The 72,089-nt window shown below is 41.1% G+C and overlaps 1 protein-coding gene across 1 annotated transcript; it reads right to left on the bottom strand.

Annotated features, from left to right (window-relative positions):
* Positions 1–13,137: 13,137 nt before the first annotated feature.
* Positions 13,138–29,677, bottom strand: SH3BP2 (SH3 domain binding protein 2; the record flags this gene model as incomplete). Its single annotated transcript, XM_079534151.1, has 13 exons — positions 13,138–13,275; positions 13,751–13,810; positions 14,053–14,134; positions 15,381–15,436; positions 15,758–15,866; positions 16,899–17,493; positions 18,022–18,087; positions 19,899–19,987; positions 20,378–20,448; positions 21,016–21,133; positions 23,294–23,396; positions 24,379–24,518; positions 29,568–29,677. 13 exons carry the CDS (start codon positions 29,675–29,677, stop codon positions 13,138–13,140), a joined length of 1,737 nt encoding a protein of 578 aa, XP_079390277.1.
* Between the last annotated feature and the right edge of the window lie 42,412 nt (positions 29,678–72,089).

Consider the following 72,089-nt stretch of genomic DNA (forward strand, 5'->3'; position numbering starts at 1 on the left):
TCAATCTTACATGGAATGGATGCTTTGCATGCGAACATACTCTACAGACTTTCAGCAGTACTTCATAGTGACAATTAAAGAAACTGTATCATCCATTAGCAGAGAACTAAAGTCACTGAGTACTCTGCACCTTTCACCTTCACAGTGACAATGCTGGGACAATAATTATATGCACAGTTCTAAGTAACCTTAAAAACACACAAACCAAAAAATCCAAACCAACCTACCAGAAAAGAACAGAAAAGCAGACAACCTTCATGTGCTCAGGGTTGCCCAAACACTTGCTTGTTCCATCTGGCAAAACTTCATTAACTAGAACAAAGCTGAAACTGTGTACCCGACCTTGTAAGATCTGAACCACAACCGAGATAAAAAGCACAGATAGCACCATAGAAATCTGACGCATAGATAGAAAAAGAAAGCAAATCTAAAATAAACCAAGTTTCCACTGCAAGTCAAATTATAGTTTCTTACCCCAAAGTTGTTTTAAAACACTTACTGCCTCCAATCAAAAAGATCTTAGCTAACTGATTTTTCTCCTTATCTGTTGTGTTTGAATGGATAAGTACCAAGATTCAACCTCCCTCTGATGAGAAAGTATCAAAGATGCCATAAAGAGCTACTGATTAACTACTCCTTTACCACTCATGTTTTCCGTGGCTTCTTCTCAGCGATTCATGTAGGTACATGGAAAAAAAGCTCAAAACTCTAAAATGTTTTATTCCCCCTTTTTTTTTTTTTTTTTTCATTTCATGAGTCAAGATCAGAAAACAATACACAGCACATGCTATAAAAGATAGCAATTTAAAAAAGAAAGAAAACACAATGCATTTATCAATTACAAATTGAAAGCAATATTTGACCCATCTGAAGAGCATGGAAACTCCAAATCTGAGTTTTGAAGAGCTGTTCTTGATACTCCAGTTTTAAAAGTGACCTGAAATGTGCTCTTCTTCACATATTTTGATTTTTAATTAATCTGCAGGGAAGCCACTCAGCCGCCAGTGAAAGACTTTGAAGTCTCACTTGCGAACACAACTGGTCGGAGGTTGAGAGGCAGATCCGCCACTGAACAGTAAATGCACCCAGAGCAGGAAGAGATCATTTCTCAAAACACAACCCAGGAAGCGAGGCTGGGCAGGTGTTCAAGCACTTCTTGTCCTCTTGAGCCACACCTACAAGGACAACATCTTCAGTTTCTTAACGGTCAAAGAGCCAACCCACCAATGCCTGCAAGCATACAGATGGCTGAGCCTGCCCAACTGGCAGCAGTTCCTCAAATCCAGCTCTGCTCCAAAATTCAGTTTGCCCTGAAATGATGAACAGATAAATTCTACGATTCCCCAAGTCGCAGTAATACCTGAACAGTACTCAGGACCTGGGCGGTCAGTCAGAACGCTAATCCAAAGCCCTTGTGACAAATGACATTACCTCAGCTCGTACCTGATTTGAGAAAACAGTAATTCTAGAAATGGTGCTTCCCACAATCTTTGCTCTTCCCTCTGCCCCCACAACTGTAACCACTAACTGCACTGAGATTGCTGGGCTGACAAGACTGCAGTAAACAACATCCTCTGACTGATGCAAACATTGCTTTCTTTCTTCAATCTGACCAAAGGTTACCAGGATGAATTTCAATAAAAAGCAGAAATTTATTGAGATGATAATGAATGTCGTCAAAGTCTCGTTGAACATTCCATTCCATTACCTCTCCAAATAAAAGGGTAATTTTAAGGCCAAAATTATCATAAATGGAAATATCTGTACAATTTACACTTTTTAAGCATCACCATCCCTAATGAACAGAAGCTTTCCTCAACAAGTGCACTGCCATACGTGATTCACACTCCCAAACTTCCTTAAGCAACAGGTTTGTTCAGCTGCTATTCTCAACCCTATCGCAAAAAGAGCGCTCTTGCAGAGAAACGTTACATAAAAGGCAAGACTAGGCATAGATGAAATGCGTGAAAACTCCAAAACTCATGTAATTGAAGGACAGCTATTTAAAAGAAGTTAGAAGTTAGTGCTCTCAAATCTGTTAACATAGTTCTATGAGGTAATGGAAGACTTTCAGCCAGGTTCAGCAGATGTCAAATACCCTGCTCAGCAGAACCAGCAGCTTGTCTCCTCAGTCGACTTTAAAATATGAAGCACCAATAACTCTAAGTGTCTAAAAGGCATTAACATCAGAAATTTAGCATTATTTTTAGTTTGCCACGCAGTGAGGACACATGAAACACGAGAACACCAAGGCGACACTTGTTTGATACGCTTCCTCATAAAGGCATAGATAAGTTTTCTTTTTATTCTTCCCCTCTAAGCAGGAGTCAGTCACTGGACAGACACTAGGATTTACAAATGTCTCAATCTTCACCACTGTTAGTTCTTAAATAATTACAAAAACTACAACTCCAGAAAGTAGGAGATACATGGCTTACTGCCTAACCTCTCCAGATACAGAAGGTATTTGTCACACAGAAGTTGGATGCTAACTAGCAACCAACATGTTGAATGTGGTTCTCCTCATTTGAAGCCTCCCATTATAATATTTTACTTTATTTCTTTACAGAATTAGCCAATTGGAAATCCAGCTTTTTTCTTCCATGGTACTTCACAGAATGCTGGTAAAGGAGATCTGTTAAAAGCACTCCATGCTGTGAAGCCAGCCTTCAAAACCAGACTCAAGTGGGGCAGAAGCAGCTTCATGCCATGTAAGCGTCTCAGTACTCCAATGGGTTTGGCCACATATTCTCACCAAATGACTTGATTCTGTACCTACAAAACACCATTCAACACCAGTGGTGAACCTCAAAGAATGAGAACAGAGATGAGTCATTTTCTGCTGGAGACACTGAAAAAACTGTCACAGAAAAATACTGATTCACTAAACGACCTTCTTCACTACTGCATTAGCGAACCATACCCTAATAAACTCACTGGCAAACGTGCTGGCGAAAGTGCTTCTTTCAGATGAAGCATGATGTTCAGATTTCCCACGTCACTTTTTATTCACCAACATTAAGTAGAAAACGCTCAGGCAGCACTACTGTTTTTGGCTAAAGAAGTATATCCCACATGGAGCCTCATATAGAAGACAGGAAGCCAGCAAAATTACAGAATACCTAAACATGCAAGCATTCTGATGCACAGATGTAAAAGCTTTCAGTTCCTGCAAACTCTGAGCAAACCACCAGATTTAAATTCTGAAGCAAACTCCATAAGACATTATGTTCACTTAAGCCTATTTTTATATGATCACATCAAATTGGCTTGCTGAATATAAAGCCACCTGCTGCAGAATGAGGAGCCAGTCCGTTGTTGTATAATAACAAATGGGGACAGAATACAACTCTAAAATTGAGAAACACAGCTCTTACATCAATCAATTTGACAAAAGAAATAGAAGCCTAAGTTTATATTTCTTTATTTTTAAAATTAAATTTTTATCAGTAAGAATAATACTTGGGACAGCTAAGAACTACTGATTTCCATCAGCACGCTTGGTCATGTTACAAAGCCCAGAGATGTAAACAGTCTGTAAGCTCAAAAAGGGGAGATTTAGGTTGGATGAAAGGAAAAAGTCTTTTACATGAGGGCGCTGAGGCAGAGGCACAGGTTTTCTAGTGATGTGGTTGATGCCTCATCCCTGGAGACTTTCAAGGCCAGGCTGGATCAGGCCCTGGGGAACCCGATCTAGCTGCGGTGTCCCTGTTCACTGCAGGGCAGTTGGACGAAATGGCCCTCAGAGGTCCCTTCCAGCTCTAAGGAGTCTCTGATCCATGCTCAGAGATACCTGTAGCTTTCTGCAAGGCATACACAAATATCTGGCAGTTGTTGCAGCATGAGGATTCGAGAACCCACCAGCAGAAGGTAGGAGTGCTCCACAGAGCTCCATATAGATACGTGTCACCATAGAAAAACGGTCCCCTGAAACGCTTTTGGTACATAACACTCATGATCAGCAGCAACTTCCCAGAGACCAGAAAGAAAAACAATACTGGCAGCACCTCGTGAAGATACCACCCAGTGCTCGTCTCAACACAACCGAGGGGATTTTTCCAGCCTGACCGGATCTCTCCCCCTTCCCTAATGGCTGGTTTCACCTAAAGACAACGCAGATTAACAACCAACCCTTAGAACGCCCCAAAGACTGCAGAGTATTTACTGCGGAAAGACGTGCGACATGAAAAAGCAGACACACGGACAGGCACCGTTTTCCAGCAGAGTAAACAAAACAAGCGCCCGCCGCAGAACGGCCAGGTGAGGCAGAAGGACGGCGGGGGCGGCGCTGAGGGCATCGGAGCTGGAAGCAGCAGCAGCAGCAGCAACTCGGCGCCCGGCTGACAGAGCTGCCCGCAGCCGCCGCATCCCGCCCGGATCGCACCTCCCGCCGCCGCCCCGCAGCGGGCTGCAGCAGCCGCGTTCCCACCCCCCGCTCCGGCCGTCTGTTTTCGAGGCGTCTCCACAACCCCCTCCCCTCCTCCTGAGGCCACGCGAGCCGCTACCGACGCCGCCCGCTTTTCCTTCTCCTACCCCTCGCAGCCCCGCGCGCCTCCACCGCCGCCGGCCGCGCCCCCGCCCGCCGCAGACCGTTAACGGCTGCGCCCCTCCGCAGGGCGCGCACGCCCCTCGCCTTCCTCCTCCTCGCCCCCTCCGGCCCGCCCCAGCAGCGCTCACCCGAGGGCAGATGAGAAAAAACGGCGGGCACCGGCGCGACGAAAGGAGAAAGACGGGGCCGCAACGGGCAACCTCTCCGCCAAGCCCGTCGCCTCCGCCGCTGGCCCCAGCGCCGAGCTCCGCCCCCCCCCCTTGGCCCCCGCCCGACAGGGTGCGGCTTCCCCGGGCTGCAGGCCAACAATCGCGCCGCCCATTGGAGGGCGCGAGCGCGGCGAGCAAGCGGCTCCGCCATTGGCTGGAGGCGCGTGAGGGGAGGCAGCGGCGGAGACCTGAGTCCGCGGGCTTTCTGTGGGGCGAGCGCGGCTGTGCGCGCCTCGCGGGGGTGCGGGTGGAGTTCGTGTGGAGATGGCTCGCTGTGGAACGGAGCAGCGCACGGCGAGAGAGAAAGGCAGCAATCGAGTAACTGCCGAGGAGCGGTGCGATAGAAAGATACTCCCAGCCTTGCTTTGCGCTTTCTGGCGATTAATCTTCGCTGCTTAGAATTGAAACGCAGGCTGTAGAGACACACGAGAACTTGAATTTGGTCTCAACCGCTGGAAACTGATTTGGTTGCAAAGTAGACGGGATAACTGTTGCAAATCCGATAGCAAGACAGTGCTGGCTGTAGGCATGCCTAATCACATTTGCTGTTGTAATCACTAACAATTAGCAAACTGTCTGCATTTTGAATGTTTGTTTTTGGGCAGAACTGTTGCTGTAAACCCCACGCATTAAATAAAGTCACTTCTATCTGATACTAAACTCCGTTAGACCCAGCGGTGTGTTTACACACGAGATCGCCCTCTCCATCTGGTTCAGTCTAACGAAGAAGGCTGCAGGTGCTCCGCCAGGTTCAGCGCCTCTGCATCGCCTGCCCCGTGGCACGTGGGTGACGACGGCAGAATTCCCCTTCAGCTTGGCACCTGCTTCACCTCTTTAACACATGAAGCTCTTTTTCTTGTCCAGTGAAGTACATGGGATAACTCATCCACACAAACACATATTTGGTAAAAAAAAAAAATACTGTTTTCACTTAAAATAATGTTGGTTTTTTTTCTATCCCTGGCTATGAGAACATTAGAGCCAACAGGAAAGGTGATGCTAAGGTCAGAAGTGGTGACCAGGGAAGGGCAACATAATTTGTTTTGCTAGCAGTGCTGACTTAATGTGTTTGTAACTACAGGGAGCTGTGCCAGGAGCAGTTTGGGCTGATCAGATGCTGAGTTTTATCAGTTGCCACTGTTCAATCTGATGGTGAAACATTTGAAAACATTAAAACGCTGCAGGAGGTGCAGTTCTTTAGCCCTGTCTTTTTCTCCCGTGACCTGCCCAAGGTCACCATTCCTGCTCTCCTCTTCCAACCTCCTTGCACAGTACTGAGGCCAAAGAATATATCGTTTCACTGAACTATTCTGATGGAATAATTGGGGCGTGAGGGGGCAAGATCAGCTTTCTGCTGAATCAGCAGGCTCAAACAGCTCATTCTGTAGCCAGAAGCTGCTGAAGCTGATGTATGACACTATTAATCTTGCCAATTCAGTTTTTGGCCTGAGCAGGTTCTTGAGCTGCATGAAAGTCAGCAATGGCACAGAAGCAAAGGTGGGATCTCGTGGGTAAAAGTGTAACAGAGGGCACGCACATGCTCAGCATACTAAAGCAGTATACAGTACTATTCAACTGTGGCACTGAGAATCTGAAAAAGCACTGCTATGATATTTTAGGCTTGTCTGTCTTCAATAGCTCTTACCAGTTCATTTTACAGGATTACAGCTACAACCAAAGGCGCAATAATATGAACCACACAGTGTTTATCTAGCCATGGTATCTGACCCCTTCATGGTCTTTGCCCTACCTATGAGAGATATGACAGAATGACCAAGACAAGTTTGCTACCTGTAGTTTTGTTTGCTATATACACATCTGCACGTATACTGGATAATGCTCACTGGTCCATTAAAAAAAAAAAAAAACCACTAAAATAAATTACCAGATATTTTCAGGTAGTACAGTGTTCAGACGAAGCATCAGAATTTGGCACTGCTTAGTTGGTATAGATGTACCAGCTGCTGATTCTTCTGCAATAAGTTTGTCCAGACTCAGTCATCAGCAGTATTACACTACAGAATGTCAAGGCATCTAAAATAAAAAAATCTATCTGAATATGCTCATTTACACTAGTTGCTTTAGTTTAACATTACCAGGCCACAATTATTTTTACGCAAGTCTTTACCTTGGCATTAGCAGTCCTGAACGCTCAAACCACTCGGCTACCTGTAAGAGGCATGATACGTGGTTGATGTCACAAATCTGGATTAAAACATGTATCTTCTCCTTTATACAGGGTGTGCCCCTTCCACGTATGCAGTTTCAGGATGCTTTTCTTACCCATAAAGTGTAAGTGACAGTATCAAAATATCTCTCTCCCTCTTGGTTTGCCTGAGCTTCTCTTTTCTGACAGTCTGTGTACTGGGCATTTCTGGGCAGGACTTGCTTCCCTAGGTGGCAAACACCAATTGTCTTTGAGAAATACCCAAGGGCCTCCAAATCTTGCTGATGATGAATGGGATGCTTCTGGTACAAGTGAGCTTGTGCCCATCTAGCACTACTACTGAAAAGCTTGTGAGGAATGTTTCTTTGAAATTATTATACTTAAATGCCTTTTCAAAAAGTGATGTAATGGACTGTCTTAACTTCATCTGTGTAGAACAGTATTAATAAAATATCATGACTTAAGTGCAGGATTATAAAAGTTGGTCACTGTTGGTAAGTTTATCTCAAAAGTACCATTGGAAAGTTTATTTTTGTCCTGGCAGTTATATTCTTCACAGAAGGGAGGCCTGTTTTTTTTAACTTCTCTAATTTCACTTGTTTGTGTAAGGAAGGAGAAGTTTCCTGTTCTTTAAGGCATATATAGATGAGAAGATCTGACAGAACAACTACCTGGAAAAGCACATTCTGGTCTGCTGTGATCTCCCTCCATAACCAAAATCACATCTGAAAAAAAGAGAACTGAAGCTACAGGTGGGGAAAGGGCAGAACAGTGAGATATTACATACACTGAGATTAATAAACTGAGAGGCTAATTTTGGCTTTAAGTTTGAAAAATATTGACTTTATGCTTAGGACGGAATCACAAAAATGTACACTATTCAGATTAAATATCAACCTAGCTTCATAGTTCAAGTCAGTTAATAAGAGTTTTGCTTATGTTATTGCATAAGCTTCTTGATACAACTCATGTAATAGCAAAAGAATAGGTGGAAGATACAGTGATAGCTTTAGCCAAAAAGAAAGCAAGAAACCAGCTTTCTCTTCGTAATGTTACAACACTGCTTGTGGAGGTCTGGATTTGTTTTGCCAAAATCCTTCTCCAAGTAAAGCAGATTCTTTTAACTGCAACATTTATGACTTCATAAGTCTAGAAGGCACACGATGTTTATGTTCAATACAAGTTGCTTCTGTGCTAGTTCCAAAGTTACTAAAGCTGCTGAAAGTTATAGCAAACTATAGAAAGTTATCCTTTAGTAATAGGAGAAAAACTGCCACTACCAGAAGTTTTACCTTTTGAAGAGCTGGGACTTCAAAAACAGACCACGGTGAATAAAACAAAGAAAGAAAGAAAAAGAAGATATTAGGGCAAGTTCAAAGCAGTGAAGAGGGCTAAAACATGGAAAAAAATATTTTGTTTAAAGCTTTGTATTTATTATTACTACATACAGGAGAAAATTAAATTATCTTGGGAGAAGCTTTCTAACGTTAGAACAACAAATTTTGAAGTCTTTTAAATCATATTTTTAAAAAGGCAAATTTTCAGCAGCACCCCACGGTTAAGGTGTAGCTGCCATTTACTTGGAAAAATAAGTAGGTATGAATGGTAGCACAGCGTAAATCAAAGAACAGTGTAATCACTGAATCCCTAACAGACAGCCTGCGAGGCTACACCTGGAACATCTTTCTCCTTAGCTGTCCTGTAAGAAAACCCTGATCGCACACAGAATAGACTCTCTTTATTTCTGTGATGTACTTCTCACATCAATAGCTTTCAATACAACTGCAAGACTCCAGCTGTGCAAAAAAAGTCATTACTGAAGTGCATGTCTGCTTCCCGGTACACAAACCGGATGGATCAAGGTTAGGCCCAAAAGAAACGAATATGATACTGTTAAAAAGCAAAGCACTGACCCAAAGAAGGGTCAGATGGGTCTGCATTTATTTTCCCCATCTATTTCCAGAGATTTAGTCTCGCAAGCAGTTACTACCATCATTTCTGTACAAAACAAGTTTGCTAGAGTTATGTAGAAGTAAAATTACATTAAAAACAATTCTTACACGGCCATTATGGTCACATACATCATGAACCCGAGAGGCTGGGTTAAATGCTTCCCAGTAACTAGCAGTAGTAAGAAACGAGGTACAAATAACCGACAGGAACTACTATCCTGTATTTTAAGGCACAGAAATGGAAGTCCTGGGTGAGTAGATTTTAGGGTTGACTGTGTTACAAGACACACTAAGCTTTCTGTACTTTGGTGCTTTAGTTTGCCCAATTTAAAGGTAACTCAAATTCTCTCTGCTCTGCAAGGGTTTCAGTAGTGTTTACTTTTTTAGGTTTTATTTTGTTTGGTTTTTTTTATTTTTAATATGAGAGCTTGGAGTTCTCTTAAGAGGCTGTAATCATGGTCATCTGGAGTGCTTCTCTTTCTAGAAAAAAACAGTTCAAGATGTTGACTTCTTAATAAGATGGAAACTATTACAACATCAGACACTTAGGCCAGGTGAAGTATTTAATGTTTAGAACAACTCTTTAGTGCTTCATTATGTCAGGTATTTAGGTAGTCCTCAGATGTCTGTGTAAATTCTATGATTATGCATATTCTACCTCGAAGTAGTTGTTTTGAATTTTATATTCTTGCTTATATTACTCCTTCATCATCCAGGATAAAATACATTCAGATGACTAATTTTGCTAAACAATGTTGCTACTTATGTAAGAAACATGAGCCAAAAGATGCTTTCACCCTCAAAGACGCAGCTCACCAGCTTTTCACCTAGAGTCAGGCTGTAAACTCGCTCTTATCCAAAGTCACTTAAGAATGATGTCCACCCAACTGACCTCTGTACACGTTTCATGTAGATACTGCTGTTGGGTAGAGCCCTGCATGGAAATAGCTGACCAGCAGATGTCACCAAACTCAAACTAATCACCATCAATGCTTCAGAAATCACCATTCCTTCCAATTTTCTAAAGCAAGACAGAACAGAGGGCACAAATATTCTCATTACTTATTTACATTCTTTTAAAAAGTGTTAAGTGCTGAGGGAATAGCTGACAAAAAGCAGCAGCATGTAGCACTCTGTCTCATAGAAAACCTCAATATCAGATTCCCTTTTAGTGTTCCTATTGCTCCATTATTGCACTCTATTGATTGATGGTCCCTTTTTAAATCCTGTATTTCCAGAACCATTCGTTTTTTGTTTTTTTCTTCCCTAGAAGAATTATTCCTCCACAAATACAAACCTTTCACAGAAATTTGGTCAGAAAGTGCAGAATTTTGTCCAAAATTAGTAGCAATTATTTTGACTTACATGTTACCAAACTCACAAACTGCATATTTTGGCATGCCAAATACTGCTTTTACACTTCTCTCCCAAACCACTTTAAGATAAGGAGCTTGCAGTGGGGCGTATAAGATGTGTAAGAGACATAGGAGACAGACTGTGAGCTCTAAACTGTGCCTTTCTTCCCTACAAACACCAGAAATGTAACTTTATCTAATTCTCCACCAAACAGACTAGAGCAGTACATAGGAGCAAGATGATTCAGAAGAGAGAGTGACTACAGATTTCTTTAGAATCCATCTGAAAGTACTGCTTAGTGTGTCCCTGTCTGCCCCTCCTACTTGCCTGCAGGAGGCATCAGAGAAACCTGCTGGGTGACGCCAACATTGCTGAACAGAAGGGCTGTTAGGTGCTGGGAAATGCAAAGAGCCTCTCCTCCCTGCAAGTTGCTGAAGTCCTTTGGAGACTTGGCTCTCTTGCACAGCACATTCCTCTTCCTCTGAGGAACCTTTTATTATGGCTGCACTTGTGTTTTGTGCTCGTAGATAAAATGAATGCTTCAGTCCTCAATTCTCACTCAAGAACCTTAGAAGTAAATAGAAAATGGATAATTTTCACCTCCAGCCATGTTATCTGATGGCCAGAATGCCAAATGTCTGACATGGTTGCTTACAAAAAAAATTGATTCAAGAGGGCTAAAACCTAATTCTTCCAATTGTGAAGTTAGAAGAGCACTACTTACCACAATTACAAGAGAAAGTATTAAAGCACGTACTCAGCAAGTTCAGTGAGACTGCACAAAACAGGCGAATTGGCATTGGAAGTTTATCCACTTCAGAAATATATACATTTATGCAAAAAAGAAAACTAACATTTACATATTTGCATGTCTTATACAGGTAAAGACAGTGTTATGGTTTATATGTACTGGATTACACAGGTATTTTTACAGTTCAAAAATCTTGAGAGTATATTTGCAAACAAAAATAAAAAAAAAATACCTGAATTTGGCCCCATAGCACATTTGTAAGCATGACTGTCATGATGGAGTGAGTCAGTTATTCCTAGAGAGAGAAAAACTTACTCTGTAAACAGTACGTATAAATACTGTAAAAAAAAATAAAAATAGAGCTTGCCTAAAATACAGATACGCACATCTACAAAGCCAACATCTTTATGAGTGCATTGTTGGCCGAGCTTTCTTTGTGGAGTGGATCACATCAGATCAGTGAGCCACAGACATACTTACCTAAAATAAAAGGAATTACAAATCTGATATTCAACAGAGTCTGAAATTTAAGTACTGCACATTCTTTAATTTACACTCACAAAAATGTTTATTACAGTGGGAACTGAAAGCAGATGACTGATATTGTGCATATCTGTCTCAAACAAAATGAAGGAATTAAGGTAAGAATTGCTGGCTCTATGTGAGGTCCTATTATTACAGCTTATTAAGAAAAATCCCTTAGGGATTAAATCCTATTTTACTGTTTTCATAAAACAAAATTCTTATTCTGTAACATTTTAATATTCTTAAAGCTGTGACCATTTAATAACAATAAGATTAAACCTGGCACGTATAGCCTCTGTAAAGGTAGCAGAAAAGTGGAACTTTTATGTTCTTATGGATTCAACTTATGGATTGGAAACTTATGGATTCAAACTGACAGAAACCAGATAGCTTCTCCTGTTTCAAGAATTATAGCAAATTATTCTTTTTTTTATTAAGTCTCATAAACGTTATTAAAGATAATAATTTGACAGTACTTTTGCATTAACCAAGTTATTGTAGCAGGTCAGTAAAATAACTTTCTCTTTACAAAAATTCAGGAGTAGGGCAATTTCAGAACCACCAAGCCCTTGTGTTTAGGATATTTATCCCCATGATATTAGGGAACAAACATAAGCACCCTGCAAACACCTATAATTGACAGTGCTGATGGTACATTAAAAACTAATTTTATCTCGTTTGCATTGCATTTGCTTTGATCTAATAGAGATTTTAATAATGAAAAAATTAGTAGAGTTCTACAAAAAGTAGACTAGAACAGGGTGCTTTGCACCCGAACAGAAGAGAATGCACCTGGCTGACAACCTGATCCTCACAAATTGACCACAACATCTTATAGACTAATTGTAACATCACAATAATTGTAGCTTTTTCTTGTGTTTTAAAAAACCTTCTGGTTTGGAAATAAGGAATGGGACTCCCATTAAAACCAAATCAGCATTACCCTAACCTACTTGAAGTGTTCTTAAGTAATACATATGATGCCATAACCCTATCTGTTGGACAGTACCCCAGTATTGATTACTGTGGACATTTTAATCACAAATTACATTTATGTGTCAATTGGCTTAGAAAATGTTGCATTTCCCAATCATCTTTACATGTAGTAAACCAAATTATTTGCACAGAAGACTTCATTATTTGCACATCAGCTATACAAGTAATACAAGTTCAGCACCAGCCCTGACTTAAGGAGTAAAATCCTTCAAGTCAGAATATTAGTATTCCCTGCCACAATTGAATTCTCATGTATTTTCAGAAGTTTCCCTCTTGTGCTTTGGTTGTATTCACAACACTTCTTTGTTCATGTGGACATTGTTCTCCACATTCCAAGGAGATCAGTAATAGCAGCAGTTTCAAAAAAGGTGCAGGTGTCGCAGATGGCCTTCACAGAACAGCCTGTTCAGATCTTTCTGAGAGAAAGGCACAAAATCCACTGATCTGCATTACAAAACTTTACCAAGAGTTCATTAAGTGGAGATATAGCTCACATGAAAACAAATGGTTGAAATAAACTCAGGTTTTGTGTGCAAGCAATGGGAAATCCAACAGTGGCAGAAGTCCACGTTTAATTCCAAGACAGCAGAGAACCCATTTTTCCTCAGTGTCAGTGAATTATGCCGGCCCTGTCAGCTTGGTTTAGAGTAACCATAAGGACACCGAAGAATCAGGCTGCCGTGACTAGGCAGGACATGAGTGCTATAGTATTCAACCAAACTCCCCATGTTCAGAAACATGATGTCTGCATCCAGGTAGAATTTACAGTCCTGTGGTAGAACAGAAATATACACGGTCACTGACTGCAATATTTCCTACTCAGTGTTTAAAAAGAAAAAAACACCCAGCAAACACTGACAACAATAAGTAAAATATATTATCAGAACTGAGATCTTTCCATCAAGCTGCTGCACTGCAAGCTTCTCACTTAGACAAGTAAGTCCAAGTTAAACTCAAGAACTTCATAGCCCTTCCCCTGGAACGTAACTGGGGCTGATATTTAGATTTGGACATTTGCAGCTACTTTATCTTTATTTATTTACAGCAATCAAAAAGCCCAGATCTAGTTACTTGAATTCTCATCCTGGAACAAATACCTGTAAAGCAGCTGACTTTGACTTTTAGGGCTTTACGATTAACAATCGTTAATTGTGATGCATATGCATGTATTTGCACATTATATGCACATTATATCATGCATATGTAAACATACACAAAAGCTTCACACACAAGAGAGCCACTCACCTTCTCAAATATTCTGTAGTTTCTCACTTTTTCGGCAGATTGATCCCATACAACTAATACCTTAACAATGAAAAGAGCAACAAAATCAGTTTAAACTGATAAGCTCAAAGTCAATACAGAATTAAGGAATTATTTACAATCAACTGACCACCCTATTAAAAAAAAATCACTGAAGTTATAATAGCAGTGGTTTCAGTACTTAACAACAAGCAGGAAAATCTAAGTACTTTTAACATGTAAAAACACAGCATCTCTAAGTCCAAAAGGTTTTTGTAGGGGTAGATTCTGCAATTGCAAGTTACCTTTCCAGCCTTAGTAGACGAGTTCCTAATACAGTATAATCCATTTTGTGGCTGTCCCTTTGGGCTACTAGCTTTAAATATCCTAAAATAAAAACAATGCAATAATTACATATGTTACTTATCTGATCCAGAAAACATTAACATGTAGATTCTCGTAATAATAGAATTATAGGAGCTGGAAGTGACCTCTGGAGTCCAGCCACCCCTCCCCCCCTTTACTAAAGTAGGTTCCCTAAAGTAGGTTGCACAGGAACATCTCCAGGTGGGTTTTGAGTATCTCCAGAGAAGATGACTCCATAAACTCTGTGGGCAGCCTGTCCCAGTGCTCTGTCACCTTCACAGTAAGTAACTTCTTTCTCATGTCCAAATGACACTTTCTGTGTATCAGTTTATGCCCACTGTCCCTTGTTCTGTCTCTGGGCACCACTGAAAAGAGCCTGGCTCCATCCACTTCTGCCCCTTAGATATTTATAGTCCTTGCTAATTGTAGAATCATAGAATCACTGTGGTTGGAAAAGTCCTCTAAGACCATCCAAGTCCAACCATCAACCACCCGCCACCATGCTCTCAAAGCTACATGCCACATTCACCCTCTTCTTGAAAACCTCCAGGGATGGCGATTCCACTGCTTCCCTGGGCAGCCTGTTCCAGTGCACTACCACTCTTTCTGAGAATAATTTTTTCCTAATATCCAAATTGAATCTCCCCAGACACAGGTATCGCAGCTTTTCCTTATAAGGGAGAAGGCTCCAAGCCCCCTGCAATCTCTGAAGCCTTCCATCGGACTCTCTAGAAGTTCCCTGTCTTTATTGAACTGGGGAGCCCAGAACTGGACACAGCACCCCAGATATGGCCTCACCAGGGTGGAGTAGGAGGAGATGAGCACCTCTCGACCTGCTGGCCACACTTTTTAACGCACCCCAGGATAACATTACCCATGTTGGCCAAAAGGGCACACTGCGAGCAATTCTTATTAAAATATATGTTTCAGTTGTAATAATTTATATTACATCATATTGGACAGAATTTTACTGTTCTAGCATACCAATCAGCAACGTGTCATAGAAGATCTGGCTTTCTGTCCCCTTAATATCCTGGCAGAACAATTGTTTCCAGAGGGGGTAAAATCACTTCGTAAGCACTCTGTTTTCTCAACTGATACATGAGCACTTAACCATCTCTGCTGGAAAGCGATTTCCACATTAAAGTGATTTAAATATATTCCCATGTTTTTAAACACAAATTATATATCTCAAAATGATTTTTGAACTACTGTTCAATACAGATATCTGTAGGATTTTAAGCAACTTTTTAAAAGCCACATCTACCTTTCAACTTCTAAGGATTCAGAGGTATTAATAAATATTGAAGTAGGCAGCTCAACCTGTAGGAAAATACAAAGAAATTAAGTGACCATGAAGGACAATGAAAACTCAAAATACTAACATGTTATCCAAACAAGCTACAGCTGTTGATATCTGAACTTGTTAATAGTGCTTTAATCTTAAGTTTATGTTTCTTCCTCCTGTATACCAATGGCTACAATCCAGAATTTATAAAGGCATTCCTTAGATCTACAAATCACACAGCACTGCATTTTCAAGTTCTTTCTCCTTTTTTTCCCCATGAAACATGTCCCAAAGCTCTCCCACAGAGAAAGCAGGAAAAATGGTCTTTTAAGAATGTATCATCTGTTTGTTCTTACTTTTTCATAGTCATCATCAGAATCATCATTCGCTTGACTTGGCTTGGAGGGCAGTGCTGGTTTTTCAAATGAGAAGCTTCTAAAACTCTGCCCATCTGGTGGTGATCTCCTGGCAGAAACAGAACAAAAACTGAAGGACATCTTCACTGAAAACAAATATACCAACCACTGAAAAGATAATAAAACAAGAACTTAAGAGGAAGTTTCAGTTTCAGACTCATCAGCTCTAGAATCACAGAATAATGTAGGTTGAAAGGGACATCTGTAGATGATTTGGTCCAAGCTCCTGCACAAAGCAGGTCCAAATAGCTCAGGCAGCTGTGTTGAGTATCCCCAAGGATGGAGATTCCACAGCCTTTCTGAGTTGACCATCCACAAGATGAAATTATATTATAACTTATATCTAACCATTATTTCCAAGGTCATGACTTCTGTCTGTTGCCTCTTGCCATGTCACTGCAGATCTTTTGTTTTGTATTCTCCCTGCCTTGCTGTAGCTGTAAACAGCAGTGACATCTCCTATTAGCTTTCCTAAAGGTTGAGCTAACCGAATTCTCTCAGCCTCTACTCATGTATCACGTGCCCAAACATCTTGGTGGATGGACTCACTCCCATAAATCCATCTCTCTTGTACTGCATTTGAGGTATTTTTCTTCCATATTTCTATATCTTCTATTCTTTCTATAAAACTGAATGATCTGACAAAAGTAATTCCAACTGCGTAAGCATCACAGCTAGTTGCACATCCTTACTAAAGCTGATTTTAACATAAGAAATTTCCTGTCTCCACAGAGGCCTAAAATCATTTTTTGTGGTTCACTGACTTTCTGACACAAAGGTTTCTTATTCATTATGATTAAAAGTCTTTATGGCACCCACAAAAACAAACCACAAAAAAAAAGCGATTTGTTTTTTTTTTCCCCCCAAGTGATCTATTTATTTCTGAATTATTTCAAGAGTAAAATTCATTACAAAATCTCCAAATAACAAATACTCAGGCAAAAAAGCATGTACTGAGGATGAGAGGAATGGTGTGGAGAAGACTAGCAGACATTGACGTGAATCTGACAAATGATGTCTGTGAACTGATTAACAAAAACTCCATGGAAAATGTGATACTGGGATGTATTTTCACACTTACTGTAATTGGGGACACGAAGGCTTCTCTGGTCTAGGTTTAAGTACAGGATGCTGGTGGCCTGGCACGGGTGGCTTCGGGAGCACTGGTGGCACAAACAGTCCCGGTTTGCCATGTTCTCTTGGCACTTTGGTTTCTATTGGTTTTTCTGTTATCTGGGACAACTTGGGTTTGTTGCTTGGCACTGGAGGAGGAGTTCGCGGTGAAAGGTTTAAGGTTTTTAGTTTCTCGCATCCTTCTGGAGTATTGAGAACGTGAGACAGAGGCAGAGGTTCTGGAGGAAGTGAGGAAGGTTCTTTGACACTAAAAGGCTTTTTGAAAAGAGGTAAAGGGGGCACAGGAGGCAGCTGCTCACTTGGTCTCCGGCTGGAGCACTGAATCTTTAGGTTAGGTTCAGCTCGGCACGGTAACTGGGGCTCTCTCACACTGAAGAAATCCTCAGTCTTGATCTCAGGTAAGCTTCTTTTTGGAGGTGGTGGTGGTGCTGCTGATCCAGCAGTTTTTCCACTAAAGGAATGTGACCTTGACTCCGAGTAGGCAACTTTTCTGACATGAGGGACCGGTGGAGGTGGGTAGGCTGGGGGCAGGACCATGATATCTGCACAAAGAAAATACCCAACAAATATAGCACACTGCAGAGAAACAAAACATGTCAAGAAACTGGACTTTTATTTTATGTGGTTTAAGATACATTCATTATAATCTGGTCTGACAGTTCCTAAGATGCTGGATAAACATTCGACTTTCAGCACAACTGCACATTACATGTACTGACCTCCTGCAATTTTTATTCAGGCATGGGTTATGTCAACTTAGCAAAGAATTTTTCCCTTGTTGGAAATAAAGGGAAAAAGGCTATTTAAAAAGCATTACCCCCTCCTCCACATGGAGGACCACATAAAGGTTCTTCAGGGCAGCAGACTTGTCAGAAACTGTTTGTTACTGCTGTTACTAGGCTCTTCTCACCCTCAATACCTCTTAAGATTTGATACCTGTGTCTTTTGTCAGTCATTTTGCCACCTGCAGTGCTTTAGATATGACTAAGCAAAAACAGTGATCTGGCATCCTACACAAATATGATCTTCATTGCCAGCATTTTCTGAAGGGAATAAAAGCAATCACATACCATCTTTCACTATGTCAGAAGTATCTGGCTGCAAGTAGGACTCATCGTCTTCCTCCTGGTCATAATCTGCAAGTAAAAATCCGTGTCAGACTCAGACAACCACCTCTCTGCTATTTATAGCATGTGTTTTCTTTAATTTTGATATCAATCAAGAAAGCCACTGCTTACAACAGCGAATGAAAAACATAGCACTTGTTTTTCTCCCCCTTTGAAATGAAAATGTACCTTCTGGTGTGACACTTTCTCAGAAAAATTCAGATCAGTTAAGAGGCACAGCTACAAACTGATACACTTGCTAAACACGTTGGAAAAATAAAAACTCAGCAACTCAAAAGCAACCCTACCATAGCAACTTTCATGACTTTGCAGTATGAGTGCCTAAGAAAGTCTCATCATCTGCAAAACAATGAATTCTTTTGCCTTGCTCTGGTAACAAAATACACCACAACAAATGACTTAAATGTTGTCTCTAAGTCAAAATAATCAAGACATGAAAAGCATGCTGCCTCCAGGCAGTAATTTCTCATCATTGACTGTGATATGAGCCTTAAGAACAATACACAGTATTTCCTTAGAGAAAGAGCTTCAGTGCGGGCTGGGGAAAAGGCTAAGGTTAAGCTGATAAAAATCAGTTAACTGTTATAATAATTATCCTTATTTAGGCTTCCAGGCCTCTCCAAACATAATTCATATTGTATACAACCCTTCCCTGCCATAAACACTGATATTCTAAACCACAACCCTATACAAAATGCTGATGAGTGTTTTCCTCTGCTTTGCAACAGTGCAACCGGATTTCCTACACAGTCAAACTCTTGTTTTGTTTTTGTTCTAGTCAGGAAAAATGGTCAGGAATTTCCTTTCAGGAAATCAGAGTACTTGCTCCAATCAACCCTACCCTGAGAAATCTGAAAGGGCAGAAAATGCCTAGTAAAGGAACTCTGGAGGATCACAAAGCAAGTCTCCTCATTTGGACTGTACTGTGTTTCTTGACTAAGAAGTTAGTTACTAAATATGCTGTGAACCTCAATCTGACAGGCTTTCTGTAAAATCCCCATTTCTATCTAAAAAATAAACACACACGGCCAGAATTGTTACAGCAAGTTATCAAACTGAATTAAAAAAAGAATGCTAAGAATGACACACTTCAAGCCTTACATTGAAGGATGTTAACCAACGTGCCCCACCCAGGCCATTCAAATGCCTAATGCGAGATCTTCCTGAACTGGGAGAAGTTCTGGTTTGCACTAAGCAGGCTACAGCACAGATGCAACAACATCCCAGAGTGAATTACTGCTAACTCTCGGGACAGATGAATTATTTTCACAGTCTAGCTAAGAGGCAGCCATCTCCACAGTGTTTCACCACATTGTCAGAACACACTTTCAGCATGTACCTCCCCCAACACCCTTCTTCCCCCAGGGCATGGATCCATGCATCCCTTTGCCCTCCTCACAGAAACCAGACTGAACCATAACAGTGTATTGCCAGACTATGACCTATGGACATGCTCAAATATTTTATCTTCCTGCTAGATCTACAGCTTCCCAACATGTGGTCTTAACAAAAGTGTAAGTTAAAAATTTAAGATTGTATTATTAGGGATGATATTAAGATTGTATTAGGTTTCAGACACTCCCTGGCCAAGGCTGAATTCCTTTAGTTAATACTTATTTTTTAGTAATGGTTTTACAACACAGACTGTTTCTGATTTCAAATTACAACAATTCTATGCACCACATAAAAATAATAATTGTTAGTTCTCAGTTGCAAACTAAATCAGACAGTCTGCTTCAGCTACTGGAATAGTTCCTGCAGAACCCAGAAGGAAAGCAAGATTTTAAAAAAATCATTTATCAATGTCTAAAAATTGTCACCTTCATTATCTGCTGAATGATGAGAATACTTGATATCAATGGGACGTTCAACTGAGCCATAGAAACTGTCTGCATCAGAACCAGAGTCACTGCAAAAGAAAAGGCAGAGTCTCTTTCGCATCGCTATGTTAGAGGTCTTGGAAAAATAAAGACATCTGCTAGCAAGACTGCAGCACTGGAAAGTAGTACTGGAAAAGCAGAAGCAATCTATTCCCTTATCCATAGCTAAATCGGTTGCTGCCATTGATATTTTTCTTTGTTTTATACAAAACCAACATTTTAAGTTCTCTTAGTACAATGATTTATTTGTCCTGCTACTCTTTAATCTGTCTATTAGGTAGGCCCTTCATTCTTGGAGCCTACTGCAGCTGTTAATACTTAGCAGTAAATAACTTGTAGGTGCAAACAGCCAAGAAACAACACTATTGAGAGCTGAAGAGAAGAGAGGGAAAAGGCAAACAAAGATTAAAGTTTCATACCTGAATTCTGTTACTGTTTCTTTCTTATCATGGTAGTGATCGATTTCCCTCCTCAGGGATAGCATCCAATTCTAAATAAATAAATCCACAACATTCAAAACATTAATCTTTAAATCATTACACAAAGATGCACAGTATCTTTCTCCTGCAAGACAAGAGTGACAGTGTAAATGAAATATCATTTATCCACACCTTTATATAAGTATTGAAAGGATTTACTAGTCAAAATGTTTTGACTATTGAAAATCCTACAAGAACGCATTAAAATATTCAACTTCTGATTTGTGAATTTCCAGTTGTTACTCCTACAGCCATGTACCTGCCCATAGTCTGCATACTGGTAGGAGATTCCACCAAACAAGTTTTCAAACTTAATCAGAAGTTTACCATACAAATATTAATTCCACGGCTAAAAACCAGGAATACAAAGACAACTGTAACATTAATTATGCCACCTTCAGCCATTCCCTACAATTTGCACAAATAGTTAAAACTTCAGGCGTTATTTTCAGAGGAGTCCAAAGAACCAGATGTACAGACTTCAGTTACAGCTGCGTGCCCAGTTCACGTAGATTTTAGGGAAGCCCAAAATCCACTTTCTTCATTTGCAATACGATTTCCCTTGAAGTAGAACATACCTTTCTTTCATCTTCAGAAGAAGCGGAAAAAAACCATGTCCTGTGCTTCTTGCTAATGTGAACTAACTTGAAAGGAAACACATTGCTTGATGTCGTCTCTTCAGCCGCCCGCATAACCCTGGGAAACAGAAGAACCAATATACAGAAATCCCTTAAGCTGTAAAGTTAATTCTGCCGTGCAAATCACAGCTCAGAAAGCAGCTTTACCAGCCTGCTCTACCTTGCTGAAAATAAGATCAGCAACAACACCTCACCAAAACACTAATATGGGCAATTGTAGTTCTTCATTGAAGCAATAGCACGGATAATGCAAGAGTGCTGACAGGACGAAAGGCACCACTTCATCCACCAGACATAGATGATGTTCTGACCTCTTCAATAAACAGTTTAATAAACTTTTTAAGCTTTTTTTTGAAAAAGTTTAATTCAACCTGTTTCACAAACCAAATTAGAAAGGTTTCCCGCCTTTTATTTTTTCCACATGGGATTCTAAAATGAGAAAATACTGTTCTGTCCTCACAGAGGCACAAAAGAACCCTGTTCAGAAATGCACACTATAAGGCCTTGAAAGAATAAGGAGACTAAAACCATAAGACTGTGTGCAATCCAGAAGTAACATCAGTAGGATTTACTCAGCACAAGCTGTACAGAAATATGAATGACAGTTTTGGGGGCTCTCTTTCTTCTTGTTCCTATACTTTGGGCTTTGCTAATTTCCTCACAGAACACAGTATTTCTGTGTATTTATGTATTTATGGAAGGTAGCTTATAAACCCACAGGTAAGGTTTTTTGCCTTTTGGTTAGTGCCAAATCAAAATGAACATGACTTTGGGAAAAACAAAAATAAAAATAATAATTAAAAGATATTAATCAACACCTCACAGTTGGCACTAAGAAAAATGCAAGGCGCAATGTTTTTTCAGAAACAGATGGTATCTTTTTAGAACTCCAACTCTATTTTTAAATTATAAGTTATAGTGTTGTTTTTTGTTGTTTTGTTTTGTTTTTTTAATCTGGTCTGAAACTAAGCCACAGAAGGAACTGTAAGTTACTTCATTCACTAATTTAAGACCAATGGAGATATTACTATGGAAAATAACCATCATATGTCTGGGAGGGATGGCAATGCTTCCTGCATTCTGAGCCACCAGAACATTCAGCGCTGTCTCACGTGCTGTCCCCACTTGAAACGTAAAGGCTATTGAATTAAATCTGAAAAATAGAAGTCTAGGGAAGCCTTAAAGCAACTTGCTTTCATGCACTCTTACGAAACTGCCCAGCCTAAAAAATGAAGATTTCTTTCACTTCAAACTTTTTTCCAATAATGCTTATGTCCACACATTAACTATGAGCTGGTCCCAATTCTACAACCAAGATGGCTACAGATACAGAGATAGGTAAAAAGCAATGAGATTTTCTAGCAATTACAAAATCCACAGCATTTTTCATAATATCCGGATTCCAGAAGCTGGTATTATGGCCACGTTATAGCAGCATTCCCAGCAAATACGCTGTTGTGGTGGTCAGTTAAAAAGCCTTCCCACTACAATGAGAGAGATTTCCTTATTCTAAAGGTCTGAGAGCATTAAGCAGTGCAGAGACAACAAGCACATTTGTGAGCACGATGAAACTGCAGCAGTTAGGGCCAACAATGGTTTGTCTCTTTACAGTCTGTAACTTACTTGTCTTTTCTTAGCACGTACGCAACAGCAATTTCCTGAGGTTAATACTGAGTGCGATTGGTAGGCCCTGTACATGTGCACTCAGTGAGATTCTGGTTAACTTGAAAGCCACTTATTTTTGCCTTCAACTTAAAAAGCAAATGTTAAAATCTATAACGTATAGTGGAAAGAGTCAGACATTTTGCACATGTATTCTCTCATTTTATTACTCCTGTAATTGATTCTATTTTGACACCAATTAGTGTTACCGAATCAGGAACTTTAAATATTCTGCTTCAATTCCAGATAATTTGTCTGGAGGAATCCATATCTATGTGTGCAAAGTCCACATTAAATAAGGAACAAGCACCAACCCACTGCAGTGGTAAGCCCCGTGCAATTTTAAAAGCTTTACTAGAGGATTACAAAAGATGAAGGATACACACTTGCACAGCACTGGAAACATATATACAATTTGAAAGGAATTTTCTCTAGCAATGTGAGACCAGTGCTTGACCAAAATAACAAAACACAGCTGAATTAACTACTCAAAATGAAAGGCAGTTCCTACCCCAATTAAGTACAAGGGCCTAAGGTGTTAAGTTTTGGCACTCACCTGTTGTAACCATTCAAAGAAAATGCACCCTGTGGAGATGCAGACGTGCTGGTCTTAAAGTAGTAAATGCATCCCTCATGGATAATCACAAATCTCAGTGGCCCTGATAAAGAAAAAAAGCAAGTAAGATATAAATCCAAAGGCAGTGGGATCCTCAACAGCTGTACCCAAGTTAGGATGCCCAAGCGAATTTCATTAATCCCTATAGAAGGGCACAAAGCAGCGAAGTGGCAGCTGGCTGCTGACCAGTCACATGAAGCTCTTCAAAGGAAACCTCAGAGACTGCAAGCCTGACCTCCACCTGTGCTCTCTCTCTGGGAGAACAAGCTAACTTAAGAGCGCAGCCTGAAACAAGAGCGGAATGTAAACATGGGCTACAAATAGCTTTTTAGTTCAACGTATTGTGATTTGGGGTGAACATATCTCCTTTCTGGTGGCAGTACGTACGTGCATAAAACCTGCAATAAAGTGCTTCTTTTTTTCTCTTAAAGCTAAGTGCCAACTCTCCCATCACCTTCATCAAAGACGGTAATCTTTGCCCTTAGTTGTATAAACACAGTTTAGTTGTAAACAGGCATAGGAAATGACTAGAATACAAATTAAACTCAAAGTCTTACATTTTATCCTATTAAATGGATTCTGATTCCAGAAGTAATTACTATTACTAAGCATAGTCTAATCTCAGCAGTGAGAAAAGTTCCATTTCACAACAGCAGCAGGAGATGGGGATATTTTTTCAGTACTAAAAAACTAACTGTAGAAAAAGCTGAGCACTAATTTATTTTATAAAAGAATATTTGAAATTGTTTCTGCCATCTGTTTCTTCCTTAAAGTCTTACTTCTTAAGGCCTTGACAAAAGATTTAACTAAATACAAGAAAATCAATCATAACACTTGTCATCTAAAGCTTACAGTTTCAAAACAATTAAAGCAAATTCTTTCAACATGAGTCTTTAATACATATATTCCTGTAAAATTGTACTACAGTGCAGAAAAGTAAGAGGAAGACTGGCTTGATTAAAGAGCCCATTAATAGGAAGCGTGTTTATGGCTCTAAAGGCAAAAATTAAAACCACTGAACTTACACTTCAAGATCTGCAACTGAGTGCCTCCCTTTTTATGAAGATAGCCCGATTTGGTCACTCCTCCAGGCATCGTCAAAAGGTTTTGTGCTCCAATTGCCTTCATTGGGACCGGCCAGACCTGTTCCTCTGAGGCCATCTTCCTGCAATTCAGAATAATTAAGAGCAGTTTCAAAGTTAGATTTTGCTTCAGGAAATGAGGACTGAGAAACAAAGCTTGTTTCCTTAACCAAGTTTTCCAATCAACTAACATGGTTCAGCAGTCAAGTACGCAGGACAGACGCATGCTCATAGGTTCCAGGAAGTTTGTGAGGTATAAAAAACACAGGACAGAAAGTCCCAACTTATTTTTATTCAGTTCTCAAAACTGAGTGACAGTGGTCAAAGCAATAGAAGAGTGCTTAAAAAATGTTATTTTACTATTTATATCTTAAAACTGCATCAGATGATAACACGCAGGCTAGAAAGAAAATCAAAGAAAATCAGTTTCTTTTCTAAAGCTCCATACCACACACGGGCACTGAAGGGAGATTTCTGTACAGCGAGGGAATCAATGGTCAGATTTTAGTAACCATACACAGTTATTAATATTAATATATTAATATGCTTCTCATATTTGTATGTTTTATTCTAACTAATAGCATCAGTGTATAATCTTATACGTGACAATGCAAACCAAATCCATCTCAGATTGCTGCAGGATGCCTTCCACTCATACACCAGTTATTAATGCCATGCTTCACCAAGAGCCTTTGCAGTTCCCACTGTTTCTGCCACCACCTTATACAGGTTACCAGGAGAACTATCCTTTTAAGTAGAAGTTTTTTGCTGCCTGATGTATCACTGTGAGACTCTTCTTTCTTCAACTGGCAACAGAATTGGGCTAAAAATCCAATTGTGTAAAACATTCAAAGAATACAAAACAATTTTAAAAAAAAACATCCACAGATGAACCAAACAGTAAGTGTGACCCAGACACAAAATGACCAGGCGTAGGGCTCAAGGCCTCTGCTGGTAAGAGGTAAACTAGGAAAGTTCCTTTGTGGATAAAACCCGTTAATTCATTTCTGAAAAAAAAAAAAAAAAAAAAAAAAAAAAAAAAAAAAAAAAAAAAAAAAAAAAAAAAAAAAAAAAACCAAACAATAACTGTTTAGAATGGGGAAAAAAAAAAGTGTAGTACAATATTGAAATCTAATGGATCCTGTGTTTGCTTCCCTTGAAAGGGACAGGAAGAGAAGTCAATAGCACAGCTCAATACTCTCAGAGCCAGCAGTAAAGTGCATCTCATGCCCACTGCATTTGTTAGGAGCAAAGGGAGACTGAGGATACGTTTCAGCAGATCTGCCTAACACTGAGTTCCATCTGCTCAGCCTTTGATGACAACGTATCACTAGCAGTTTCTAGCAGGCGAAATCCTTTAGGCAGCCTCAGAAATTGCACAAGCTTTTAATTCCACCATGTAACAGAACAGGTTCAAGGGGAGTAGATAGAATGTAAGGCTGTAGAAAGGCCATGGCTGCCTAGCTCTCTTCCAGTACCTTCCTACTCACCAAAAGCTGCTACTTTTGCTGCTATATCCTTTTCTGCTCTAATCCATTCCTGTTCTTATCACGTAATTGAGATTTTTCCAAGCTGAGTTGGGCCTTCCTCCTCCTCTCTGCAATGAAGTTTCTAGCAATAGTGGTGTATTAATAGGTCCAAGAAGTGGACTATAATATTTAAGAATTACTAAAATAGTAAAAAGTAATAAGTCTAAAATAAAAAAAAACAAAAAGGAATCCTTCAAATAATTTCTCCACATATTACAGAAAAGCCAAAGGGCAATAGGCCATTAATCAGCTGGCTGCTAACACCAAGCTACACTGCAGTACTAAGAGCCATTTCCTTGAAATGAGGAACACTAATTCAGAAATTTGCCCAAGACATGCCTTTAAGAGCTAGTACATCAACATTCAAACATGTGAAACTAATTCACGATGAAGTGATTTCAGTCTGTTTCTAATTATATTCAGAAAAAGAGATGAAACAAAAGCAAACTTTTTATTCAGCCAGATATCCTCTGATCTCAGATTCCTTCATCTATCTCTAGCATTAGTCTCAATGCCATCCAACTGTTTGAAGATCATCACAGGTTTGTTTTCAAATAGCGAAGAGCAGAAGAAAGGACTTCAGCACTTCCCCTCTGGAATTAAGCAATAATCTCAGTGTTAATATTCTTAGATTGAAAACATTTCAGAAAAGGGAGAGTTAAGTACCTCAGGGAGGTTATCCAAAACAACCACAAGCTGAGATTCTAGGAAGGCAATGGCAAACACTGGGGACAAGGGTATCCCTCCCTAGGTAAATAGAGAAAACACAAATATTTGACTAGGTCATGGCAGCTTTCTACATAGATAGCTGCTGGAAAGCCAGAATAGCAGGAAGACAACATAAAAATTATTACATCGAAGCAGAGAAACAAGCAGGCTAAGAATCCAGTTCTACAGTGCAGACAGTACAGGATTTAACCAAAAGGAAGGACAATAAATATCAAGTTCTGCTTCCTCCTCTTGACAATCATTCCTTATCTCTGCAGATTTACAATAAAACAGTTCTGAAAATGCAGACCGAACCCTCAAAGTTGCCCATCCACCTGCGTGAATAAAGGTGTGGCAGAACTCCCCACACAAGTACATCTTTCACCTAAAACACAGAGCTTTCCCATCAGCTTCACTACGCATATTTTCTGGATCTCATTGTAACCTTTCCCACTTCCCATTCTCATATGTAGACTGGGGCTGAAGTTACTGACACACAGGGAGGACTTTGGTATTCCAGATTGAAACATTTGAAACAACCCTCTTAAATCAGTACTTTGAATTTATTCCCAATCAGATTTTTTTTTTTTTTTTTTTTTGAGAGTACAAAACAATTCTAGAAGAACATGAGATGCTATTTTGCCTCCTGCTGCTGGGAGAAAGCTATCAAAACAAAATATCCATGGGACCTTTATTTTAGGGGTGGGATGAAAGAAGAATAGATGCTCTTGAAGATTTTCCTGGTGTTAGCATCTATAATATAGTTGTCTTTAGCTCCCCAAAATAGATCTTTCCACTCTTGATATTCCTCCTTAAAGTTATTATTTTTTTTTTTTAATCTATTATGTGAGGAACAGATTGATGCTCCATTACCAAGTATGGTCAATAGCAAGCACCAAAGTCACTGTAGAGCCTATTAGCACTTGGCATTAGGAATGAGAAGGTATTTCCCAGATGCCTTTTTTTATGCCATTATATTCTTGCCCTACAAGCCAAAGACCCCCTTACATATTTTCATCCCAGGTGCATAAGCAAAGCCTCTTTCACTGAGCAGACAAGGAAGATAACAGAAGAGACCCACTAAAAGCCACCGGGGCCAGGCTACCCTCCCTGTCTGATGGCAGCCCTCTGTTACAAGACACAAGCTAAAATACTTATGCTAATTCTTTTGTGCAAGCTTCTAGTAAAAGCCACATACTTTATTCCTCCCATTCTTGTCATCAAGGGACTAGGTACCTATTTTAAAATTTTCTCCATCAAGTCCCACACGCAGCACAAGTGCCCCTTAAATCAGCCTTCTCCTCCCTGAAACACTGTTGAAATGAACCATCTGAGCCAGCAGAGGATGACAGCAGCAAAAGGCCTTGCACCACTTCCTTTCTCAGATGACCCCCATGGCAATTCTATACCTCTGTGGGAGACAACAGACTTTAAAACATAGTGTGAGACACTGGAACAGTAGTTAATAGGACTTGCTTCATCACTCAGAGTTTTCTGAAAGACAGAGCAGTGCAGCTAACACTATTGAGCATGATACAATCAATACTGTAATTAATTCATACATGCAAACCAGTCTCCCAGACTTTGTTTGGCAGACCAAGCCAGTCTGCAGCATACTTTGGAAGTATCAGTAAAGTCAGTCCAAGCCTGTCCCACAAGTACACCTTTCTCAGAAAGTATCAGAATGAACTCCTTCAGCCACATAATCTGTTCCAGATGTGTTATGAAGGAACACTTACTCCTTTTCGCCTTATGAGCTATTGGCATTCAGCTTGATTAAATTGATACAGCCTGATTCAACTAAGGGTTGCACCCTAGAAGAGCCATGAGTCCTTGTTCCTTGCTGAACCTCAGCAGAACATATGGCAGATGTGATCATCCCCACGCCTTGCAGTGTATAAGCCTAAAGAAGCACTAACCTCATTGCTGAACCTACGGCTGCCAAAAGTTGTCTTAAAAGATTTCACTTCTTATAATAATATTTATGGTCAGTACTGGAGGCCCTTTGGTCATGCTGAAAACAAAAATGCAAGCCTCCTGAATTGCAGTAAAAATTAAATCTGTTCTGGATTTGTCACAAGAGTCTCCATGCAAATTATGTCTGAGAAAAATTTTAATTCCATAATATCTCATATCATCTAATCTTTAAATACTGTTTTGAAAGTAAAACCAAGCAAAGCAGGATGTGGATTTCCTTCTAAATATGCGCGTAACTTACAGAAATGAAGCAAAATTATACCAGAAAGCATTCCTAGCATAATGCAGATGACTGAAATTTCAGTATTCACAAAAGGCTGAACCAAAACTAAGGCAGCACTGCATATACAGAGAAATGTAATAAAAGTTTTCCTAATGTGCTCTCTGCAATTCTGTGCAAAAATGAGTTCTCCAGTTCAACCACCTACATATTTATCATCTGTAAATCTGCTTTCTGCAAAAAATTTCAGGTCTTGTTTCCATTATTTAATAAGTATTCCCAGTATATCTCAAATACTCTTTCATGTTTCTCCCACTTTTCTGAGTTACACATCGCATTTCTTAGTACTCCCCACAGCCCCTTGCACAATAGTTTCTCAGAAGAATTAAGCTTAGCACAAACAGTGAGAAGAAATAAATCTTAAGGACAAAGGGAATAGAGAACTAAGCCTGACAGAGGTGCATGTTATAAATAAGTTCACTCCATTCAGCTTGCTTCAACTTGCTTTTCTTATCAGCTGAGTGTTTCCAACCAACGCTCTCCTCATTTTTTCCCCTCCAATTCTTGGCCATTTTCTGCATAAGATGCAGAAGTTAAAAGCATTTTTCCTCCAGTCAGTTCTCTTCTCTTAGATTTAGTCTGCTCTCTACCTAAAAGAGGAAAGATGACAGAAACACAAGCCAGAAGCATGCACTCACCTTGTCATTGCGCCTGATCGACACATAGTTTTCCTGCTGACGCTTTCGCTGTAAGATAGTTTCCTTTGCGAGGACAAAGCCATTAGCAGCTGATAGCCCCTCTCAGGCATGGCAGGAACATCGCTGTGCTTCCCTTCTTTTTGTGTATAAAAAGGCTGGGAGCGGTGGCGATAACTACTGCGCACACAAAGGAGGAGCTGTGCCCCGACTGCTTGTACATCTGCTCTGCAGCGTGGCCAAAAGGGACGCCTAGGCAATGACTTGTTTCCTTTGTTACTTCCTGTTTCCCCCCAGAGTCAGTGGGCAGCACTGTCTTTGTCAGATTTCCCAATATCCCACAGAGGCTGTAAACCAAGCCGTGCGTTACCTCAAGCCTCTGTAAGACTGCGAGGCACGCAGCGGGGGATTTTCCAGTGCTTGCTTGCTTCACCTTCCCACCAGCTGCTTTCCCGTGGGAGAAAAAGAAGGTAGCCCTTCTCCCTTACAGTGCATTCGGGCAGCACAGCAGGGGCATGGCTCACAAATGCTGCTGTGCTTCGGGTCCTTGCCTCGCACCACAGAACTACACTAAGTCCTTCATCTCCCTTTTCTCCCCTATGGTTGGAGTTTGTCCATCCGTCTTCAACCCACTAACTTCGAAATGGTTGTTCTCAAAGACTGTGCAGCATATATATGCTTCAGAGCAAGCCCTGTCTATACATTTATCACTACACAAACCATAAGAAAATGGAATTCTTATCCATGGGTTTAGAACATAAGGGCAACGATGCTACAGGACACTACGATGCTACAAGCATCACCAGCTGATGGTAAAAGAGAAATGCCATTGTTCTACACATTACTATTTTCATTTGGAGCTCTTAAAAGAATTCAGATCATTCACTGGTCTGGAATCAGCCAACACACACTGTGCCAGAAAGTTCAAAAGCAACTCACATATTGCAGAATGATCGACAAGACTTACATAACCCAGCATGCTGAGCAAAGCTTACTTCCAGAATAGATTCCTTCCAGGTCACGCAATACAGGAAGGGCAAGCAGAGAGTAAGCACCACACACTTACTGTGTGCTGTAAAGAGCAGCATATTAAGACAATGTTATGGTGCTATTTAATAAGAACATCAACAGTACTCAACTGATTCAGTGGTATAATTAACAAATTTTTCAACAAAAGTTGCAAAGAATGCTACATTTCAGCAGCTTGTGAATTAGCAATTCAGCAGTTTGTCAATGATTGGGCAGGTACACACCTTGCTGGGTAAAGAACTGGCTGGAGGGCTGAGCCCAGAGAGTGGTGGTAAATGGGGTTAAATCCAACTTGTGCCTATGCACACGTGTATTTATTCTCTATGACCATCTGGACAGTGTCAGAAATCACCAGAAAAATCGAAAGGGGATCTTGGAACTTGAAATGAAAAACTCTGTATTTGTGAGTACTTATATGAAGAAGACATCATGAGAAAGATCAGAATGGAAAAAGTAACATAGTGAATGTCAGTCACAAGTGGTGCTCCCCCGGGGTTGGTATTGGAGCTTGTCCAATTTAATACCTTTATTGATGACCTGGATAAAGGGATTGAGTGCACCCTCAGTAAGTTTGCAAGTGATACCAAGTTGGGAGGAATAGTCTATGTGGAAAGAACAGACCTGGGACAGTTGGTTGACACTCAGCTGAACGTGAGCCAGCAGTGTGCCCAGGTAGCCAAGAAGGCCAAGACATCCTGGCTTGTATCAGAAATAGTGTTGCCAGTATGAACAGGGAGATGATCATCCCTCTGTGCTCAGCCCTGGTGAGGCCGCACTTCAAGTGCTGTGTTCAGTTTTGGGCCCCTCAGCCCCTCACTGCAAGAAAGGCATCAAGGCTCTGGAGTATGTCCAGAGAAGGGCAACAAAACCGTGTGAGATCTGGAGCATAAGTCTTATGGGGAATGGCTGAGAGAACTGGGATTGTTCAGTCTGGAGAAGGGTAGGCTGGGGGGAGATCTTGTTGCTCTCTACAACTCCCTGAAGGGAGGCTGTGGTGAAGTGAGAGTTGGCTCTTCTCCTGCGTAATGAGCGATAGGACCAAAGGAAATGGCCTCAAATTGTGACAGGGAAGGTTCAGGTTGGAGATTAGTAGAAGTTTCTTCTCTGAGGGAGTGATCAGGTGCTGGAACAGGCTGCCCATGGATCTTATTGAGCATCTAGAGGTGTTCAGGAAACATTTAGACGTAGTACTGAGGGTCATGGTTTAGTAAGAAAATATTAGTGGTAGGTGGACAGTTGGACTGGATGACCTTGGAGGCGTTTTCCAACCCTGGTGATTCCATGATTCCATGAAATTAATTTGTCCTATACACCATGAAGTTGAAATTGGCAACTGATATTAAAAATTAACACAGAATGTTTGAAAGCAGTCCTTCCTCTCCCTGTTTTCTGCTGTTATGATTGTTCTCTGGTATCCAGCATATTCTTCTAAGTTTGCATTATTATTACTATCCTTCAGCTTTTATCTCCACCTCATTAAAAAAAAAGCTATGATCAAAAGAGACAGAGCTTGAGTAGATGTATCAGACTGATGTTTGGAATAGATATTCTGCAGTGTTACACTTTAACGTTGGTTTTACTCCTCCAAAGTTTGCAGTAACACAATGCTCTGTGGGCTCTGCAGTCTCATTTTTAACTAATATTTCATACATTCAGTATGTTCCTGAAGTATTACTTTTTCCATTCTAATCTTTCTGATGATACCTTTTTCATATAAGTACTCACAAATACAGTTTTTCATTTCAAGTTCCAAGATCCCCTTTCGATTTTTCTGGTGATTTCTAACACTGTCCAGATGGTCATAGAGAAAGAATACACATGTGCATAGGCACAAGCTGGTGCTCTAGTAAGGAACAAAAACACATCAAAACCACCAAAGAGTGTTTCACAGATGATCACTGATATAATAGAATGAAAATTCAGCCTGGTTTTCTAGACCAAACATGAATCAGAAGCGTCGTGCTTCCAAACTGCAGAGCCCGAATAGATGCAAAACTGTAATGGGTTTGATTAACACGTCTGTCACAGAAGTGGAAAAGGAATACATAAGTCCTCCTCCTCAGTGCAAAATCCAGTTTTGCAAGGAATGCTGGCATATAGTTTTCAGACTACTAACCTTTATTTAGCCCCATAATATCAGTGAGGCCTTGCACCAACCCAGCTCAGGGAGAACTTCAACTAAAAGCAGTCGCTTCATCTCTCTGACATTAAGAGATCTCACTTAGGAAGAACCAAAACATCAAAAGCAATTTTCATTTGGTTCTCACTCCACTAGGACCACTGCTTGTGAAAGACAGACAATCATCTCTGCCAATGTTAATAACTGCTCTTGCTCGCAGTGGTCAAAAGTAACCACACCTACCCCAAGTTTACCGAAAGCAAGAGCTATAAAAGATGTATCTCATGCTATACAAACCTCACCAGTATTAATGTACTGGTTCAGCTGAGGTGTTGAGCTATCTGCAGCAAGAGAGCTTCCTCTTACTGACCAATTTACAGGAAACTGCAAGAATGGACCGCATGTAAAAGCGGACTGAGCAAGAGATGAGGCAGAAAAATTCACAAGCCAACAACAGGACCAAAAGAAAAGCACAAAGACCACTTCTCTTCCACCAGAGCAAGTAGCCATCCTGGTGGGTCAAGTTCCACTCGGAGTGACATGAGAGTTCATACGTTGTCTCTTTTGGTAAAAGTCTGTAATATAGTAAGACAGGAAAGACAACCATATTCTGCTCTACTGGCTAGATAGCTTGAAATAAGAGTAGATTATTATAATCTCTTTTGTTTTAGTGATTCAACCAATGTAGTTTAGACCAAGATTCTAGATCACAGTGGGAAAACATCCCATATATTGAGAGAGCATATGTTTGTTAACAGTATGCTCCACAACTACGTATTGTAAAAAGCCAGTTTAAGTTACTCACCTGAATACTTCATCTGCTAGGTAAGGCAGCCCTGTGAAAATGAGAATAACCATACATCAGGATTATTTCTGCCAGGTGACCTGCAGAATAACAACAGTAATAATCATTATCAGTAACAAGGGGAATAAATGAAGCCCGGATTTCCAGAAATCCACTTTCAATGCCAGATAAATGACAGTTCTTAAAATTTCTGCTATCATTTCCTCATTCTGCTTACTGGGGAAGAACTGAAGAAGTTATAATAATATAACATAAGTAGACCTCAGACATATATTTCTATATATATATGTACCTATATAGAACTGTATATTAATACACACACACACAGTCTACAGTATTAAAATGCAACTGAAGAGGAAAAATATATCAATTTTAAATGAAATTGTAAATTGTTGTTAGTTTCCTTCCCCCCCAATAAACTTGGCACAAGTACAAGAACGTGACATACCGACTTTGATTTGATCATAAACGTTATCCTTTGCAAGTGCTTCTAGCACAATTTAGCATAGTTTAAAAAACATGAATCATCATGTAACTGAGAAGTACAAATGCAACGGACCAAATCCTATTCCTGCACACAGTTCCGCTACTGACAGATGCAAAGGGAGTTCCCCCAAAATATATATCCTTAAAGTGGGAGTTTCCCCAAATTATTTATTTCCTTGGCAGAACATTTCCTCTCTATGAAATTACAGTTGACACGATTTTATTTCCTTGGCTCATCTGTAACGACTTACACACAATTCCATTAGCAATGTACTCTGCAACTGAAGATTTAGCAAGCACTGTAGGACTCCAAAATAAATTTTGCTTACGTTCCAAAATACTTCTCAGTATTGAAGCCAGTATACCTTTAGTACATGGAACACTATAACAAAGGTCTAGCAACTTACAAGGGAGAGTAAAATATACATTGTAGATTATAAAGCTACCTGATAGGTACATTTATTTAGCCTGTATTTCTTATTACAGAAATTGAAGTCCGCTGTTAGCAAATACATTTTTTTTCCTAGAATTTCACCAAAATCAATTTCAAGGATGCTAAGAGTGGGGAAAAAGAAAAATCTGTGAGACCTGCATTTACATTCACCCTTTTCTACCATTTCTGACACGAATGCATTTTGGAAAAACATCCAACCAACATTTGTGTTACACAACACATCAACTAAACTTAGGTCCAAGACTACTGTTGCCAGGTAAAGAGATTATGTCACACATGGGTATATGCAAGTCAGCAGAAAAATTACTGAATACAAGTAATTTTAAAACATTCCTGGAAAAGGATATTAAAACAACTACAAAAACACATTGAGCTTATTGAACAAGTCCTTTTGTTTGTCTATCAGCAGGAAAAGTGAAATGAGTAAAATTCTATCACTGACACCAATAAGTTACTAAGTGAATAATGAACACACTCAGCAAGCCATGGTTTAGAGTAAGCATTTGCTCAGCCATGGTTTAGAGTAAGCATTTGGTCACGTCATGTATCAGCCCTTGGAGCTGTGCGTCCCTCTTCTGGTGGCATTCAGTAAATATTTAAGGAAATATGCAGGCAAGTGGCTGCAACCACCACCAAAGAGGAAGCTCAACTTCTGCCAGACTCTGCAAAAACAAAACCAAGCATTTTCTATTTTTGTTTTGTTTGAAAGGAGGCTGTTGGATAATATTTAAAGACAAAGTACAACCACAAAGACTCTTTTTCTATGTTTTACTGTTGTACAACACAGTAGATAGTGCTGGTTTCTAACTAACAATGCACTGAAGCATCTCTTTTCATACTCAGAAACTCTGATTGGGAATCAGAATCTCAAAAGAAGCAAATAACCATGCAAGTGTAATTTATAGAATTAAAAGGTCCAACTACGCACTGTCACTCTGAAGTCTAAGCAAAAAAGAGGTCAAAGAGTATATTTGCCAACAGCTCTTCAAATTCTAAAGATGAGCACTGTGCCCAAACCCTCAAGAAAGTGTTCCAGAAAAAAGGTTTCTCTTTTCCAATTTCAATGACAATTCCCTTTTAAATCACGATACAAACTTCTCTTAAAGGATGTTGTAAGGCAGGAGAATTTTGTCATTCCCGCCTCCAAACACCAAAGATTAAATCAAAGCACCTGAAACAAGTAGGGGTAGGGATTACAGTAACAAGGATTGAAGGTCACACTGTGTTCCATCACTTTTGTAAATGCAACTTTTTTTTTAATACACTGAGAGCAAGAATTTCTGCCAGTTCACACTATTGCACAAAAGCTGAATTCAGCTGTAACCATGAGATTGTGCACTGCTGGGATTTTAGGGGAAGAAGGAGTTTATATGAAATAAATCTATATATACACCAATGTATATTTGCTCATAAAAATGGTATACAACACACTCTAGCAACCTCACTAATCTTAGCAAGATGAGCTGCAAAGACCATCTCACCCTTGTGTGCTGTTCTTCCCAAAAAGCTTTCTTTGAAAAGCTCCTTCACAACATTGCAGCCAGAATCTCCTGGAAGTGAGCTGCTTATGGCACAAGTGCACACTTCCTTATGATCTCCACACTCTCATGCCTTGTGCACTGCCTAGAACCAATGGCCATTAGTGCCAAGGAGTCTGTGCAACGTTGTTCCATTTGCAAGCTCTGGTACTCCACAGAATTCAAGTTTATGCTTACATACGGGTGATGAAGCCTCTCCAGCAGAAGCTTTCACAATAATTATAGGGTATCTTGCTGCTAAACACATCCTGGCTATTCTTGAGACATACAGTCACTTTCTGCACACAATGAAGAACTGAAACTAGATCTCATAATTCAGGAATTGGGGTCAGGAGGATTAGTTTTGCTCCAAACCAACAAATAAAACCTGACATCTCCTTGTACAGTAATACATCAAAAGCTCTCCTAGACAAAATCAAACCACAGATTGTGCATATCACAGATGCACAGATTCAGCTGTTCGTGTAACTGGCACCACAACAGAGAAGATTTACAGGTGCTGAGCTTTAAGAAGGAAAAATAGAGAAAACTGTTTTTTCTGCACACTGTTTAAAACATGATGATAATGTGACATTTTACATAACACTGAAACCACACAGACTTACACACAAAACCCTCTAAAAAATTGAGCTTATCAACTAGCAAAGTGCATATGCATTACAGATATGCTTATATCTGTAGCCATGTTAAGAACTCTCAGCTTTAGATGTGCTAAAAAGTATGAGAAGTGTGTTAATCTGACCAGAAAGCCTTCCCCCCTCCCTCCAGAAAACACCAGACAGCCCTATGGAGCATTCCACTTATCTGATGCTCAGCTGTGCACCACTACTTTAATGAAAGACATTCCATCATGTTCATATTGTGGATGTACATGTACTTACAAATAAAACCCATTATTTGGAAAAAACACAAAAAAAACAAACACCACCTTTAACAAAAAGCAGCATAACACTACAGCTCTGATAAACCATGGTCTTCATAGCTACTTCATTTTTCTTGGAAGAACTATGAAAAGATGGAGGTGAGATTAGCCCAACTCTAACACGGCGCCAAATTTTTCTAACTATATAAACAAGTACATCCATTTTTATTTGCATCCAAGCAAGAATTAGTCTTAAGATATCAAAGAAGTGGTTATTCCTCCTCCAAAGATCTCTTTCCCACAAGAAAAAAAAATGTAGTAAGGGCAATAAATTACAGATTCAATGTAGACTACTTCATAAAGAATAACTCAAGTTGTTCACAAGACACAATAATACTTTTCTACATTTAAATCCAGACAAAAGACAATTGCAATAAAAGTTCACTTCTTTCCTCTCCTGTGCAGTCTACCTGAGAACCAGTAACTGGCAAGGAAAAGTGATGAGTGCAAGTACTCATCACTTTATAGTTACAGAGTAAATGGATGGGGAAAAAAATAAGCAACAGGTAGAAAAGTACAGAGAATACCTGAAGTATTGTGACTGAAGTATGTGCTCAAATTCCTCCCAGGCTGCTGGCCTATACACTTTGTATCCTCTAGTTAGGGTGATTAAAATGACAGAGAGTAAGTTAGACATGGCAGCCAAATGATGCAGCGAGCTGACCAAAGTGGCTGAAGTGGCACAGATCCACTATTAATTAATTTTCTCCTTCCTGCCTAAAATTAAAAAGAACATTCCAGAAAGGAAGGGGATTGGCTAGGATTGCCAGCTGAAGAGTTCCAAGCAAATAGACTTCTGCTCACCACATTTCGTAGCAAAGACACTGCTGCAAACCCCTTCTGCTTGCCTTTCACTCAGTAAAAATGAGATAAGATGTCCACAACATGCAATATTCCTTGGAATAAAATCTTCCGTTCTGGAAGAAAAACTTATTAATGACTTATCAGTGGGAAGCTAAGAAAAGGAGCATGATATTGTTGCAGATCCATTAGATTAGACATTAGTACATCTTTAGGAATTAGCAGCATTCTCACTAATCCCTTGCCACCTGCCAGCCCAATTTTGCTGGGAAGCCAAAAACCCCACAGTGCAATGCCACAACATGGTGTAAACACTGCACCCTTCCCCTTACGTAGGCAACCCTGTACCTCCTCCCATCCCTCTAGGGCTGATGAAGCATGCGTTGACCAACTCCGCCAGGCAGAACTGCTGCCAGCCTGCAGGGAGCAGAAGCGTGGACTGCTCTCCTCTGTGGCAGAAAGGATGCCACAGTGCTGGGCAGGAATGCTCTGGCAGCAGCAGCACAGTCAGCACAGTGCCAACACAACAGATACTGTCAGGACTTAATCACTTGGATGCCATTTAGTATTATGCACATTCAGAATTGCAGCATTGTATCTTATCAGCACCACTTCCATTATTATTGGAGAGGTTATCTGTACCTCAAAGCAAAGTATGTGACATTCAGCAAACCCACATTCTCTAACAATGTTTCAGTTTATCCCTTCAGATCTCAGATCATTGGCTTTACGGACTACAACCACCTTCACAACAGCTGTGATATTTGCCTAGGCACAGAAATAAGAGTTGGTTTTTTTTTTTTCCTGGGGGGAAAAAGTTTTTAAAAATGATTTACCGAAGCCTTGAGCTCAGAGGGAAAAAAGAATTTCACTATGAGTCCTTCCCATAATGGCTACTAATGAATACAATAATTTCCTCTATAAGTGGATGGAGAACAGTTACACTTTCTACCTCTGTTCTCTCAGCTTAATGTGAGAAGTACACTTGAGGTATTCCTCTTTCTCTTCCACATTTCTCCCACTCCCTCCCCCACTGCACAGTCACACCTTAAGTCCTTACCTAGCATAACCCCAGCAGCCTGCTGTGCTTATTTAATCCTGAATAGAAGGACCTATGCAAGCTCACTGATGGGATAAGTTTGGGACCAGGATGAAGTTGGGCCAGACTACTATTTGCATAGGTTCTCCTAAATCTACAGCCACAATTCTATTGGCTAAAATCCCATAGGTACTCTTCTATGTAGTTTGCTCTTTGGAGTGAATTACTAACCTCAGAGCAAGACCTCTTCACCCTTTCTGCAAGGGGTATTTGGGCTCCTACAAAAACCCTTTTTGGTTACTGTTCTGTTAGGTATATTCACTTACACAGAATCACCAAGGTTGGAAAAGATCTCTAAGACCATCCAGTCCAACCGATGACCTATCATCAATATCTCCCCACTAAACCATGTCCCCAGTACAACAATTAAATAATTCTTGAACACCTCCAGAGACAGTGACTCCACCACCTGACCACTCTTTCAGAGAAGTATTTCCTAACATCCAACCTGCATCTCCGCTGGCACAACTTGAGGCCATTCCCTCTGGTCCTCTCGCTAATTCCATGGGAGAAGAGCCAACTCTCACCTCACCACAACCTCCCTTCAGGGAGTTGTAGAGAGTGATAAGGTCTGCCCTGAGCTTCCTCTTCTCCAGAGTGAACAATCCCAGTTCTCTCAGCCACTTCTCATAAGACTTGTGCTCCAGACCCCTTGCAGCTCTGTTGCCCTTCTCTGGACACACTCCAGGGCCTCCACGTTTTTCTAGTAATGAGGGGCACCAAAACAAACACAGTACTCAAGTTGCAGCCTCACCAGGGCTGAGGACATGAGGACAATCACCTCCCTGCTTCTGTTGGCCACACTGTATCTCACACAAGCCATGATGCCATTGGCCTTCTTAGCCACCTGGGCTCCCTGCTGGAACTCATGTTCATCCAAGAGTCAACCAACAGCCCCAGGTCTTTTCCTCCACGCAGTCCTCCAGTCACTCTGCTCCAGGCCTGGCGTTGTTGTGGCCAAAGTGAAGGACCCAGCACGTGGTGTTGTTGAACTTCATCCCATTGGCCTCAGCCCAGTGATCCAGTCTCTCTAGACCACTCTGCAGAGCCCTTCTATCCCCAGGCAGATCAGCAGTTCCTCCCAACTTGATGTCATCTGCAAACTTACTGAGGGTGCACTCAATCTCCTCACCCAGGTCATCAATAAAGAGGTGGAACAGGACAGGCCCCAGTACCTTCCCCCAAGGAACACCACTTGTGACTGGTCACCAGCTGGATTTAACTCCATTCAACACCACTCTTTAAGCCCAGCTTATTTAAGTTAAATGCAAGCCTCCAGTTGGAAATCAGGCTCCAAATAAGACTATGAAAGATTGTCTCATGCTCTTACAGGTGGTATGCTCACTCGCATAGCAGAAAGCCTGTTCCCCATGCAACATGCACACACAAACCCCTCTCTGCTCGCAGAACTGTTTAGTTAAAGCTGTGCAGTACTTGGGAAACACAATTATTTGGCACAACTGTGGAAATCAACTGACTGAAAAATTACTTGTAAAGCTTAAATGTTTAATTGAAGAGAGGCACTGAATGTCACAAATGCTGAGCAGCTGTGCAAATCAGGTCACCCTTTTGCCTGAACACTGCTCAAAGTGCCTCATTTTGATGAGTCAAGTATACAGATAAGATCAGTCTTGATCTAGCAAACTTGAAGCACTGTCAATAGGACTTTTAGACTTTCAGGCAATTTTTCTGTATGCTAAGCTTTTCTCTGCATTATTAGTGTGACAAAACAGAAGAACATTCATCCTCCTTGGTATATAGGAAGATACATAAAACAAAGAAAGGAACAGCAGCTTTCACACATACCTACATATCTGAAGTGTGCAGTTTCACTTAGGAAAAAAAAAAATTGTTAATGCCATTAACATAAGGGAAAAAAATAGAGTTTATCACATAGCCTAGGTCAAAACAGTGTGTCTGCCGGATGAGACTTTGTTTCTTCACAGTGTAAAAACAAACTCCACCTTGATCTAGGAGAAAAACAATTCTGGGACATGTTGTAATAGAATTACTATTAAGCAACATTAGGGTAATAATTTACTCTTGTTAGTAGGGTTGTCACAAGATTAGAGACTAATATTTTAAGCCTGTGCTGCTTGCATAGCCTAGCTCTGCAGGCTATGTTCTGGTCTGGATGCTAAGCTCAGCACTCACACACATATGGGCAACAACTTCTGCTAAAACAGAGGGGAACTATGAATTTGAGGTGAAATTTTCAAGGACAGAACATTTAAACCAAGACTTATTTCACAGAAGAATTTTAATAAGTGTTGTATATGGTATGAAAATACCAATAGAGAGACTGTCCCTTGTCTAACACTACGTCAAAGTGTTAGGAAGTACCTCAAGTTCTGTGAAGCACTTTGAGGTAAAAAGTAATAAGGACCATCTGAAAGATGTTTTTATTTGAAATAAGATTTGCATGCAAACACTGGGAAGAAATTGGGGATCAAATCTTGTTCCTACTTCTGTAGCTACAGCATTGTATCACCCCCCAAATCGCAGCTCATGAGACACAAAGTCAAAATGAGCATTGCGTTGTTTTTTCCTTCCTCAACAGACTATCATTTATTTAAGAGGAAAATATGCAAATATTCATAAAAATGACTGTTTCCAGAATGATGATTAATTTCTATCACTACAGTAGCAGTAAAGTAAAAATAGAACGGGGAAAAAAAGCTTCCTACCCAACCCTCCTTTTTTCTTTCCTCTTTTGGTTTTATGAGCCAGCAGACAGCACCAAGGCACTCACAACAATCTACTTCCGACTCTTTGCTTTCTTGTTACTGAACAATTATTACATGAAGAATGAAAATGAAAACACTTGAACGTTCACTAGGATCTGCTGCAGAATCTGATATGCTGCCCTGCAGTGCAGTAAGAATTGACTGTGCTGACTGATTCCAGCACAAAAAATTCTACTGGAGAGAAGAAAGCTTGTTTGTCTGCAGCAGAACTGAGCATGAAAGTGGAAACTGATGCTCTAAGTGGGATTTCCCTGCTCCAAGGGTTGTTGGTTTTTGTTTTCAACAAACAGTCAGACTGCAAGCTAAGCTAGACCTGGCCTTTTTTTTCCAACCTGCTGAAGCAGAGTAGCTTTGGGTGCTGGCAGCTCCAGTTCACCCGAGCAATGAAAAGCTGCATTTATACTCAGAGCAACAATGAAGCACAGGCCATTTAAACCCAACCTAATTCTTGTCTGCTTTTCCATGAACCAGTACACTTCATTTATTGAGCACATATGTGCCAGACTTAGGCATCCTGTATCTTCTTGCCTACTTCTACTATCCTTCCTCCTCGCTTTGTTCAGATCTGGCACAAACACCTGAGGAATCTTTTGCTTTTAGTCATGTCTGTGTTTTGCATAAATCACCTTTCACAAAAAGTCTTGCAGCCCACTTCCCATCATCTCTTCCTCCAACACTGAGAAAACAGCGATTGCCAAGGCAGCAGCAGATCCAGACACGCACACTGGCACCTCAGCATGCCCAGCCTTTCTTTCTGAGTACAGTCAGGATCAAGAATGAGGAAAATAGCTCAAATTCCAACATCAGGGTTGTTTTTCTACTGCAAGTTGGGACTAATCACTTAACTGGAGTGGGGGTTAGTTATCAGTCAGGGTGTTGGAAGCTTACAAGGTAGCTGTAACACAAAAGATGTGTTGTAACACAAAAGCAGTGATCCCAAAGCTAAGAACTGGGTCCTTTAGCAGACTCCACTCTCAAGACGAACAGGTCAGTCTGTGGTTTGTTGGCTTTGTTGTTGTTTTTTTTTTTTTTTTTTTAATGCACACAGCTATACTGAAACCAACACAGTGCTTGAATTCTATAGCATTACTGCAGTGCAGCTCCATACACATGAACAACATACAGCACTGCTGCATAGCACAGCTAAAAATGACTGGTAAAAATCAAAGAGTTGATCTAATTTCAAACCTCGTCACACCATCAATTTTGACCAGGGAAGGAAAAAGCGAAGAGAACCCCTATATCTCTGCCTGAAGCCTCAAATCTATGACTGCTACAATTTCTATAGCTACGCCAAAACAGCAATAGGCATTGGTCAGGGGAAAGGGGGGGGCAGGGAATACACGAAGCTTCCTTCTTAGAGAGCTCAATCATTACCTATGCATACTTGCCTTGTGTTCCTGCCAAAAATAATAGAATTCTGAAATTTGAGGGGTTCACATACACAAGAAGTATTACTCAGCAGGCCTCCAGATTTCTTAAAAACTGATTAAAGCCAATATTTTGCCCAGCTGTTGCTCCCTTACGAGTTCTGCTGGAAATTCCATCTCCGTGTTTTGAGGGAACAAGTTGGAATGACAAAGCCTGTTTGCTGAGCCTTTACAGGTAAGTTCATGATTAAGGGCATGAATCCAAGTTCCTCTTAGTAGTCCAATTACAGTGATGCCAAAGGGCATGAAATAACAAAATAACAGCCGTAGTCAAACATACTTGCTAACTATTCCATTCAGAGATTGTAAGATATCCCTGCACTGAAACAAGCAAGAACACCAATTAAGTGTTTTACAGTGATATCTGCAAGTCTTTTGTGCATCCATGTGCTGAAACAAGATCATTTTGTATATGTACACCAAGTTTAGTTAAAAATAATGCTACATCATTAACCAACAATGATCATAATGATCAACATGCACTACTGTAAAGTTTTATAAACTGATCGAAAAGCTATGTGCAGGTACAGCTCTCCAGGTGTTTCATAAGGGTGAGCGAAAGCCACTTCCATGCTGGAAAAGCCTCCACAGTCACCTAAATCCACGTGAAATTAGAAATTGTCACAGTTATCCGAGTGCCCCCACACTGTAATATACAGTAGGGACAGTCATACTACAAAGAACAAAACCCCAAACTCCATCTTCCTAACATATCCAAGGAAATGGTCTGCAATCCCAACATGTGTTATTATAAGTTACAGCAGAGTGATTGCATTTAACTTCACACACACACACACAAAATTGACCTCTCAATATTGTAAGGATACAAACCTAGCTTGAATTGGGAAGTTTCTTGTTTAACAAATTCACAGTAGAAGAGCACAAGAGGAGGAAAAGTTAGAAAGACACACACGCACGTTCCCTGGAAGACAGAACATACCTCGTGATTCAAGGGCACCCACTGCCCCACGAGGACAGAGTGACCCCAGTCACACATGGTTAATGATGTACAGCTCATCAGACACTATCACACTTCAGCATAAGCAAAATAAAAATCCAGAAAGCTTTAACAATAACCAGTTGCTGTTTTTCTATAAAAGAAAAAAAGCAGCCTGTGGGAGCTGAGGAGAGAAGCACTGCCAAGGATAGATGTGATTTCTGCATTTCCTTCTCAGACATTCCTGCACTGCAAATTATCTTTCAGTATTCTGCCAGAGATGCTCAGGTACATGTGAATACTGCAATTATGCCTAGGAAAAGATAAGAACTGGGTCATTACCAAAAACTGGCACGCAATTAAATAAATAGATTATTTCAGTTACATCGGTATGTTGGGATAGAGGGAGAACAACACTTAGGTTTGTTTCCTTAAGAAGCCACGGCTCTGCATTCTTCCCTAATTATTACTTTGCCCTGTTCAGAATTTATCCCTAGACTGAGGAAAAACAGTTCTAAGATTCCCACATGCCATGTTTCATATCCGTGTTTCAGAAGAAACACAGATTCTTTTGCCCCATTTCTTTTTAATTAAAAAAAATAAACAAAAAAGAGAAAAATTCAACATAGGAGTTCATAGATTAGAGGCAAAAGTGGGAAGAAAAACAAACGCCCTTCAAATGTCTTGGAGAAATATTGTGGAGAAGCACATTGCTCTTAAAAAGCAGCATGCTGAGAATGCTGTGACGTGCTCTCATTTAGTTACTTGCCCTAAGCAGGTACATGAAACACACACTTCTAGTTCACAGTAGGGTAATACCTTAAGTCTTAAAACAACAGCCAAAACTGACCAGAACTTCAGTGCCTTCAGGTCCTTCTTCAAAACACTGCAGAAAGCACAACTTGTTAGACATTCCGGCATACAATGAGTGCTTTATAATAAGAAAGTTAGCAAAGTTCCATACATATAATAGGAACTGGCAATGACATATCAATATACGAAAACAATGTAAAAAATGCATGCTCCATTTGGTACTGTCTTGATGAAAACACATTATCTCTCTCTTGCTGCCTCAAGTTCTCTGAGCCCAGGCTCCTACCCCCTTGTCCAACACCGCTCCATTGCACCACAGGCTCAAACACAAAGCAATGTCATCAGGAAGTGCACTGATAGAATAAGTTCACCTTAAAAAAGGCCAGGGAAATGCCTAGCTATGCACAAGAGGAAAAGACATCTAAAAGGTTGTTTTCTGTCCTGCCTCAGAAATCCTCATTGAAAGACTGAAGGCATTGTGGCAGGATCATTGTATCAATACTTTCAAACATAAACAGACCAACTGACTCAACAAATCCCCAGATCGATCCCATGAGCTCACCCTTCTATTTACAGGGCCATCCATCAGTTCTGCTGAGAGCCTGAGCTTCCTGCAAGGTCTGGTAGCAGTAACAAGCCAAGATCCTGATGCTACAGCAATACAGATGAACGGTTTTCCAAGTAATGGGGCTTACTCACATCTGCAAGCACTTTTAAGACCAGGGCTTAGCCAACAGCAACTAACTGACACAGTGCTTGCAGGGTTGCACATTCCAAACAGCACAAGAAATGGCTGGATGATTTAACAAGAGTGATAGTTGCCCATTGCCTGACACCTGGAAGATGCCCCAGCACCAGGTCAGTTTCTCAACTCACAGCTCATACCCCTCCAGTACTGCAATCTTACCGTACCGTACTGCAGAGCAATACACACACAGTCTGAGGGCTACAAGTTGAAAAGCACACCATGCAACTTCATCTAGTAGAAATGGCCAATGTATAAAGCACAACGTGTACATACATTTGATCATTTGTGTTTGTCATTCAATATTTTCAGAAGCAAGTTAATAGCCTTAATGAGTTTCCATTTCTACTTACTGCTCATTACCAAAGTGGCCACCATGCTCAGATATCCACTAAAGGAAACTACATGTCTATTTCAGTAAAAAATTCAAGGCGGAGACTTTTCACACTACCTCTTTCTCTGTAGGCCAACCTGAAGTTTCCTACCAAGAAAAATACAACTGCAGGATGGTCTGAAAAGCCTCCAATTCCAAGGGTGCCTCTGCCTGCAGCAGCTCCCAGTTCCACAGCTGATCAGAATGTTCTTGCTTGGACAGTCCTACCAGAGGTGCAAGGCCTGCAAGACTTTATCTTTGAGTATTCATTCCGAATGGTTTGAAAACTGTCTCTTCCAGAACTGGCATCTCTATATCTTCCTTCTTCACAACTCTTTTTTTTTTAAAAAAAAAAAAAAAAGCTCTTTGTTTTCTGGACTTCTTACTATGAAATTTGTCATGCTTTGTGGAAAGGTTTATGGAGAGCTGGGAGATTTAAAAACAAAAAACATGCAAACAGGAAACAGCATTTAACCCACCGCTAAGCTGACCCAGTACTGACTCCTCAGTAATGGAATATTGGCAAGAGGTACCTATTAATCAGCTCTCTTGCAACAGCAAGATGGCTTCAAAATTCAGTAACAGGAAGGGGAAGAAACATGCATTATGTCTAAAAGCAAAACAGCAAGTTCACTTTCGCCTGTAGTACAAAGGAGATATCTGAATGAAATAAACTGCACAGGTTCCAGCTATACACATCCTGCACAAATAAAATCAGGAATGAACAGAAGGTGCGTGTAATTCGTCAGACATTAATGTATTTCATACCCTCTCCCCATATCCATAAACCACTGAGAGCTGAGTGAGAGTGGAAATTTGCTTTTTGCAGTGGGAAATGTAGCAGTGCAACGCAACTGATTTCACACAGGAACCTGAAGTCCCCCCATGCCCAGGGCAGGCAGAGAGGCTCAGAGCACTCTGTCAGCAGCACCCGCCTGTCAGATGGGGTTGGATGAAGCTCAGAGCACCCTGCCAGCAATTGGACGAGGCTCAACCCCACTGCAACTTCTTGTCTGCTGGCATCACAAGGTCCTGCAGCAAAGGTCCTGGCAGACAGGTTGGAAAGAAGAGAATCGTGAACCCACTTCCACAGTTCATTCAGGTCAGCGGTGCTACTTGAGTTGCTATTGATTTGCAGTGACCGCTTGCAGGACAGAAGTGGACAAGTTAAATCAACACAAGCTGACTCTTGTTCCTTACAAACACAAGAAATAAAAACCACGATGTGCACAACCACCTGTAGCTGAACGGGAACTACAGCCCAGAGAGAGAAGGCAGCACGACCCACGTCAGGTCTGGAGGAGCCTGAGGATGGTAACATTCAGCAGATGGCCGTTAAAGCCGCACTGCAACCTGCGCTCCATCGCGAAGAAGCCCTGCCTCTTCCTTCTGCACAACTGATCGGGAAGACGCTAGAACCTAATCCTGATGCTCACAACACAGCACAACACCGCACCGAAGGCGCCGGGAAGCAGCATGGCTCTCTCGTCTCTCCCCTCCCAACGAGAAGCAGCCATACGTTTCCCCAGAGAGCCCTTCCACCGTCTCACCCGAGGGCTCCCGCTGCTGAACCGACCTCCGACCCGCACCGACAGCAGCATGGGCACGGAGCGCCGACAGCCGCACCCTCGCGGCCGGCAACGAGGGCTCCCGCACCTCCCCGGCACCGCAACGCCGGGTCCCGAAGGAGAGCGGGAACGGCCGCTGCCCTGGAACCCGTCCCGAGGCGCCGCGAGGAGCGGGCTCTTACCTCGGCCGCGGCTGCAGCTCAGCTCCGCGGGCGGCCGCTCCTACCGAGCCCGGCTCCACAGCCCTCGCCTCGCCCAGCGCCCGCCCCTTCCTTCACCTGCCGCCGCGGGCCGCCCCGAGGCGGGCCCGGCCGCGCTCCGTCCTCCCCTCCCTCCGGTGGTGGGAGCCGCCGGGACCGCACCGCCCTCCTTCGGCCACCGGCACCCACGCAGGGCTGTTCGGGTTGGAAGGATCTCACAGCCCGCCCGGTCCCACCCCGCCGTGCGCTGGGTGCCCCCGCCACCTCAGGCCGCCCAGGGCCCATCAAACCCGGCCTTGAGTACCTGTGGGGATGGGGCGGCCGCAGGACCCTGGGCAGCCTGAACGCTCTGCTTCCGCCGCCAGGGAAACGGTGGCTGGGCTGGGTTGGACGTAAATGCCGGAGTCCCGCAGGACTCGAGAGAGAGCAGCTCACGGCCAACAGCCCTGGGAGATACAAAACGCTCAGCTTTAGCTCCATTTACTTTCCTTAACGAGAATGTAACAGAAAAACCGCATTTAATAAAGCAACGTCTCCAGTCTAAAACCTTGTTCTTTGCATAATTCTGCAGATCTATATGAATGAAGTTCAGTTAGCTTTACTCAGCCAATATTTTAAGTTAGGTTTAAAGCCTTTAACCTTTGCAGTGGCATTAAAATGGTTTCTGTGCTCAGAAAACACAGCGGTGCGGTATTTCCCATGAATGCTATTTATTAGCGTTTCTCTTCATCGTTCATAAAGTTTTGAAGTATGAAGTAGCACAAAGAATCAATCCCTCTTCTGAAGAGAGAAAAAATGGTTCTTGGTCTGTGAAATAAAGCCCTGTGTTTTAAGTACAGCAGAGACTACCAAAAGCTGGCTAGGAAATGCAGTTTATCATTGAGCCCTGATGGATTTATAGATAAAGCATTGTGCTGTAAACACCTACACTTGGATTTGCAGGAGACTTTAAGTAAATAAAAATATTGTTTTCGAGTATAAGGGAGTAATTGCACTGGCAGAGCCTAAGGAAAATGATGTTTCTTAACCTTTCCCACAACAGAAATCTTGGCTGCAGCAGCACCAGCCTTACCCTGGCTGTAGTGTTCTGCTGCATGAAGACAGACAGCTGTAAACGACTGCAGGCAGGCTGTATAATGTAACCCTATAGGAAGATAGCAAGTGGGAAAGTGGCTTGTGTGCAGAGTGACACAGGGAGTGCGTGTTATTACAGAGTAGCAGAGCATGTCAACGTGTGGCCTGCCAAATATGTTAGAAAAATTCATTTGATCCTCAGCAAGGAAAACTTTCCCCATCCCCAAGCTGAAAGCTAAACTGACAAGCCCTTATACACACTGTGACAAGGTATGAGGCTCTTCTCCAGCTCTCTTCTCAGCTGAGTTTTCTTTTTGGACCAGAAAAGCTCCCTGTGTGATCTAAATTGCAGGCAGCATTCCAGCTGAGAGGACAGGAACACTCATTTATTCCTCCTGGAAAGGCTGTGCCTGATGCCTTTCAGAATCACAGCTGTGTAACACCAAGAAATGGTAATTCTTTTATGAGCTCGCACTTTTTCAGCTGCCTCAAACTGATAAGCTCATTACTTAGAGTTGGAGCCTTCACTAGCTCACAACTGTGTGATTCTGTTAAAATTTCATTATTCTAATCATAGAAGCCACCCAGATATTCCGAATTGTAATACTCTTCTGCGGTGAGGAAACAGCTCAACTTCATTTTGTTAGTGAACGGACATAACCTTCATCTAAAAAATCATGCTCTTATCAGAGAGAATGGTCGGACTGGTCTGGCACAGCCTACTCTAGGGAGAAAAAAGTTCAATTTTATCCCATTTACGTCTGCATCCTTAATTACTTTTTCTTCAAATCTGCACATAAAAACAGACAGAAAGGATCATACCCGTGATACTGATTTCACTTCCATCCTTCTTAAATGCGGAATTTGCACATTTCTCATTTTGTAAAACAACATATGATTTTCAGCGTGACTAGATTGCCCAGCATTGTGACCTGGCTTTCCTACCTGGAGGTTGTGAACTGGGTTACCTGTCTAAATACACAACACACCTAATGCTTTAAGTATGCTCAGATGTTTTTCAGTCTCTTGCTTTACCCCAGCATCACAACCAGCTTTGACTTTGCTTGCTGCTGTGGCTCCTAGTTGCTGTCCCAAGCTGGGAATGCAGACTGCAATCACGAGTCCGGCTCCAGAGATAGCATCACAAGAGGCCCTAATGGGGGCCTGTGAGGGGAAGTGCACTACACATAAATAATAACATTTGCTCTAAGATGTACAAGGATTCCGATTGCTCTGCCTTAGAGGCACACCTCAAAATGACAACATTCTTAGTGTAAAGAGGGTACTTACCTTTATTACCTAGAAATGTCAGAGAAACATTACAGATGTTTAAATTCCAAAGTCAGAGAGAACAAAAAAAGAGCACGTTTTCCTTAATATTCTCTATTTTGTTTATAGGACTCTTACCAAGCCTTTGATAAAAATAAAGCCTCTGGGGTTTTGTTTGTTTTGTTCTGTTTTTTATTTTGTTTTTTCTTTTTTTTCTTTTCCTTCTAACGCTGACAAATACCATAATTAATTTAAGCTACATAATCTATTCCAGGTCCCAACTGTACCCCACTTGAGACAGAATAATTCCTAATGGATGGAGGAAGTATGCCAGAAAAAGCAGGGTCTGTGAAGGCAATTTGCCCATTTCTGCCATGATCTCCTGCTGAAGCTTTAAGGAAATAATCTAACACTTCTGCAGCATATTTGGCTGACAGCTACTATGTCCCTCCTTCAGTATAACAGTCTTGCTGATGCACAGGATGAAAGTGATCTGTCTGAGGTCGTTCCTGTTGCCAACATTTGCTGCACTGCATTTGCAATCAAATTGTATTGTTCCTCTCTTTGGAAAACAGCACTACCTCCTGACTTTCTTTCGGTGTGTTTTGTGCTGAAGCAGCTATAATTTGGGTTTGGCGTGGGAAATGCGAGGATGTCGATTTGACAAACATGTTTTGCAGTTACACAAAATATCAGGGAAGAAAATGAAAAGTATTCGAGAGACATGGATTTATAAAAATTCTGAGAAAGAAATCTGTGCTGACCTTTGGAGGAAACAGTAACACTGGATAGCAGAAATTTTCAGCCTGGATGATCATACTTATTAAGGGAGGATGAGGCCATTATTGAGACCAGAAAAAGGCACTTTCCCAAACTTCCCTGCTCTCATTAGCAGAAACTATGAACTTCTCCCATGTGATATCATCTGCTAGTCCATCTTCAGATTAGATAGATGAAAACCACTGGTTTCCATCCTATGTTCCAAAGGAATATTTCTTACAATCCAAAATGCATTAATTAGTTTCATTTTGAGCTCATAAGTAAAAATGACAATAAGTACCAAAGTTACAGCGACAGTGAGATTTGGCTTTAGATAAGCGATGGTTTTTTTTTTCTTTTTCCCTTCAAAACTGAAAAAATGAAATCTATCTGTAGCTGCAGGGGCAGAGAATCCCAAACCTCCAGCATGTGATTTGTGATTTGAGTGCATCACACTGTGACATCCTCCCACTCTTTCCAGTCTCTTACCAAAAACTGCAGAGTAACGGAAATCATCAGAGCAATTCCAGTCTGCTGGTGGTAAGTAATGTTATTTTCATGTTGTCACAGCAAAATAACTGACATGGTTGTGAAGTTTCCAGCAGGAAGGTACTACTCATATAACTACTCTCTCATATAAGCCTTCTCTGAAGGTTTGCACCCAGAAGAGCAAAGGGCATTAAACCCAGCATAGGAATGCATAAAACCTTTCAGAGCTGTTCACATCCAGACATGCTTGTAAAGGCATGAACACCAAAAAACCTAGAGGCTATGGGCTTCAATATCACGTAGGAGGGTTTAGGTATGCAGTCATCGTTAGAAGAATAGGAAAGCAGTGCCTCTCAGAAATAGGGCTAATTGTAGTCATAATTAACACGGGAGCAGCCTAAGGTTGGTGGTTGCAGAAGCCTCAAAATCTTTTCAAAAATCTTTCTAAAGTGAGGAAATGTGGAATTCTTGCCTCTGTCTGAAGAAGGCAACTGAAGTTGCTGGTGTTGGTGGAAACCAGAGCAGCTTCCAGCTTTCCTCTGTAACAACAAAACACTGAGTATTCCTTATGTGAACATCATTATGTTCCTTCTCAAATCTTTCTTCATATGTGGGCTATGTTTGCTCTGTTCTCCCATAGTTATCTTTAAATCTTTGTCAGACTGCATGAAGACTTTCTTATCTGCTGCTTCAAGCTTCTTTCTGGCAATACTCTCCATCTAATCATCCTTTCAAACTGGTCAAAACTGTAGCAGAGTTTTTTTTGCTTATTTGTCCTGCAATGATCTATTACAGCATCCCTAAAAATACTGACACATATCCAAATGAAGATAACAATGTTGAAAAGAGAAGAGAAGAGAAGAGAAGAGAAGAGAAGAGAAGAGAAGAGAAGAGAAAAGAAAAGAAAAGAAAAGAAAAGAAAAGAAAAGAAAAGAAAAGAAAAGAAAAGAAAAGAAAAGAAAAGAAAAGAAAAGAAAAGAAAAGAAAAGAAAAGAAAAGAAAAGAAAAGAAAAGAAAAGAAAAGAAAAGAAAAGAAATCTCAAAAGCACTAATAAAATAGGCCAGAATTATTGCTGAAGAGCAACTTGCAAAAATTATAAAAAACAACAACAAAAAAATCATTTTCCAAATGCATGCAGAGCTAGAAGGATACCAGAAAATCAGCAAGAGTCAATGTGTGATTAAAGTACACTCAGAGAAGACAAGAATATAGCAGCGCATTACAGAAAAGCTGAATAAATGTCTTATTTCTCTAAAAGAGTTAGGAAAGTTTCCATGTAGGACTCCGTCTTCATGGGAGAGTTGTTAGAGAATCTGTGATAAACTGAAGGATGAGTAGAAAAGGCTTAAATGAACAAGATGAACAGTCAATCACCAGAACTGGACTGTATTCCGCCAAGAGTTATAAGAGAATATAGCTTCAGCTATGGTGTATAACCTCTGGCTTAAAGCTATGGTGTATGACCTCTTGCTTAAAGTCAGTATTTTATCTGGGAAAGGTAATAAATCATAGAATGGCCTGGGTTGAAAGGGACCACAATGACCATCCAGTTCCAACCCCCTGCTATGTGCAGGGTCACCAACCAGCAGACCAGGCTGCCCAGAGCCACATCCAGCCTGGCCTTGAATGCCTCCAGGGATGGGGCATCCACAGCCTCCTTGGGCCACTTGTTCCAGTGCCTCACCACCCTCTGTGCGAAAAACTTCCTCTTAATATCTAACCTAAACCTCCCCTGTCTCAGTTTAAAACCATTCCCCCTTGTCCTATCACTATCCACCCTCGTATATGATGACATTTTTTTTTATGGTTCCAAGGTAGAGTCAGAGATCTACAGGGTGGTAGACGTGACATCTGAACTGGAGTAAGTTAATAAAAACCATACTAAAGCAATTAGGATTGCAATAAAAATAACGTGTTAAGGGAGAGTCAGGGCAGCTTTAAAATAGAGAAATTATGCCTCACAAGTGAATCTGCTGGTGTTCCCCTAAGGAGTCATTAAGTATATGAAAGGGAAGATCTGGGCGATACGTGCTATCTGTATTTCTAATACACCCTCAGTGCTCTTAGTCATCAAAAACTTTTCAGGAAGTTGAGCACCAACGGCAAAAAAAAAAAAGGGCAAAAGATAGGAAAAAGAAGGTGGGAGTTAAACACAGAGTTTTCACTGTGTGGAAAAGTGTTTTCCTTCTTTGGGAACTGGCCGGGAAATAAGGCATTTCAATATAGCCATATTCAAGCCCCACATCTTGGAAGTGATGTGCAGTGCTATTTTCCCTTATGCTAAAGGGATAGAGATAAGCATTATAAATGTGGTGGTTGAATGATTAACTGTAGGTCTCCTGGCATCAGGATGCTGAAAATGCTAGGATCTCACACAGAAAGGTTTCAAGTGAGCCTGGGCAAACGTACAGCAGCACAACCCTTTGCTGGTTGTTAGAAAGAGGTACCACGTATCCCTCCAGAAAGATCACTTCTTTCTAGGTGTCGTAGAAAAAAACACTGGGCTCAATGAACCTTTCATATGATGAGTGCAGTTGTCTTGCTTTACCAACACTGCTCTCCAAATACTTTGTATATATTGTATCTGTTATTGTGAAAGTGTCTTCCCATCTATCATTCCTGCAGCCACCTGATAAACTGTACCATCAGTTTTAGGTGGTTCTTAACACCTGAGCCATACACATTTTGTCAGGCTCAATCCATTGCCTACTCTGCTCAGTGTGGATTTTGCTGGGACTTTCTGTATGACCTGGATGAAAGGAGCACAAACACTACAGAGGTAGTACCTTTCATTTGTTTGTTGGTTTGGGGTTTTTTTTTGGCAGGAGTCATTTTAGTATTCCATGCCTGAAATTTGCAATGGCCGTACACTGGGAATTGTAACTGAATTATTGTGATATAGCAGTGCTATTGGGATGAAAACATTCTCTGTTCAGAAATATAAACACGTAGAAAATTGCCTTGCCCTTCAGAAAGGTGATGGAGAGGACAGTTAGTGTCTCAAAAGGGCACAGACAATGGAAGGAGAACAGAAAGCTCCTTAGAAACCAAACCTAACAACCAGAAGACCCAAAACAGTCTTGTGATTGTGACTGCTGAAGACATCTGTCCAACAACTGTGCCAAGAATTCCACTAACACGCAAAAACCGCAGCCAGCAATGAACAAAGGAGTGTTGTCTCCATGGGGAAGTTGTCTGATGCTCTGCAGTTGATCTGAAGAGCACATATTCTGCGGCAGACATAATACAGATGACTACAAGCCCCTATACCCCACTTCAGATTCAAGAATGTATTTTAAATGCCGTGTTTTCAGTGCAAGTTTGCGCATCAAACTGTGACAGCCCTAATGAAATCATGTGAGTCTTGAACTGGGAATAAAGAAACAAAAGCCACATGAGCTGGCATTTTCTATGACTCATCACTTGAAGACAGCGTCATCACCCATAAATGAACATAACGTCGTACAATAGATAAAATTATTTAAACAACTGCAGTGCATGCCCCACAGAATCTTAAGGCAAAGACAGATATGGTATAAGACGGATCACTAGAAGCGAGCATGAGATGCTGTAGAGTTATAGGACACAGCTGATGCAAGGACTGTGGGCTGTGAAGCTTCACAATATGAAGTTCAAAACATAGGAAGCAAAAGCAGCAGTCTGCTCTTTGATTGGCCAGCTCTACTATGCTTTGTGAATCAAAGACATAATAACGCCAGCAAAAATAGTAGTCATAAAACATAGTTACTGGAACAACAAAGTCTATAGGAAAAGAGTTTTACAAAACATTTTGTCTACAGAACCTTTGGTAAAACGAGTTGACAGCACATGGTGCAGAACATAATTGTCCTTGCCTGCGAAGACCAAAAATCTGAAGGGCCTGAGCTGTTCTCATCTCAAACTGAGCACAATCACTGCTCATTTTGTTTCCTCGCAGATTTTTTTTTATTACTAGTATTTCTACTTTTGGTACAATGATAAGGAAACTTAATTGTTTTTTTCCAAGCAAATCCAATCACATTTTTTCAGTATGATGTGAATTTTCCTTCATCTTTACATGAACAAGTGTTATGAAGCTTGTTTTCTTACTGTTTGAAAAGCAACTTCGCACAAGGATCTTCACACACAAGAGGCAATACATCTGAGTAATTCACTAATTCCCAAACATACAATCATGTTTCTCATCCTCACTCAAAGCTCAATCTTCTTCCACGCATGCAACAGGGCAGAATTTTCTGGGGACATACTGAATCACTGAGAAAAAGGAGGCATTCTTCCTCAGTTTCAGCTCACATAAAATTCACTGATGCCAGAAAACATTTCCAGTGACTTTTCCTCCAGGGAAGTGGAGAAAACTTGACCAGATATGATGTGTCTGCAGAAGCAGAAGACTCAGTCTCTGATATGAACAGAATGCCTGAACAAGTCTTAGCGGTGTCTTTTGTTGCTTAACATCACTTTACATCAGGAAGAAGGGACAGCAAAACTGAGGTGGCAGAAGATGTTATTTGTGTTACAAGAGCGAATCATAGTGTTCCAGCTTCTTACTTACACTACATTATTGTGCCTCCTTCACTTCAGGCTTTGAATGTACAGTGCTGGATGTGTTGTGTCTCCCCTACCCATCCTCACTGCTGCTGATATATTACCAAGCAAAACTTGATGTCATGGTGGCACAAAGGGCAGAAAACTGCTGGTAAATCTGCTTCTATACAACACCTGATCCTTCGGCGCATCTGCATTGTTGAAGAGTAAACTACCCAAATTATTCCTTACACCAGCTACACTTTGATGTACAATTCAGAAATGTTAGCTTTTAAGCCAAACTAAGTACAATGTTAGCCTTGGAAATAACAATTACTCTAACCAGTGGGTGAGATTCAGCTCCAGATTAAGATTCCCACATTTGAATGTCTAATATTGCTAAACCAGCTGATTGGTTTACATTTGCAGCCAATGGAGCTCTAGGGCTTGATTACATCTTCATGTTGCCCACAGTCAAATGGCTAAATCATCCAAGATGCCCTACGATATCTGTGATGCTGCTTGAGGAGAGGAGCAGTGACATGGGGTCTGCACCCCAGCAGCAGCCAGCGGCCAGCTGAGAAGCCCAGTGTACCTCCCTAGTAGCTACACTACACCTCTGTTGAAGCAACAGTGTTCTGTCCCTGGTCAGTATTCCCAAATTGCTACCCAGCTTGTCCAAATGCACCACCCATGCTTAACCAAATGACCAGAGGGCATTCACTGAGAGTTCCACTGGTTATGAAGGAAGCCTTGTTTGCAAATGATACATGCACTTAGCTATCTAAAAGTGAGGTCCATTAATCTGACTCCCATTCAAGGGCCTTAATTCAGTTAAGTTTGCGTTTTATATCATTTGAGATGCCTTAAGGTATCCTGGACTTTCACTCGGAGCTGCCAGGTATGACCCAGGAACCACCTCTGGGCACTGCAGAGAGTTCATCTTAGAGCAACTGGGAGAAGTTTCATATATCTGTGTGTTCTTTTTTCTTTCCTCCCTGCTACGAATCAATGTAGTCAGTACAGGAAAACTTTATCAAGCCCAGGATCTGGTACTGTTCTGAAGATAGGATGTGCTAGCCATTTCCTCATGTGGTTGGGTTGTTGTTTTACTTTCTGTGGCCTGTGAAAAAGGCCCTTCCACTGCATCCTCAACTGTGGTCAGAGAGACTGAGATGAATGTCACGTTCTCAGAGTCTGGCAGGCTCGTGCAAACCTGTATCCTGACCTCAAAGCTTTCTGGAGCGTAATGGGCTAAGCGGCCTCCTCACTGCAGACATCTTCAGCTTGTCACGGGATCAGTAAGCACACCCAGCTGCACCACGGGCAGCTCACTCACACGCATCTGTAACATATTAAATTCTGAACTTGAACATTCATGTTTTTCCCTACAGCCAAAGTCATACACATACACACAGATTCCATAGTTTCAGCAGTTACCAAGCCTTCATGCCATGTATGTCACAAGTGACTCAGGCCCTGCTGTAAAGTATAGAAAACTGTTAAGAGATGAAACTGGGAGTAAAGTTAAGATAGAAAAAAGGAAGAGAATAAACACTGGCTATGGTAGAAAGCTCATTAGTCAAAGGAAATGAAAAAGCTCTTAATAATGCTTCAAAAAATGCAGAAGTACTGAAGAGTTTTAGTTTATATTAGGAGGAAGGGATATGATGTACCCGTATCACATGAAGATGATGAATTATCAAATGTCAGATGGTAAAATGCATCTGTTTGGATAAATATTGTAACATCAACCAGCCTGCATTATTAGTATCCAGGAAGAAGAGCAGGCTATGGAGTAACTTTGGCCCATTGATATTTCATTTTGGCATAAGGAATATCAAATGCAGCTAGAGTGAAATTAAAAAAAAACACCTGGAAGTCTGATAGTTGTGCCAAAATTAAAAACAATTAACACCTGGGGGTGAGAGGGAGACATGACAGCGCAGCAGAAGATTTGTTAGTTTGTGTGTCTCAGACAAAACTGTGGAAAAACAAAGTATTAAATGGAAGTGTAAGTATTCAGCATCCACCAGTATGATTTATGGAAAAAAAAAAAAAAAAACACATAAAAAAAAAGATTGTCTTCAAAACAAACCAGATTTCTCCTTGAAATGTTAAATTTAGTCGATAAAAGCAATGGATATATTTAAGCAAAATAATCTGTGAGATGGTTGAACCAATCCACCAAGACAACCTGATTGAAATGTGGCACTATAAAATAGAAGTAGCCCAAACAGTGCATGGATTTAGAATCAGCTGAAAGATTCCAAGATGTCTACATGGGATTTTTCACCCAGTGATATGTTTCTGGCAGAGCTTTACGCTGAACTAACACGACTGAATGTTTGCATGATTGATACGGAAACAAAGAGAAAATAACCATGAGTAAAGTCTGCAGATGACACAAAGATGCTGTCCTGAATAAAGCTGAACCCGATAAGTTTATCTGGGCTGCGTGGAGCACAAGTACACACACAGAGCAGTGTATGCAGTAGTTGCACTGTCTGGGAAGGCACATTTGTCCTGTTGATATCAGCAGATTAAGACTGGTTGCCTTTCTGTAAGCATGCCTAAGGCAAACAGAAAATACGCTTTGCTCTTCACTAGCACCAATTATCACACAAACAAATCTAATCAGTGCTTATCCACTCCTCTGAATGAGTGCTGATATTCACATGAACAATGCTCAGAATTCCACCTTTGACTGAAAACTCAGAGCAGCTTCCCTAGAACTTACATCTTCTTATCTGCCCGCCAATATTTGTTATGTTTGTGTAGCACCTGAAGTCCTGAGAAATGTTCCTGATGATATACTTGCCTAAATCTAATTTTATCATCATCTCTCAGAGAATTTGGTACCAATTCCTAGAGATTTCTCTAAACCAGGATTAGATGTCATGGAAACAAGGCTTTGACACCAGCACATCACTTTTAGCTCCATACCTGACTCCAACGCTTCCATCTGCTTAGCATTCTGCTAGTCAGTGCAGTCACTTCTGGGGAAGGTACGACAACTTTGGCAGACTAACAGCTGAAAGGACACAGCCTGTATTTCCTGCAGAGGCATTCATTCTGCCCTGATGCAGATGGACAGCTGCTGCACCTCCTCTAGAGGACTGTGGTAGAGGTTCAGCTGTTCCACCTCCTCCCATAGCCTTCTTTAACCAACACTCTTTATGGAGCAAAATTGGGTGTACTTCATAGAATCACAGAATCATACTTCATTATTTCCACCAGACTTTCCTATGCATTTTCACTCCAGTGCTCTGTTTTTAAACTGTATTTTGTGTTTTTAAAGGATAGCTAAATGTCAAAAGAAGAATTACTCATACTAGTCATCCTTGCTCAAGCCATATGTAATTGATTAAAGCTTTGATGAACAGCTTTTTATTTTCTTCTGTCTATGATTTGTGTCCATATGAAGATAATTTGCTTGGAAATACTTTTCTTAGTTCTTAGTCTGTTTTGTACACTATTCTATTTATTTCATCTTTTTTTCACTGAAATCTATGTTTGTCATCACTGGCAGCCATAATAGAAATCAGACATTAAAAAAATTTATGTTAGTATTGCAAAATATAAGACATCTCATAGCAGCATTACAGAATTTTCTTATTGAAAATAATTAAAAAAACGTATGACCAGATTAACTAGGCTAAGAAATGCAAATTCTGCTGGTAGATACTATGGGGAAAATTATGTTTCTCTCACTGGAAGATTCCATATGAGAGGTCTCCAGCACAACATGAAGTTATGAATTAGCAGTGGCCTATGTGAGAAGTAAGGTTCCTACAAGGCCATCTGCTTTGCAGCACTGACAATATATTTACACAGTACGATGTGCTACTGTGTAGAAATATCAGAGCTGGCTCTGAATGATCTGGCTCAAAAAGCAGTAGTGGAGTGACTGCTTAAGTATTGCTTTCCATCTAGGCTAATTAGTCCAACTAATAGGCAGGCTAAATTAGCCAGCACTGAGCTCTATGACTCTCCTCATACTGCTTTATTACTTCAACTTGTTCAGCCAGTGCTGATATTACTAATTAAAGATCTGCTGTGCCATAAAGGCATGCATTCCCTGCCATAAATCAAGTTCTTATAAGGTACACTGTGTGTATATACACATAAAGATAACTCTCTTATTGGAGGAAGGATAGTATGGAGGCTTGGACTCCTGCTCCAGGAGGACGGCACAGTACACATGCAGTGCCATGTGATGCAGTATATGGAGAATCCCATGGGCAGAAACTGCAGTCCAGGAATCCCCCATGTCTCTCTCTTCTGATGAGCAGTATCAGAGGCCTGTGTCATCCCAGACACAAAAGAAAGATTTGAACATGGATTTCCCATAGTGTTACTGCAAACATTACCATTCTGGAAAGAAAACACTGGAAAGAAAGCTTGCAGAAGTCTGGTTTCAGAGCAGCCACTGGATTTATATTCTACATGGAAGAAGAAATGTCTCAATAAGCCTGAGTGTGGTGTCAAGTCTGGATGTGCTTCAGGACACAGGTCCATTGGCTAACATAAGCATTTCACACATTCACAGAGTTGTGAACTTATTCTTTTCCTCCTGCTCACTATGAATAGGGGCTGAGTCTGCCACTGAACAATGTTCTCTACAACCTGGCATTTGGCAACTGTTTGTGTCAGACTACTCTTAGCAAATCTGTCCTGAGATTTCCAGACTTGTAATATTGCACAGTCCCTCAAAGTTAGAAAATGCTTCACAGGAACACATGGGGATCAGGTGAAATTCCTCTTTTTTTGCCACGTGTCAGAGAGCTTCCTCACTGCCACTAGCTACTGATGCTTATGCTGACCTCCACAGCAGCCTGTGCAGTTCCTGAGGATAATATTCTCTTACCTTATGGATACTTCAGGGGAGTGTAATGGAAGCTGAAAACTTGCTTGGGGTGTTCCAGTATTAAGGATCACCACATCTTTAAAATAAAATTTAACAATAAGCAGGCACCTGAAACTGAGCCTGTCTTTGAAGAGAGATAAAGGGAAGTAAAAAAAGTATGCACATAAAACATGCAAGCTAGACAAATAAGATTTTTTAAAAAGTGCATAAAACATTTGTGAACAAATGAAAAAATGCTTAATCAACACTAAAAATCTCTGCCTGTACCCACTTTGTTGGTGGTCCTTGACCTGCATGCCCAGGAGCTCTGCTGCCCTTCATGTTTCACATGCCTCAGAGACAACCACAAAAGATGGCATCTGTTACAGTCAGTCTCTTCCTCAGGCTCTTATAGGAATTCCCGTCACACGCAATATGCCTCTGCAAAACTTCTGCACTTCTAATCCATTTTGAAATGTATTTTTTACGAGCCTGTGAACAACACTGCCCTAGAGGTGCAAGACTGACTTGAGCACAGAGATGCCATTCCTGCCAGCAGCCATGCCTCAGTGGGACGTCACATTTCCCATCTGGTGGCAGGAGGAGCAGGGAGGCAGTGGAAACAGTACTAGCACCACTTCTTTCAGCAACATCTGAAGACTTCCCTCTTGTATTTCTTGCCCAGCACTCCTCACCACAACCTCCACAAGTAATTCTGTACTTGTACTTGCCTAAGGTTTACAAAAATTATTGGTATCCACTGAAACTTACATTTTATGCCCATTTGAAAATTGAGAAACTCACTCAATACAAATGTACACATGGAATTAAACTACATGTTAATTATAGGCTTTTTCAATGAGATCAGACTGCGTGGTAATATTTAGAGAAAACTGATCAGCCAAACCTATCTTTGAGGTATTTTAGTAAGAACCCTCTGTGTGCAGCATCTCTGGTTTTACCCACAAGATAAACTCACAGATAAGGCACAATGAGATATTTTTAACAAGAAAAATAGTTCAGCCCTTGGAGCTCTTGAAAGCTTTCTGTATGTTGAAAACATCACAAAATGCAGTGCATTTTGCTACCCTCTTTGAGGCCAGGAGATTTCCTCACCTCTGAAGCATGAAGTTGTAAATCCGTGTTTTTTAATAAGAATGGAGATAATACAGCTGCTTTGCTGAGAAAAAATGCATGTGCTGTGCATGAAAGCAGCTTTCTTGCTAGAAACTAAGAAATATTTCTACCCCTACCTTTGACGCCCACTGTAGCTGTCAGTGCAATGGGCAGCAGCCTGGCCTGCATGCACAGCCCAGCGACAACAGCTGAGACCTCCTTCAGACCTTCAGGTGGGTTGCGGCCACCTCAAAGCTTACAGGAACTGTAACATCCAAATCAAGTCTACCTGGAAATGAAAAGACAGAAAATGTGAGTAAAAGAATGAGGAAAAGTGGGAGAGAACCACTCAGAACTAAATGTTGGTGAGTGGGCATGACTAATGCACTGCAACTTTAAACGTCACATCACTCACAGGATGCAGGAGTCTTATGCTGACCTCACAGGCTGAGTGTTCAAAGAAACCAGATTTAATGAGTGGCAGCACTTGCTGAAATGACCAGAATTATTTACAACCACGAGATGCTGGAAATGTACTCAGTCCATTGCCAAGCTATACAGAAGAACAAGACATGGATGAGTTGGGAAGTGCTTCCAGCACAGCTCTGCTGGCAGAAGGCTTCAATGTGCGAAGAGTCAATCTATGCCTTTCTGCATAAGTACCACTATCAGCAGGAACACAGTCGTAAAATAACAAAAAAATCACACCACCACATGATGTTGCAGTGAAAAGCATAACTAGAGACATAACTCATAAAATTACTGGAAGTTAATCCACAGTTCCACAGTCACGGCCTTGGTAGGAGTCCAGCCTTCAGTCTTCAGAAAGCTGAAACACTATCTTGTTTCAAAGGAAAATAATTGAAATTCAAGCTGTAGGGTTTTGTATCATGAAAGAGATAGAAAGGCCAAACAAAACAAATATCAGAGCAGTTCTAGAGAGGCAGCAGAATCTAAACTATATTCTTCCTTTATTAATTCAAGTTTATTTTACCCCTCCTTCCTCCGGTTTTATCTTTTGCTATACATGAGTGCTTGTGCCCAGAGACTCAGACCAGCACTTTCTAGTCTTACTTGTAGGTTCCATCATTCCACTGTTTTGGTTGATAACCTGGAAATGATGGTGGAGTAAGCAAGAATGAGAGCAGAGAGAGTTGGATACCTCCTTGAAGTTCCTGCAAGAGCTCTCCAGGTAAGGGCAGAAGTGTCCTCACAGAGAATGAATGCAGAGTGTAGAACAGACTAGAATTTCACACCTTAACCTACAATGTGTTAATTTTCTTTCAGAAATAGTCCTTGTTGCATACAAATTCATGCCATGTTTGGTCACATTTTTAAATAGGCAATTAAGCACTAGGTTCTTTTAGGGCACCTTGGCTTTAGCAACTGAAAAACACTTTAAAAAATAACAAGTGTAGGTGTGCAGCATGTAAGCTTTACTAATATGTTCCATTCAATTGTTACTATGAAAAAGAGAACGATCAACATCTAAAACACTTCTCATTTGTTTCTTGTATTTTTCTCCATTCTCAAATGTGACTCAATCAATCTTTTCAGCCCACACATCCACTCTAAAAAAAAAAAAGCAAAAGCTCAGATTTGACCTGTTGCTCTCACATTTATTATTCGTAGTAACACTTTTTTATTATTTTTGGACTGTGGCTTTTCAATGAGTCTAAAGATAGCAGCCACCCCCAGAGTACCACTTGCGTAGGAGGCATGTTTTGTACACAAAACTACTCGTGTTCCTTCCTTCTCTCAGCCACTTCGCCTACACTTCTCTGCAGAGACAGTTTTTTGTGAAGAGCAGTGAGACATACGAAGCAGAAGCCCAGTTCTTGGTTAGCAATGTTAACATCAGGAAGTGCAGTCAAGCGTGCAAGCTTCTGACTGCTTGTTTCATGTTGAAAATAACAGGATGGTGTTTTACCACAGTTAGGGCCAGCCCTGGAAATAAGTACGTGGAAAGAAGTATGTGAGTGAACCGATTATTCATTTCATCAATATAGTAAAAATCAAAGGAATTTTGATAGAGTTACATGAGAATGTCTTGACTAGATCAGACGAATTTTCCACTAAATTCTCTATTGCTACTCAGTGCTAAATACTTGAGGAAGGTGTAACAAAACATCAGGCGGAAAATTAAAAAATAACCAGGATTTCCATTGTTAGATAATCCTTAAGAGCCCTGAAGTATTTGTATGTCTTTGAAAAACAAAACAAAACAAAACAAAAACACCTATCCCGTCTATCACTGTGGGGTTTCTGTAGCATTTTGGGTTCTGGACACCGACTCCTGCTACACTTTTGGCCTTGGTGAAATCCTAAGGCAAGTACAAGAGCGTGAACATCAGAGCATATCATTGGGATGATCTCACATCACACCTACTCTGTAGTATTTGGCCATGCCCAGCATGACCATGACTAACCAATTTCATTACCCAACTTATAACTCTCTTTATATCTTGCATTCTTCAGAGATTGGTGAAACTACAAAGAGCATCCTCCCTGAAACCATTCCTTGGACTGGGGCACTGTATTTTCCAGCTTTTATACATGCAGGGATTTAGGTAACCTTTCTGGCTGGTGCTCCCTACTGAGGCAGCATTTTCCATAGTCAAAGCAAGGTTACATCTGGTGCAATTAGTAAGTGATGACAATAGTTATCAGAACTAATGGGAAAAAGTAATAGGTTAAGTTACTCCTTTCTCCATGTAAACATGACTGTTCCTTGATTATCTGGATATCTGAACATCTTGATTAGCTGGGTTCCTCTGCAGTTCTCCCCAGCAATGTGAATCTCATTTAATCAAAATTATATGCTTGTGCTGTTTCATCTGATATTTCTTTCCCCAAACTGCCAAAAAGTACAAAACTGAAGATCCCAATTGATCCCTGAGCTGTGCTCACAGAGGGAGACACCAGCAGGGCCCTGTGTATGCTCCCTCATGATCTTCCAGCACATCTACAAGGTAGTAGAACTCTGCTGTGCCCTGCATCTATGGAAGAAGCATCTCCTATTGGCAAGAGGCATCAATCAAGCATCTCAAAAGAGTCTCCTTGAACAGAGAATCCCACAATAGATTTTCTGATCCACCAGAGTTCAAGTTAGTAATTTCTCACTGGTTTGTGGCTTCTAGTCTGACACCACTCACGAGTAGCAGGAAAGAAGCTCTTCTTTTTCCCAGCATCTTGGTTGTCTTTGAATATGATTCAGGGGAAGCTTACAGTAGGATTATAAGGACTGAGATCTTGAGAGAACCTAATGTTTCCCTATCGTGTTGAGAGTATTTGCTTACCTTTATTCTCTCTCTCTCAAAAATAATGAAAATCTCTATCACTATTTTTCATTTTATCAAAGGACAAAGAACTCGCATTATTTTTAACCTCCTCCTGTTATCTGTAGTATTCTGCATATCATTCTTTGATCTCCAGAAAAGTGAATTGCTGTGAATGACACTTCTAATTTGAAAGAATGAAAGTTGGTTTTCCACTACCTGTTTCAGCCTTATTGATAGCTGATATGAGTTACCTGAGGGAATAAAACTGTCCCATCTCTCTTCTGAGAATGAAATACATTTCCTTGTTTTCCAATAAAAAATATTATTATCAGCTCAGAGTAAGTGCTATTTTGAAAGTGCTATTTCTGAGCCGTGCCTCAAAATGTTCATCTGTGTCATACAAAAATAAACAGTCGCCTTGCACATTAAACTTCTGGTAGTGGAAATAGGACCCACGTTGTTTCTCAAGCTGCTCGTTTTGACTTTTCCAGACATAAAGGCCCAGCTGGAGTTTCACCAGCTGCAGTTGCTACACACAGGCCACAAAGGAAGCCTCCTGCTGTCTGCGTGTTCTGGGTGGTGGCTTAGCCTCACACATCCACTCTGCCCTGAACTTGGCCACTCTGTGTCCTCACACTCCCTGATGTTCAGGATCAGCTTTCTCAGCTCCTCAGGAAGAGGAACGTAACAATATAAATACACTGATTTAATGCTTTTAAGCAGCATTATTGATGGTAACTGCTCCAAATGAATAAAATCTTCTACAATTATGTGGCTGACTTGTACTTCTTTGTTTAAGACCGCTAACTTTAACACATCAAACCCTTACAGCTTCATCAAAATCAAAGAGCCCCCAGCATTGCTTCCCTGTGCTCCAACCATCACCCAAACCTTAAATCCAGCTCTCTTCCTGCAGGCTTGCCATCCCAGCTATTCCCAGACCCAGCCCTGGCTCAGGCTGTCAGACTGGGTGGTAAATTCAGTTCCAGGACGTGCTTTAGCCCCATCTCAATGCATAACTACCCCTTGTGATCCGAAATCCAATCTTAGTTAGTCCTAAATTCAATTTCACACTTCTTGCCAGCCCTGGATTTCAATGTTAAGTAGGGCTGACATAACAGACTTTGAACGGTGTCCAGAAGGAGTTGATAGGCTGGATTATGATTGGTGTTAAAATTACAGCTGTGGGCCTGGACTTCAAAGACCAAGGACTTCAGCTCACAGCAGCCTGCAGCAGAAGTCTGACCAGCAGCAACACAGGACATCAATTTCAAATTGGCATGGGTCATTAGATTCTAATAAGCTGAAGAGTCTGTAACCTCTGGAGTACCTTCCCTTCCTAAATCAGGCTACAGCCCAGAGGGCATGAGCATGGGTGTGTCTGGCCACGAACACTAAAGGACTCCTGTGGTATTCAGCTTACACTCATAAAAATAAACTTTATGGTGAGACGACATAGGAATGAATCCTAATATAACCATTTCTTTCACTTTTAATAATAATGATATTACTTTTTAAATGACTTAGAAAAATACAAAGGTTATGAGATCTGAGAAACTTTAATGAATTTAATGAATTAAATTTTATTAGGTGTATGCATGCAAATTCACTGTAATTCAGCCCTTAACTGCATGACAACATTGTGTTTTCACTTGTGTTATTGGACATACAGGGGAGATATTCATCCTTGATATAAGACAAAACATACCAGGTCTGGGTAGTCAATAATGGTATAATTAGTAGGATCCCTACCACAGATAATGGTTAGTGAATGGGCAAATAATTTCAGAAACGAGAAATAAAAGCATCCTCATTAAAGAAAACAGACGTTGAAAATGCAAAACACCATGCAAACATAAGTCTTAAGGCATGAATCCAAAATGATCATCATCTGATACCTGATATCTACTTCTTAATATCCTAACTCCACTTTGAAGACCATACCTCTACCTGAAGTCACAACAATGTTCTGAAGATAATTAATGTTAAATGATGAATTCCAACTCAGATTTCACGACTACAGAAGCATCACGGTGGCTGCAAAGAAATACATCATTTTACTGGGGAAAGCTGAGTTGAATGAATTTAAAAAGCATTTCCAAGAGGAACACAGAAAGAAATACCAACAAAATACACACATCTACTGAGAAAAAAATACCAGAAAGATGTTCCAGGAAATGTTTGACAGTCAGATTTTTAAAAATATTCTTTAAATTTAGCAAGCAGTCATTCAAGCTCAACAACAAAAAAAACAGAAATAAAAATAAAGCACTGAGACTATCAATGTGCTTAAAATAAGAGAGGCTTTTTTTCCAGTGCTGAATTTGGAGTTAGATGAAGACTCAGTGGAAACAAAGTGCTGTACACTTTTGCACCGCAGTGACATCAGTACATTCACTATTGAAATGCTTCAGCACCTATCGCCTGTGTGCTGGGTTTGGTTCACTTACCTGCAGCTCTCAGGCAATAAACTCATGAAATCATCAGCACTTTGGTCTCGACGCTTTCCAAAGTAATTTTCTTTGCTGGAAGATGAAAGAGACAATGTAGTCACTCACATGAACACACTTCATCAGTAACACCTTGAGCACAAGACCAAAAGTTATGAAGACTGATTTACATGAGATTTGACCTCCTTGCGAGGGCAATGATAGATTCATTGTGCCTGCTCTAGTTGTTATAAGGACTAATCAACATGTGCCATATAATTCTGCTAAGACTGAGAAAATTGCTTAATAAAACTGAATTCCTGAGGGGTTTATGACTATGATCCTCTCAGTAGGGGCTTTCATTAAACAATTACAAAAAGCCGCAGAGCAGGTCAGATATTAAGCCAGGCTTCAAAGAAGGACGGTGCTCGCAAGTTACAGCACTGAGCAGGGAGAGCAGTTCTGAAAAAACACAGGCAGTGGCAGCTTTCTGGCTGGGAGCAGTTGTGAGAGCATCAGGAATTTTTACTTCCTGTATATTATAGAGCAATACAAACCAATGATGCCATCAATACTAAGCATCAAGAAGAAAAAAAAAAAAACACGTTTTCACCTTCTCAGTTACTCTGATGGAAAGGGCCAGACATAGGCAGCTTCTTCATCCTTCTGGTCTAGTTTAAGGATGAAGGTTGCACACAGTCTGTGCAAAACACGTACTTCACTACAAATCTCAGAGGCAGCTCTGAAGCCACACAGATAAACTACTCTTGCAATTCTGACACGTCAAAGCATTCTCAGGCAAGAAGCAACAGCCACCTAACACATGGAAAAATTAAATTTAATCTTTGGATTAATTAGAGCTGCTTCTGTCCTATCTAACACATGGATTTGACAGCTCTAATTCAGAGAACTGGAAATAAGTTTCAGCAGTGATCCCACCTGAACATGTTCATGTCAGCACCAATGCTGAGTGCTGGTATGAAGTAAAAGGCTTTTGAACACTGTTTCACAGCACACAGTGACTTTCAATTAAAAAACAAAAACAGAGTGACAGGCAAATCCTGTAATTTTTTATTAGTAGTGGTATAGTAGAGTGAACTCAGACGTTATTCTTTCAGATGCTGTACAATCAAAAGGTGCTTGAATCAAAGTTTCTCAAGCAATTGTGAAGCGATACATGGCAGAAGGATAAAGAGGGGCAGTATAAGGGAATAGTTAGGCAATTGGTGCACCAGCAAATCATGTAAATGTACTGACTTTGCCCTGCTCCTTGGGGGAGGTGTTGCAGAAGAAGAACATTAATGACAAGCCAGCAGGAAGATGATGAAGCATCTTGCTAATCAACCACAAGATGAACCAAGATGCTAGACAAAAGCCTCTGAAAAAAGCTAATCAGTAGGTAAAGGAAGCATCACAGATCAGTTGAACACAAACATTATATACATACATACAGACACACACAATATTTTTTTATGCTCTGCTTTAAATAATGCCAGCTAGAATGTGAGGGACAAAGAAAAGCAAGTCCAAAGGTTGTAAGTTCACTAGCTATATTTGAGATTTTCAACCTGTTTACCCCATAAAGTAAAGCAGTGTTTCCCAGGGACTCAGAAAAGAATAGAAATGCAATTTTCCAGTCACATCAGGGGACCAGTACAGGTGAGAGAAAAGGCTGTATAGATCACCCTATCCTAGGGAGCCAGGGAGATGTGAACATCAAAGAAACTGTTTCTATGCTATTTCTCTATTCTGCTTTTAAGCTACAGGCTAAAGAAGATTGCTGCATATTAGTTATGTTTCTCATGAGTAATGAGAGACTAATTATGCAAATTTACAACATTACCAAAGTAATCACAGCTAAATTATAAGCAAAGTCTGTTCTGTTAATGACTGACTCAGAACAATTCTACCATTTCTTCTATTCTTAGAGCAGCATGTGAAGTCTACCTCCCAAGTCTCCTCTTCATGATTTCAGAGGTGTCTGTGCCACCACAACCATGCAGTGGGGAGGCTAAGCCTCCTGACCACCACTCTGGCTCAGCAAGGACCTCTCATCACCAAGAGCTGAATGGATAATATGCACTAATTACAGTTATAGAGGACTGCTGGCCCACTGGTCCCCAGTGAAACGACTCAGTTCCACACATCACAGGAGCAGGGACCTCTGGTCATTGGAGGAAACATTCCAGTTTGTTGAGTTTTGCATGGTATTTTGCTTCCATGTTGTACAGGATTTGCAAAACTTGTTTTCATTTCAATAAACACCTGCACTTCTTCAGTGGCACAAATTCTGATTTTTTGTAAGTACTGGAAAATTCATTCTCACAGCACTCCTTACTTGTAGGAGAAGATAGGTACAAAGGGGCACGAAGAAAGACATATTTAACTGCACTCCGTGAAATTGTTAGCCTTCTACCTCAGCAATTTCCTAGGCTTGTGCCTGGGATGACATCTGCTTTAATGTATACCTTATACAGAAGGAGATGATGCACCAAAGAGCTGATTGACTCACTCATAGCTGCACTGATTCACAAAAAGGTTGGCCCTGTCCCATACTTAGGCAACCTTAACGCCCCATCCTACCATTGATGAAGGAAATATTAAAAGTCCCTTAGACTTCAAAGAGGCAGACAGGAACTCTTATTCCAGAATGTTTAGCAAAATGGCCTCTGAAAAGCTCTGCCGTAGTCTTTAATATCACAGACTGGGCACAAGATAGTTTTACTGCGAGCCAATAGTTGCTGCCACTTTGACCCCTAAGCAATACGCAGCAGAACAGTACGTCCAGAAGGCCCTGGAATTCTGCAGAAGGAGCTAGAAAGTGGCAGAGCAATCAAAAAAAGAAATTTAAACACATTCTACTGACTTTATATCCTACAAAAGTACGTTAAAGTAAATAGAAGGCTTGGAAAGAAGACCGCATGACAGGAGGGAGTTTGTTTCGGTCATTGTTTCTTAGTTTTCCTCAGCTGCTTTTGCCTCCTGCAGCACATGCAACACATTACACGAATTTATCTCACATTTTGCTTCTGTCGCTCAGGCAGAACTGACTCCTCAGCTACCCGCGGGGACCCCTGCGCTCACCTAGTCCAGCCGCAGTGCCTAATTTTACTCATTAAAATACAGCCGAGCTAAAGCATCGCCGTCTCTGGCAACGGCGGCTTCACTCTCAGGGCTGTAACAAGGGTACTGGTTCTTAGCAGAGCTGAAGCAGCTCTCGGAACGAGAGGAAGGCGAGCAGCCCTCCCCCCGAGCCGGGCCCCGCTGCGAGGCTGCAGCGCAGCGTTCCCCGAGGCAGCAGCGCCGCCTGCCGCAGTGCCGCCGAGTGCCGAGTGCCGCCTGCTGCCCGCCCACCGCCCCGCCTCTCGTGCGGTCCGTCCCGGCGGCCTTCACAGCCACTCCGGGTGGGGCAGCCTGATGCGGGGGAAGTCAGCCAGCCCTCAGCGGGGGTTGGAAGCGGGTGGGCTTCTGACCCAAGGCGTTTTATCATTTAATTATTTTCCTGCATCTCTCCCCCCAGTTACAGCATAAATATCCCTCCTCCCTGCCACCCCACTCACCCTGAATGCTTGCAGGGCCATGTATCACCACAGCCAATTAAAAACTCATCATTGCTTGCTCAACCAATAATTAGTAACCTGATTGCCGATTAGTTGAAAACCGGTTAGATTAGGTTAAGGCAAACAATTAGATTCAATCCCATCAGCTGGGCCTGCATGAGCTGAGAGCAAACGTTTCTGACTGCATCAAAATCCTGTTTTCCTCTCCCAAAGCCTGTAAGAGGAGATGGAGCCTCACCTTGCCCAATGGCTGCTGTATTCCCAAGCCCACCTTGCTTCCAGTTGTTCTTCATCATTATTGCTTTAAAGAATGCAGACATCAGTCCTTGCTTCTTTCTGGTAGGGTGTGTGTGCCAGTGCCTGCTGGGATCAGGGCTGCAGGGGTGTGTGGGCATTGAGAGGGTCAAGGTAAGGGGAACACATGAACCTGAAGCAGATTTTCTCCCCTTTTTCTTTTTTTTTTTTTTTTTAATTCTGTGATATATTTTGAGGTAAGGAATCAAAGTGACACAAAATCAATACGTTATCTTCCCTAGGCAGCCCGGGTGCTTTCCTTCTCTCCTGTTTGACTCCAACTGCCGGCTCATGGCGTTGGCCTTAGCTCCCAGTCTCTTTTTCTCCAGTCCCTGGAGGAGCAACAAATAACACCAGTTTTCAGGGGCTTCCAATAACACCCACACTGTTAAATTTGGTGCTATCTAGCTATAATTCAGCATATACAGCTTATGTTCCCTCTTGCAGGGAAAAGGAAGATGTTGTTCAACTGCTTCTATCATTTCATTAATATTAAAAAAGAAGAAAAAAAAGAAGGTGAGGCAGCACCATCAGAGCCTGCTGCTTAGCAAATCATTAATGGCAATCATAAGGAATTCCTTGGAAATGAGAATTTGAGGAGCCAGAAGGAAGTTGCACAACTGCTAGTGTTGAAGGCAGCAGTTCTCATAACTTCAGCAACAGGCCAGCAATGTGACCAGAGTAATGGTAACGTCTCCTAATGATGTCAGAAAGCCTTGTCATTATGGTTCCTGCACTCCAGCCCTGCGGGCTGCAGACACCCAAGCTGCTTAATTACAGGGAAAGCTCCTTAAAAGGGCATAACTGCAATTGA

Source organism: Tetrao urogallus, assembly GCF_951394365.1.
Source record: "Tetrao urogallus genome assembly, chromosome: 4".
Taxonomy (NCBI): domain Eukaryota; kingdom Metazoa; phylum Chordata; class Aves; order Galliformes; family Phasianidae; genus Tetrao; species Tetrao urogallus.